We start from the raw sequence: 72,089 nt of genomic DNA, 5'->3' as shown, positions 1-72,089 counted from the left end.
AACCCAAGTGGTCTAAAAGCCTCTGCTGTCCCAGACATGTAAACTAGGCCCTCCCTGGAGTTAGCCCCACCTTGGGCCCCACCTTAGTTGCCAATCCACACCCACTAAGGTTTTACACCTAATAGGGGTTTGGGCCTGGGGCTTAGCACTTAGTAAGACTCAATGAAATACACTGAATTACTCAAAGCAAACAAAAGCCAAACTCTTCAAGGGCACTTGTTGAACTAAGTGATAAAGAGCCCATTTTGCTTACCAACACATTTGGTTCAGTTATTATGTTAGGAATGAAAATAAACTGTTTTGAAGTGATATTGGCTATTCAGGTAAATGATAGTAAAGGGTATCTTTCCTTCTCAACACAATGAATTTGTGTTCTTGCTTCCTGCTTGTCTTGACTAGAATAAATCTCAAAGAACAGAGATCTTTGATGTATATCAGTAATGCATTTTAAATATCAACCCAATTGAGACTAATTCAAAGATGCCCATAATGGACCTTCTTGATGCCCTTTTTCAGGCTATGTTTAAAATGTGTGCTCTGAATTTAAGCCCAAACTTTATATAAATTACATTTTGGTTTTGGTCAACCTACAAATGAAGTTGAATTTGTAGAGGTCACTCAGCTCTGCAGTTCATCTTCCAAAACAGGAGAAGATAGAAACTAAAGAAGGTAAGTGGTGAATTAACCTACTGGAGAATTAAGGATCCTGGGTCAGAAAATGGCATAGAATGTGAGAATCAGGGTACTGGTTAGAATTGATTAAGAAGGTTTGATTATAGAACCAACTGAAAAGAAAGGTAAAAGGAGTTCAGAATAGTTGGAGTATGGTGTTAAATCACACTATGTAAAAGATGAAGGTGCTATGGTTTGGAGATTTATAGGAGATTTGGAGATATTTAATATCTGAACCCGTTAGCTTTTTGACTTGTACATTCCTAACAGGAAGTGTTGGACTCTATAGCAAATATCATCTAGGCCCTTCCCCAGTGATCAGAAGGGCAACCCACAATTTATAAAGGGTAAAGGAGAAGAGTAGCAACTGATCCTTTAGCTCTGTTTCCATCTTTCTCCTAAGTTTTATCACCTTATAATTCCATATGGAGCCTTCGCAAATTCTCAAAAACCATGAACTTAGGAACCACATTTATCTTAATCAGAAATTTCGTGTATTTGTGATGCCTTGTTGGTTTTCCAACTTTTTTTTTTGGATTCAGGAAGGTTGGAGACAACATATATATCCTTTTGTTTGTGTGTCTACTTCAATAAGAAATCAAGTGTATTGAAAAGTTCTAAATTCTTGGGGATAATCTTTTGAAATGAACTTACCTTTATGGGATCTTTTCTTATCTGAAGTTTTTATTAAACATTATCTAAATATACCATAAGTTTCATTTTTAATTTTTGATCATTTTTCTAGATTTTAATGGAGGATGTCATACTGATTACTTCTATACTATCTTAAGACATACTTTTTAAAATAAAATAAGATTGGGGTATTTACTAAACATTTTACTGTGAAATATATTGCCAACTATACTCACTAATCTACCCACTAGAACTTTAAAACAAAAGTTCCTATGTTTTGTCATTTTCTTTTAAATAAGTCACACACTTTTTTTTCAGGTTATCTACAATAAAACCTTATTTGAACTATTTCAAATTTCTCTCTTTTTGTCCAAATTTACAAATGGGATTATTTGTCAAAAGGAGAAAATTAAAATTAAGTAACATAAAAAGAAATACAAAATAAACATTAAGTTTCAGAAAAGGTGGTTTCCCCAGAAATTTATGCAGAAGTTCTTATTATCTTTTCATTAAAAATGGTTCATGACTATCAACATAAATTTATAATATTTTTTAAAAACTAGCCTTTTTGCTTTGCTCTTTTAGTTTCCCTCATTGTCATGCACTTCCACCATGTCTTTAAACTGCTGAATTCCCACCCATTCTTCAAGGTGCAAGTGAAATGCCATCACCTCCTTCCTTGATTCCATTTTTCTATTGGATCTCACATAGGACTTCATTTTGCACCTGTCTAATGCATATATTATTGTGTGCTATAATCATTAGCATATGTGTCCTTTCCCTTTGCTAGACTGTAAGAGCCATGAGGGCAGAGAATATGCTATATTTAAAGTTTGTATTTACCCCTGCACCTAGCATAGAACTTGGCACAAAGTAGTTACTCAATAAATATTTGCTAAATTGAACTGGGTAAAATAATTTAAAAATAACTATAGATTAACACGATGGCTTTTAATAGAATTCTTTCCATTTTAATACCTTAGAAATTTATAGTGCTATTATTGGTACATTTAAATTTTTCCTTACAAAAGATTTTAAAGCAGGGATTCTATTATAGAGGATATACTTCAACTTTTCGAGAATATACACAAACCAATATGGACACTTTACTAATACTAATTACAATCCTTTGAGATTTTCTAAAAAGAATATCTGTGGCTGAAAATTCTGTTACCTTAAAGTTGATCTGGTGATGAGCCTCCACAAACTTAGCCAGGTCGATTGTGAGAAGACAAATGTAGTCGGTCTGTCAATGGGCCAATATTCTAGCCTGGTGTAAGTAGACTCTGTCAGTATCTATGTTCTACCAACCTGACCTTTGAGAATCCAGGGTCACTTCCATGCCATGAGGAGTCAGATTTTAGTGGAAGAAAATCTATACTGACAGGTGAAATATTTAGCCAATTAAAAGAATCTTACAGAATTTTCTACAAGTCCAATTAAATTTAAACTTGCCAAATTAAAATATATTTTTTTGTCCAAATACATAAAAACTTTTTAATTAAAATACTTTGCCCTGCTAATATCCATAAAACAAGTGATACTGTTTAATTTTTAGAATGTTGTCCAAAATAAAACTACTTAGCAAAGTCGAAATATTCTTTTTACACACAACACAACACTGTCTTCTTTACTCCCTCTAATTTGAGTTTAAGAATATATGACTATATTACTTTGCTACTTGGGTAAATTTATGGCCTCATCAATGTGAGTTCTTCCAATACCAGTTCACACTGCAATCCATATATGCCTTTTCGTTCTGTGGGATTCCTATGTGTATCTCATCTGATCAAGTCACCTCCCTATTCAATAAACTCCAATATTTCTATTGCCTCCAGAAGCAAATACAAAATGCTCTTTTTTGCTTTCAAAACTTAGCCTCCAGTCTTCTCACACCTTATTCCTCACCAGTACTGTTCAGTCTAGTGACACTTGCCTCCTGGCTGTTCCATGAACAAGATACTTCATCTCTCAACTCCAGCCATATCTTTTTTTCTGGCTGTCTCCCATCCCAGGAACATGCACCCTCCTTGGCTCTGATGACTGAATTCCCCAGCTTCTTAAGTCCCAGCTAAAATCTCACCTCCTACAGGAAGCCTTCTCAAAGACCTCTTAATTCCAGTGCTTTCCCTCTTTTGATTATTTTCTATTTATCATGTATATAGCTTGCTTTGTCCATATTTGTTTGCATGCATGCTGCCTCTTCCATTAGAGTGTGAGCTTAGCACAGTGCCTGGCACATGGTAGGTGATTAATAAATGTTTATTGAATGAATGAAAACCCTCCAAAGAGGACCTACCTACCACACTGGAGACCTTCCTCTAGTTTGAAAAATATTTCACTAGTTGTTGAGTACCTGAACAATCCTCAGGCTTATTACATGACTTGTGGCCCACCTCCCTTTCTGGCTATATGTATCTGGACATACACACACACACACGCACACACACACACATGTATATTTTATACCAATTCTAGCATGAAGGTTATAGGTAATACTCTAGAACCTGCTTAGAGTGACTATAGGTTTCTCTATCGCCCTTGAGCACATGCAAAATTTTTATTCTTCTGAGAAAGATCCCCGTATCTTTAGTAACACCTACATAAAAATCTTAATAAATTGCAAATGTGATCATTAGAGGTTATGAATGATCAATAAAGATCATCATCAATTTAGCTTTTAAAGGTATTATATTGATAGAACAATATAAAGAGCAATGCAATGCATTTGCAAACCACACTGGCCTGAATAAGGTATTCAACATCCAAATGCATTTACTTCCACTTAGACCTAAATAATTCATCGATTCAGATGAACATGTATCTTTGAGACCCCATTTGGGGTTTTCTTAGTAAAGATACTAAAGTAGTTGGCCATTTCCTTCTCCAGGACATTTTACAGACAAGGACACTGTGGCAAACAGGGCAAAATGATTTGCCCAGGGTCACACAGCTAGTATCTGAGGTTGGACTTGAACTTAGGTTTTTGACTCCAGGCCCAGCACTCTATCCACTGTGTCACCTAGCTGCCCCTGCCTCACATTAGGATTCAAAGTGAAATCGACTCTTCCAATCTCTGCACCTTGTTCAATTCCTTGAATGTAGTTGATGCTGATATCAAGTTCAGATTAATTTCCAGAGCCTCTTTGGGCAGTGCCTATATAAACTGACCACATTGAACAAGAGTTTGTACTCCCCATTTGATTCAAGCTTTCTGTATAGTCAACCCTTAGGGCTGGGCTCTCAATAAATGACTGTGGAAGAATGAGGTATGGCAAAGACTCAGTGGGTTCATTCACAAAACTGTATCTGTCCCAGTGGCAGGAACAAATTCACCTCTCCTTCACCTTGAAACTGTTTTAATGAACCATGGCTGATTGGATTCATTGAATCTTTTGGTCACATCTAATTCTACTATTCCATGAAGAACATCTTAGAAAAAAATACTTGAAAAGAATATGCTTCGTTGTGTATACATAAGGCTTAATTCTGACAAGGAAAGGACTAGAAAATGCCCAGTGTAACTATGAATCAGATGATTACTTGGGTCTGATTCTTATATTGAATAAAATTCTGATATCTATTAATTTAAGAATTGGCAGGGTTAATATCAGTCTTTAATCTATGTTAAATCTGTAGAAAGAATGTTTTCAATCTGTGGAATGTGTACTTTGTTGGTAGTGTTGAATTGAATAGTCTTCTGGGTCAGTCCTCAAAGGGACCTGAATGACCACTAATAGTTTTATGGCACTTTTCCACTACTATTCATCTAGCATTTCTAAAACACAAATGAAACATTTGGACTTTCTCAATTCTGATTTTTATATAAAATTTCTATTTGTCATAAATATCACCAGGAAAAGGACACTTTATTGAACTAATTCTCTTATAGATTGGAGGTCCATGTTAAATATTTTTTGGGAAACGCCTGCAATTCCTGCAGACACTATTATCTTATACAAAATACTCTTACGGAATAACTTGAAAATTTCCAAAGGTGGTGGTTGAAAATACAATATTTTGCCAAACCACATATGATTTTTCTTAATTATAAAAAGCCCAACTTATTCCATGTTTTCCTTCTGAATACTATAGAGTCCCAAATTCAAACTTTAATGATAGAAATTAAAAATGAATATATAGAAGCAATATATAGCAAGTACATTTCCCTAATTAACTATTGCAAAGAACATGACAATAAAAATAATTAATGGAAAACAACAAAAGCTTGCATCAATAAGCTACTCTGTTTCTCTTAGGACCAATATTTTATTCTAATTAATCCTTACAGAATCCCCATGAGGTAGATGAGGGGCAAAGACCCTCTTTTTATAGATGAGGAAACCAAGGCACAGGCAGGTTAAGTGGATTGCCAAAGGCCACACAATGAGTTAGCAATGGAATCATGAAAAGGGCCCACATCTCCTTTTTCCAAGGACATTGCTTTATCTAAAGTATTGTTGCTACGTAGCAAATAAGGAAGATGACTACAGCATTGATATGAACAAAAATTAGATAACATGTTAGGTTCTGGTATTAGAAGTGAAGTATAAATTACGCATGGAATAATTGTCTACATAGGAAAAAGACTTCCACTTTCAAAAATGTGGTCTTTCCCCTATCTTTCACCATTAAAAATTTTTATTTGCATTTTACAATATCTGTTATTCAACTTCAAACAAATGCAAATGTAGCCGTGGTACAAAGTAGCATTTGTGCCACCAGTACCATGAAAAACCCTCATGTGTGAATGAGTGGTTAATTAGGCTGTATTAGATTAATCCCATGTCTCCATTGGTTGTAACAAATGAAAAGATAGTGTGCATTGTCATGGGGATAGACATTTAAAGCTGAATGTAAGTTTCATATTTTTTCCATGTGGTTGGTCAGCCAGGACTTCCTTTTAATTTAATGAAAATTTGGTTTGTAAATCAGAAAACCTTTCTAATTGAAGAACATGTAAAGAAGGAATCTGCAAATTTTCTTAGAAATTGAAATTTTGTTTATTGTTTGATGCTAGGAAATCACACACACACAAACATATACACAAAAACCCATCAGGTGCAGCTCTAAACAATGGATTTTATAGAAAATGGATAAAAGCTTACCTCTTAGGCCTAAATAGAAATTTAGGTAGAGGCATGTATAGAGATACCAGATATTTCTAATATGATAATATTACCTAGGTGGCAGGAGAATATTTGTTATAAAAAGGTCTTAAATGTCATTTCCTAATGACATTTTGAGGTAATTTTAGCCAAAAGTCATATTTCCCTTTTAAAATAATTGCATATAGATTATAGTTACTGTATAAGAAAAGGCTTGCCTTCCATTTAAACAATTTTGAGAAGTTAAATGTAAATTTCAAGTAGTGGAACCTAATTTTAAAATCAGAAAAATATTCTAGACCACATGTAAGTTTTGCTTTGTCACTATACTGTATTCCATTCGGTAGAACAAAGACTGGGTGCATAATGAGCCAATGTAAATGAAGTCAAATCAGCAAAAGCATGGTGGGGGAGGGGAAGGTGTAAAATATGTCAGTTGGTATAATGACCAGGGAGTAGAGAATTTAAATGTTTAATGCCTACACATTCAGACTCATTTTTCTGTCATCTCTTTGAATGGGTAGACTGAGGTGCTTGGAAGCCCAAAATGAAAGCATCTCCCCCTTGCACCCAAAGGATTATTAATGTTATTTACCAGCATGGGTATCATCTGTACATATATTCATATACCGCTGTTTGTATGTATTTTTAAGCAAAGAGCCATGGTAATAATTAGAGACTAATCAGGAAATGCCGAGCTTTTTTTTTTTTAAACTCTCCTGCACTGAATGCCAGCTTCCCATCGCCCAGCCATGATGGAAGCTCAGAATACAATAGGAACACAGCAACAATATGAATTGCAAATACATGTATATCTTTCTGCACAACCTTTCTTATTGACTCTTAATAAAATGAACGTCTTCTAAAAAAATCCTCAGCTGTAAATTGCTTTACTATTGATGACGGAGCTTTGGAAAAATACTGCACATGCCTTACAATCAACTAGACAGAGTTGTGTTAAACAGAATTGTTTAGCTCCTGTCTGTAAATTATGTCCCCCTCTCTGACCCCCCCTCCAATAAAGGAATGGATCTTCTTTAATAATCTGCTGCTTAGCATGTGTTGCAACTATCCATGTGACCATCTGAGTATTTTACATATCCCACATTTATGAATATAACATGCCTTTATGAGAATATGTTCATGTTTAATAATTTCCTCACACACACTGTTAGTACTAAATATAATGTTTATTTTCAAGATTGCTGGTCAAAAGATCAGCATTGCAGTGTTCCCCCTATTACATTTTCTTATATGCAGTGTTCCAAAAGGTGGGTACCCCGAATGACATTTATCAAGTCATTTCACTGTCATTCCAATTTAGCTCCCTGGTAATTAGAACTAGAGGTATAAATAGCAAAGCATGTACTAAGGCTCTATGGTTTCAAGATCCTGTAAAGCTAGTGAATACTTATACTTGAAAAGAAGCATATTGGTATTATGAAGGTGGAGCTTTGGGGAGAAAATGTACTCCAAACCAATTGCAAAGTAAGCTAAAATTCTGATTTTTGTGCTAATTGAATAATTTAGTAGAATTTATGCCTTTACAGTTGGAAAATGAAGAAAAGATATATTTGTTATTGGTGATAGGACTCAAGGGCAGCTTGTTAAAAAAACTAGTGCAAGAAGAAATGAACAGAAATACTATCTCTTGTCAATATTTAAGCTTTTTTAGCCTGGCATCTAAAGGGAAAAAAAACATGCTAGTCTTTTTACCTTTGAACTCTTTTGTGAAAAACCTTAATATTGCCAGCATGAAAGTGCTGAACTTAATCAGTAAATTTGACCAAGATTTATGAACTTTTTCATTCTAAATGCATTTACATATACACAAGCACATACATGTACATAAATTCACTTTATTACATCCATTTTACACGAACTGAACCGTAAGTAGTTGGAGTACTGAAAAAGCCAATCAAAATACTCTTTCTATATCCTTAAGTCCATAAAGCTCTTTAAATGGTCTCTTTTTTTAAAAAAAACAGCTAAATTATGGAAATGCGGACTATATTGCAGAATATTTGCCAGTTATATCTTGATTCTTATTTGAAATTCCCACAAGAATATAGGCATGACAGTAATATAAACCATAGAAACAGGCAAAAAGTAGAACACAGGGACTTGTAAATAAATCCATGAATATCAAGAAGCACAGATGCTCAGATTATGCATTTTACCAGTCCAGTTCTGTGCTTGTAAACTATAAGACCAGACATTTGTAAGATGCAGTACTGCCAGCTCTACAGAGGGAGAGTAGAAGGAAGAGGGAGGGAGGGAGGGAGAGAGAGAGAGAGAGAGAGAGAGAGAGAGAGAGAGAGAGGAGGAGAGAGAAAGAGGAGAGAGAGAGAGAGAGAGAGAGAGAGAGAGAGAGAGAGAGAGAGAGAGAGAGAGAGAGAGAGAGAAAGGAGGGGGGACACAAGGCAGACATAATAACGCATAATAATGTTAACATTCCTACATGTCTAATAGCTTAAATATGCCATGCCTCACCCCATTTATACATTGAGGCTAATATAAAAAAATTAATATTTTATCAATAGTTCCTCTTTGAACCAAAAAAATTTTTTTACATGAAAGGAATCTGCGTTTCCAAGGAGGGAAAGAAAGGAAGAGAGAGAGAGAGGAGAGAGAGAGAGAGAGAGAGAGAGAGAGAGAGAGAGAGAGAGAGGAAGAAAAAAAGAAAAAGAAATACCAAGAATGGCAATATTTTCAAGACACAACAATATTTGTGAACACCCCATGTTCAGCAAGGTTCATAACATTCACCAAACACCAGTCTTACATTATTTACATCTTAGCAACGTCAACATGCCTTATTGACTAAGGAAACATAAAGCAATATTTTTAGCTTCTCTCAGTATTAGGAACGCATTGCTTAATTCTTTTAATGTTAAAAAAGGCTCTAGACATGTATTATTATAAAATTGTTTGGACTTTCAGGAATTGTGTTCTTATGTGTGTGTTTGTATGTATGTGTGTGTGCAAATTACAGTTTTCTTGTTTGACTGATACTATGCCTTTAACAAAGAATGACTGAATTGTCTTAACAAAGAAGATGAAGGCTGTATGTGTTGGTTACAATAGAATAACCACCTTCCAGATCTCTTAAATCCACAATATATGTAGTGTGGGTCCTGAGTGGCTTTTGTTTTCAATGTCTTTTGTAAGCTTTTAGGGTTTTTTCTGCATCAAATGTCAAGTTAATTTACAGGGCGCTATTACTGATATGTTTCCTTGGTTTGTGGTTTTCTGTGAAAGGCAGGCAGCTGAGACCAAGTCTTAGGATAGAGGGGGAGGGGCAGCAGGAGAACCCATAACACATACAGTGTGCCAGTGTCTGTAAATTGGCTGCCTGTATGACAGCGGGCCAAGGGAAACCTCTAGTATTCATTTGCATGCTGAAGACTATCCGGGATTAAACTGAACTGATTTTCATACAGGATTTAGACCTGACATTTATTGTTCGGTTCACAGACCTCTTGAAGAAAAGTTTGTTTTCCACTCATAGATGAAAAATCTTCTAAGATAAATAAGATGAGCTTAGCAGTAACAGTTAATAAATATCTTTTCTGTATTTTTTATGAATTTATCTTATATGATTATGAGACAGATGTTTGCCACCAAATTATTATGTTTTTGTTCCTTCTCTATGCCAAAGAGAAAATATCTATCAAATCCACTACATGGCATTTATAAAAATGTGTCCATTTAATTTGGGGGATTGAATTTTGCATAAATAAAAAGTAGACAAATATTTGATTTTTAGAAAAATTAAAACATTTGAGCAGAAAAAACACAGAAAGGTTCAATTTTATATCTGCTTCATGTGTTTTGATGAGGATAGAATAGATTTTGTTTATACTGTAAGCATCAATTACATACTTTTAAGGAAAATATGAAAATTATAAATGATTGCTACACATGAGCCAAAGGTAATAAATTTATAGCTAATAATAGTTAATTTTCATTGAATAAACAATCCATAATGCTCTTCAAGCATTTTAAATATTTGATTATTACTCATTGGTGGTGATAAAAACTCAAAATGCCATACTTTCAAAATATTTTAAAGAAACCAAGTATTCACTTTTTATGAGGAACTGAAACCTATTTTGACAGGGCGCCAATATAAAGGACAATGTTGTGTTAGAAATGCTTTACATTGTATTAAAGCCCCTTTCCTTTGTGGGTCAGTATAAAGACTTAACCTGGTTACTGAAGAGGCCTACAAGTCCAGACTCCCAAACCCTGAAATGTAGACTTCTTTGTGTTTTCATAACTATGATGAATTTTCAAAATGTATTGAAAATATACTTTATGTCTTCAGTAAATACAAGACTTAAAGTATGTGTCAGCAATTAAAAATATTATTGTTTAGGTCAATACCTTTGGGAAAACTTACTGTAAAATCTACAACATATTTCCATTTTTAGTATATCAATGTAAACTTCTGAAAATGTGGGACATAAAGTGTTCTGATATTTGCTTTTCTCTGTTAACATTAAAATATTCATAACTCTTCTGTCTTTAAAAAGGATAATCTGAAATATGGGGTTCTTGGATTTTTTTGTATTGTGCCTCTTGTAAGTGCACATATGTATGAATATGCCTGCCTTCAAATCAATTTAAGACTATGGGTTAATAGTCAATGAAAATTATGTAATATTAAGCTTCTCTTAGATAAAACACTAGTGGGATTTTTTAAAAAGCCAGCTATCACCAGCTTGTGTAAAAACCAAATTATTTACTGGGCCATTTAACAAATTCATGTGATGATCCATCTAATATTTTTGTGAAACAATTATATTACACTTACACACTCAAATGTACAAACCAACGTTTTACTGGAAACCAATAAGTAGAATTTATGGATATGAAAATATTTTTGAAACTTTGTTATGGGAACACGTTTTTGTGCTAAATGTGTGTAAGTTGCAAATGTTTGACAAATATGAATGTAAAATGTGTCTACACATGCAAAGGGAAGAGAATCAAGGCAATTATTTGAACAATTCAGGCCAACCCCCCACTTATGCATGAAATAGATAATTGAAGCAAAAGTGGTTTTTTTCCCCTTGAATTATTTGGATGATTGCTTCAATTCTTCACTTCACTTTATATGTGTATGTAGACATAGTCATTGTGTGTCTTTAAAAGTACCACATTAAAAAAAATGCAACTGCAAAAGACTGAACCATTTACTACCCCAAGTCTTTAAGCTTAATATACTCTTGAAATGGTTTTGTAATCAATTGGAACTTATAAAAAGAGTGATTCTAATCTGCTTTTCTAAATGATTATTTCTAAAGCAACATACAGCGATATTTAGATGTAACATACAATTATATATGCATCATGCAAGCTGGCTTTCTCAAACCTACTTTGGCATACTAATGCCACAGTATCATTCATTACTATTTCTATTAGCAGTATACTTCCACAGCAGGCCCTACTAATTGTACAAGGAGTATTCATGACTGTACATTATCACTATAGTCCTGAAGAACATTTAATTGTGAAGGTTTGACCCCAAGATGAAATCCTGAAAGTATATGATTGAGAAAAAGAAATTCTGAATCTAGTCAGGTGGGGTGGGGGAGGGTCATTTGCAATCAAGCTAATTTTAAAGGCTTTATTGTTAATACACTTAAAAATATGGCTGATATAATGACTTGATCTCATACAGTTATTTCATCGCTTTAGTGACTGCATATGAAGTAAGTATTAATTACTCCTCCATTTAAAATTCTGGATACAATTCACATATACTAATTTTAAACTCAAGATGTCTCTCAATCAAATTGTGGAGCTTTTTATTTCTTGAATGTAATTAGTATTGTAGAGTATTCACGACAAACATACAGAACAAGGAAAAGGATTCCTACTTGGTAATCACTGTAAATATGAAATTGTCAAGCTAGTCCTAATTAGTCACTGAAATAAAGATAATATGCAAGCCTCTAGGAGGTGCAACAGACTTAGAACCAAATTCAAATATGCCACAATCAGATTATTGTTTCAAGCAACTATGCTTAATAAAGTTGGTGGATGATGTTTGCCAAATCATTCTGTCAAGCAAGCAGTCACAGTTTAAGAGTAATTAAGCAGTTCATACTCAATCTTAAGAAGCCAAAGCATAAGAAAATCTCTATGCCTTGGTAGACTTGGAAACACATGAGACATTCATGAAAGTACAGCTTAAAAAAATTAAGTAAAGCATACTTCTTAAAGTTCAATAGGCAGTGGATTTCTTTCAAAATGTCTTTTCAAAAATAGAATTCTAGCAAAGTATTTGATTGTTTAAAATTTTTATTATTCAAATTCTTACTAGTTCACACTTCTCCCTAGAGAGAGGCCAAGAAAATATTAAAAATACTATAGAAATAAAAAGGATGAGATATTTGTCACTCTCGTTTAAATTGATGTATGCTGCTGTCCTATAAACGTCACATCGGATAACCCTGAAAAATTACCATGAATCTCCATAATTACGCATATTCATGATGGTGTTTTGCATACCGCTAACAGCAGACTGCATGTGGGGTGGAAAGAGAAGTGGGGGGAGGGGGGTAAGAGTGATTTGACAGATTAAAATTATTGCCAGTATCATGAAAATAGGCATAGCAACAGTTCCATTTTGTTAGGTTTTGAAAAACAAAAGCATATCATAAAGCCATATGATAATTATATAAATAGAACTCTTACTACACTATAAAAAGTCAAAAGAAATAAGATGATTAGAGTTATCACTGCTAGTTGTAATATTTTAGTTATAAGACTATGAGAGATAGAGCTAGGAACTGAAAAGGGAAAGTATTTCAGACTTTTTTTTGAAGGGTGGGGGGCAGGGAGGAGTTTTTCAATCCTAGAAAAGCAGATGCCTCTTGATGCATTTCCACACCATAGATGTGCTGAGTGCGAATTATGTATGTGCATTCTCATCCTCTGATAAATATGAGGCCTAGGTAATATTCAGTAAACTGTTAAAAGACTCTAAGAGATAGAAAGTTGTCTGGTGTCTATCTCAATAGCTTTTTGTGCTGAGGCAGAGAGCAGAGTTAATCAGGGACTCTAGAAGTAATTATCGACTGAGTTTGGGTAGCACAAATGCTTGGGTAAACAGCGATTGTTCTTTCCACAAGATTGCGAATAGAAACAACAATACTGGTATTGTCCTCCACTTCTCATTAAGGGGATTCAGGGATGGAGCTCAGCACTCTGAGGCGGATGGGAAACTGACAGAAAAACTGTGCTCTGAACGCATCTCTCATGATCCCACTACAACAGGCTCTGGCTTTTGGCATCAGCAGTACCAGCTGCATTGGGAGAAGCCAAGCCTGTCATACCATCTTCACATCAAATCTTCAGTATACAAGAGCCAAAGCATAGTTAGAGCTTAATGAAGAAACAAATACAAAAGAGAAGATTAGGCCTTGTTAACACTCGCATTCATTTGTTCTTATAGAAACTGCAATGGATGGGTTGTTTTATAGAATTCATTCTTTCCCTCTAAAGGAGAAAAGTTACATTGATGATGCATTTTTTATTGTAAATACTCAGGGGAAAAAAATCTTTCTGTTCCTGTATAACTCTAAACCGGTAAATTGTTTTGTCAAAAATGCCACTTGAAACAGTTACGTCCATGACAACTGTCAAAATTTGTAAATAAATACTTTTCATTTTTATATTAATAATATTGTAGTCCTCTTCACATAAAGCATTCCTTTGCATACTTAAGTAATAACATGGTACTCTTTGGAGAAATAGTGATGTGAAACTTTATCTATTGTTATTGGATTAAAAAAACCAATCTGTTCTTTGAGGCTAAACATTTATATTTCATGGCTCCAAATTACTTTTATCTTCAAATTAATTGCATTTGAGAAAAGGGAACTATATTTTTGAAGTTCACCATAAACTAACCAGAAAGTTTGACAGCAGAATGCTATAGTTATTTTTTTATTGTTGTAAGCAATCAGTCAACTGTACAAAGGTGCATTGTGTACAGCTGTAATGTAAAACCTATTTTTGTTTATGCTACATTTAGCTATCTGTCAACCACTTAATATGGAGAAGGTTCATTTTAAATGATATTATTCTAAAGGAAACAAGAGCTCTTTAATGGAATAATGTATTTACTATGCCACAGTTTGTATATAGGACCTACACCAGGAAGATTCATAATGTATCTGTAGCTTTAAAACCTTAGATGCATGTTTAATGAGGACAAGCTCCTGCTAGTAGACACTGATGCAGAAGAATATACAATACCTCTGCAGGCTCTGAGACAGCTGTTTTTTACAATTTCTTGTATATTTTAAATACAAATTCATAAGCGAGGGGCTTTATTTTATATCCTTTGCCTCCCCTATGTTGGAACAATGGGGAATATGAACTATTAGGGTTTTTTCAGTACACAACTTCTCATCAGTCAATATACCAGGAGGCCTAATTAATGCATGTCTTATTTTTTTAAAAATACATTTTTAAAGTATAATACAAAGTCTACAAAATTTACAACTATCTATTGTTACTTGAGTAAATTCAGGATTGCTTTACCTTTATAGTCATATGATGATGACAAAGCATAAAACCTACTACTCACAAATTAAGTTTTTGAGCTGTCTAAATGATGAGATGCATATTTGCATAAGGTAGGGCTCTATGTCTTAAATATCGTGGAGATATTGTCTTCTAAGTTCCCATGCACGTGATGCTTGAATTCGCAAAAACATATTAAGATCATTACTATTTGATACGTAATTTTTATTCTAATGTCTTTGAAAGAAGAAATTTGTGATTCTTTGAGAATAGTACAGTGGAACCCTTTTGTGATTCTGAGGGTGTCAGAAGATAGAATCATCTTAATATCTTAGACAACATGAGTTATGCTCATGTAGCTCTATGCTTTGCTGTACGTAATTGATATATTTGGGGGTGAGGGGGAGACATGATTGCATCCATAGTTACTTAAATCCACGTCATAGAGAATCATGAATAATGAGTCTAGTTAATATGGAGTTCTATCATATTCAAAAGTATAACAAAATTTCCCATTTTCCCAAATATTTCCCAATGGAAACCTCCATTTTAAAATGGCAAACCAATTGGGTCCTGATTGAGAGAACTGGTCTTATCTCAAATGCTTGCAACTGAAATGTTGAAACCCTATTACAACAAATGCATGCTTGTGGATGAATTATTTAAATGACATTTGGCATTTAGAAGTTCACTGTTGTGGTCACTCTGGCATCTATTCAATCACATAGCTGTTGCATACTCTAAATTGCTAGATTTTCTTTATTTGTTAATTTTATTAGCAGGCTCCTCAGCAGTTTGTAATTAAGTATGACAGGTAGATTTACATGATGTCTCCAAATGTCAGTATTGCTCTACAATAGCATTAATATCACAATTTTTGTTAGCAAGTAAAATGAGACTACATTTTTCTTTATGTACCATAATACACTCTAAGATTTTTTTTTACTAATTGCATCAGCATTAATGTGGCCACATTATATCATCCATTCTTAAAGCTATCAGATGGATTTCAGCTGACGTAATCAGTTATGTAAAAAAAAAGATGCAAAGCGTAGCTACCCCATTTTGTCACAGAGTATTTAATCTCTAAGATGCCCTAAATATGCAAGTATAAAACACAAGTGAATTACTTGGATCAATTTGAAACTATAGTGTCATACGCTAATGAAGACCATGTTTAGAGGGAAATCACATGTACTAAAAATAACATTAAAATTATTCTCAAAGTTATGCCTCTAATGCTATAAGAGTTACATGCCAGTATTTGATAAAATATGGATAGGAGACATGTAAATGAATGTAAATAATATTTTAAAGTAAAAGTCATTGCATCTTTGAAAGATTTTAAATATATGTTGCTAGTTAGGAAGTAGCATCATATTGTCTTCAGGGACTAGAGATCTAGTATCAGAGTATTCACTGGTCTTAATTTTATTTACAGTGACATTGCTTAACTTTGAAGAATTGGAACTATATAGATATGTAAGAATATTTTATACGTATAGTTATAGTTTGTATTTAAAATTCAAAAGTTATATTTGCAAAAGCAGAAATAAGTATATTTTCACCTTAGCTTTTACACAAAGTACCTACCATGAATTTTATGTACATTTCCTTTAAAAATAAGTTGATTGTGTGGAGAATACCAGGTATGATAGTAAATGTAATTTATCTTTTAAAATAAATTAATATTTGATAACTGGAACAAATAGTTTATTGAACTTGTTCATGTTGCTCCCACCAAAATAACTAAAATACAGTCATTCAGTGAAAGGAATAAAAAATGCATGGAAGCAACCAAACTTGCTATATCTATGCACTTAGAACTTCATGTAGGTTGCCTTCTTAGTGAAAAGCACCTCATTGATCATGGAGCCAACTGTGTTTGATCATAATAAATAAAGTGAGGTGGACTTAGGATGCTCAGAGGTTCAGGAAAGCACAGGTCACCTCCAGCTTTGAAGTTCCTATCCATAATTTAAAAATAAATACATAATAGACAGATAATTTAATAAACACATAAATAAATAAAACACATGAAAGTAAAATAGGGCACTAAAAAGTGAGACATGATTTGTTTTCATTTATTTTTTTTTAATGTAGAAGGATATGTTTTAGTCCATCCTATTCCATTCAATAATTTTTAGCCATGTACTATATTCCAGGTTTTACGGACTCTTTAAAAGTTGCAGAATAGGTGCCAATCTGCAATGGTATGGGATGGTTTCCTCACTGAGAATTCCCCCAGTACACCAGTGAAATCACAGGTCCATTCTAAAATAATAATGTGCCAGACATTTATGTACAAATAATGATAATAATGAAAATCTCTGCCTTTAAAATGCTTATGTTCCAGCCCATTTCTGCATAAATGAAATAATTATTGGGGTAAAGAGATTAATATTAAGCTTGGTAAATCCATTTAAATTCTCTTATCTCATAGTTAAGTAGTGATCATTCTTTAACTACTAAATTGGAGTCACCCTTTCAACTTGGGGCCCAGACCAAGGGACTTCCTGTTTCTGGGGTGTATGAAGTGTTCAGGAGGACTAGCACTTATGGTGTGAGGACTTGCTGAGCCCTTTTCAGGACTGCCCATCCACTTTTGGCATCTACCTGTCACCTACCTCTCACCTGTGCCTCCAAGAAGCTGTAGCATATGCAGTGGTCACACCTTGGTAAACTGTTTCAGCAGACTGGCTAAACCAGGTAAGCAACAGGCTTCAAACCTATCAGTGAGTTAGGAGGATGTCTACCCCAAGCATGTGAAGAATTTCCCAGGCAAAATGAATAAATGGGAACAATTTCTTCCAATAGCCATGAATGAGGTGGCTGAAGCAGGTAACGGGTTACTGAGAGCTCGGTCAGGCTTCGACAACACCAAGGTCATCTACTGCATCCTGGGCCATTACCAATCATTTTGACTTTTGTCCTGCCACTGGACTTTCATGACTCAAGAACAGAGAATGAGCCTGATGATTTTGTGCAACTCTGCCTTACTTAAATCCAATTCTTTCACAAGTCAATACATCATTGGTCCTCTTCTAATATGAGACAAACTACAATAACAGCTACATCCCTCTACCCCCAGTCTTGGCTTTATTTCATTCTTCTTATCTGCCATGAATCATGTTTAAAGAATTAGTATATGAAAGGCACTGAAATACAGTCTAGTAGCTTCATCACTGTCCTTGAATCTTAAGATGATGGGGATATTCTCTTTTGGTTCCTATCATTGTTTCTGAAGTAGACAAGTAGATTCCTTTTAGGTGGAGTTGACCAGAGGGGAGAATTTCTCTACCTAAGTTGACAATGGCTTTTCAAGGTGCTAGCTTCCTCTGTTTTCTGCATATTTATACAGGCTCAAACTACTGAATTGGTGAAATGTTTGGCTGAAAAGAAACGTGTTCTAGGAGGTCACTAGGTACTTCTGCATCATGCCAAGAAGATGCCATAGACTTTCATAGTACCTCTACCATTCATGGGAATCAAGTTAGTCATATAAAGTGCTGTTCTGCTTCCCTATGGCAAATCTTTACACCTGACCCAAGCAAGGCAAACTGAGACATGTTTCTCCAAACAATTTGGTTAGTGAGTTAATGAGTCAACAAGCATTTATTAAGCACTTACTACGTACCAGGAAATGTGCTCTGTGTTGGGAATACAAAGAAAGGCAAAACGCAATCTGCAGATGTGAGTGGCAATCTGATTTCTGAGGATGGGAATCACCCTCAAATTGTATTAATTTTGCTTCCGCAAATAGATTTTAAATACTTGAATAATTCAGACTTGGTAATAAATAGCTATAAGTTTCACTTTTCTTTTTCTCCCTGCTTATTTTTCCCTAGCACTCACTTCAAGAAAGCAAACAAAATGACCAGAAGGCATCTTTAAGATAGTAAGAGATACTTACTTGTTTTATGTCTTTGTGACCATATATACTAATGTAGGTCTTTCTAGGTATATGTCACAATGGAGCATGACTTTGACCATGGGAATGAATTCCTATTAATATTAACAGATTCCTGTTCTTGAGAAATGACCTGTTTAGAACACATTCTTTCAGGATCATGTTTTGATTCACAGGATTTACCAAGATGGTCCCACAATTTGGTCACATCATTCATGGTTTTTATGAAAACATTTTCCTAGGCAAACACATCAAATACACACACACACACACACACACACACACACACACACACACACACACACCAAATTCTCTTTTACTATTTCAAGGAGGCAGATATATTTTCAGACATGACCACATACATTTGGGTTAAATCAAATGTGCTGACTCTATGTAGGCCAACCAAAATGAATACTGCAGCTGTAGGCATTGTGGTGACCTGTTAACCTGAATTTCATTTATGGCTTCTTTTGTATTTAAACTTATATTTAGTAACCTAGATTTGTGCTGGCAATTAATTCTCATTTGAGAATTAACACCCTACTTTCTAACAGGAAGGGAGTTTATTCCTACCTCTAAATTTTTCAAGATTTGGATTTTACTGCTTTAAATATCCTTTTTTTTTTTGTGCCAGAAGTGAGTAGGTTAACATAAAGCACTGAAGAAAGAATATGATACCAGCGGCCCTCACTTGTAGAAATGGTGTTTTATGATGAATGCTGGCATTTTAAGAAAGCTACTTTATGGAATTCATAAAATATATACCATATTGATATGCCAAGTATAGTCTTAGTCTATTGATATGCCAGCTATGATATGTCATAAGTCCCAAAATGAATATAAAATTTTTAGAAATATTTCATTAGTGAATATAATTTACATAAATGATTCAAAATAAAAGTGATTGTTATTAGTATCTTATTTTTGGTACAAAATTTTGCTTTCAGTGTCAGTTCTAAAGAATAGAACCAACTTCAATTAAAAATAAATGTAGGATGGGATTTTTGTAGTCAGCAGATGATATCATAAGCTACAAGTTGTGTCAATGGTATGTGGAAGCATGTGAATTTTAATAAGGAGAATTTTGAATGTTCAGCTCCACAAAGGTACCTGTGAGCAATTGATCTTGATAAGATTGACTTGGAATTAGTTAATGAAGTAGTTTTTGATGATAGTTGCTCTCTTCCTATGCCCAATGGTGCATGTTGCAAACAGTTACATTGCACTCTTTCTTCAGTTCATCTAAGAATTAGTTTTTTATGTCACTAAGTAGTAAGTTTGATTTCTGCCCACTTTTTATTTGGGAAGCATGATTATTTAGTTGATAAAGCTATTTTATTCCTCATAAAGCTTACACTTCCTATCCATAGGATGATTTTTTTTTCAAAATTTTGCTTATTATAAACACTAGAAGTGGAAAGGAATGGAGTACTTGCATATATTTCAGTTGTACTGAGTGAACTAAAGATATATATATATATACATATATATATACATATATATATATATTTAAAGTAACATTAGCATCCCCTCATAATCTTTAAATCTAAAGCAAATATTGTTGCTCTGGGACAAACATAAATTATTGAATTAAATAAACAGATAAATGAATCTGCCATTCAATATTTTGGCTAGTAAATATTTCTTGTGCAACATCATTCTTAATAGGGTAAACTTTCCTACTCTGTGGCTTCCTCACTGTCCCTCATGACTCCCTCTCTCTGTCCCAAACCTCATGTCAAAAAATTTGCCAATTCTGAGTCTTTCCAATTAAATATATGTAGGGTTTTGCATCATTAATGAAATCTACCAAACTTGGATTTCAATTTGTAATGTATGCCTTAGTGTTCTGTCTTTATAATATAAGCTAGCACTGAAGGTGACTTTAACTTCAGTCAAGCAGCACAGTATATATTTATACGCTCACACACATACATATGCATATATGTATATGTATATATATGACATCCTCTTGTAAACATGGATCTCTTCAACTTTTATTAACTTTGAAAAATAATAAAACATGCGACAGCTTTATTCAAGCTGACATATGCATGTATGTCTCCAAACACAAGTTCTGTGTAATAAACACATAGACTTTCTACATCAACCCAAGTTTAGATTCTATGAACTGATTTATCATTGCAACTTTTCGTGATTAAAAATAAACAGTTATTTTCCCTAACATTGCCATTAATGATCAGGTGATGCAGTTCTTATAGCATGTGTTCTGATTCTCTTAGAACACTATAATATTAATAACATAACACTACACAAAAAAATACATTAGCCTTACTTCTTACTATACCTGCATGTCAATATACGGTATTTCTGCCCTCTGCTGTGCACACATGGCTGAACGTCTGCCACCAATCAACGTCTTTTCTTTCTCCTTTTTCTCTTCCTACCTCTTTCCCTCTCCCCTTCTTGTCCTCCCTCTTTCCCAATGTCTCCCCCACCCCCTTTTTCTACCCTTCTCCTTCAATTCTCCACTGCAGGGTACAGTAGACATATTCGGCACACTGAGTGTGGTTGAGCTGCTAACCTTGCTCAACTCCAGCATTAGCAAAGGGATTCTGTTTCTTGCATGCATTAATAGTGCCTTGCCACAAAAGGCTTTGTAGTTCTCTCCTGCATATTGAGCCTGGCTTAATAACATTCTATTTATGTTAAAGGCACATTTAATCTGCAAATGTGACCTTTAGGAGAATTCTTTTGTTTTTCATTAAAGAAACACTGCATTACAAATATTAATTATTCCTTGATGCCTCCTTTTAATTAACTAATCATGTGTTATTTGATGCAATAAAGAATGCATGGTATGTAATGCACAATAAAAATCGAAGAAACCTTTGCTACAGAAAAAAATATATTTTTGTATCTTCTCTGGATGAATTTGCTTATGTGAAACATCAGATCAGGAAAGATGTTTTGTTTTGCTTTGTGTTTTCTATTTTGTAAATGCCAATGCAAGTCTGATTAGAATGCTGAGCATATCGTTAGCCCCATCACTAATAAGTGAACGTTCACTGATGCATATTAGCAGGGTCTAGCAACGTGGTGAAATTGTCACTTAAGTGCTTGCAATCTGAACCCAGAAAATGACAGGCAATGCCGAAGGTCCAGCTCCAGTGCATGTCTTCACTGTAGCTGGAGTCACTGGAATGGTGAAACCAGTTTAGGTTCAAGGTCGCTGCTGACATTCAGCTGTCATGGCTTCATTGTCTGCAGGCCTTCTCTCCATTGACACATTCAAGAGTACTTTATAGCTACCACAAAGAACGAGTCAATTGATACCATTACACTTCATGCACACACAAACCACAAGCCTGTTCAGGATTGTTGATACAGTCTAACATTTATTCATTAAGGGATCTATTGAAAATGCAACTTGCCCAACCCCACTCTTCACAACATAGACTCACTTGTTTAGTCCAAACATTTAGCTATGTCTTTTTCAAGTTTTGCACAGCATTCTCTAATTGAGGTAACATTATCTGCATTTTAATGCTATGCCATTTATGTCCCATGAAAGATTACCTGAAGAACCCTGCCATTACCACACTGGTTTAAATACGGGCAGTCGTATAGAAGGAATATGCACAAAAGATGTGAGCAGGGGAAAAAGGGAGATATTTATTTGTTCTGGGAGAGCTACGGAAATCCAATTGCTCAGAAATGAAATAAGAGTTGGGAGTGAAAAGGGGGAAAACATAAGCTTGGGTCAGGGAAGAGGCAGTGATTAGCTCCATTGTTAGAAGCTCTTTGGGCTTCATTGGTCGTAAAGAAAACCCCACTAATGAATCTATTGAAGCTTGCCAGGACTTTGTATGGAAGACAACTTAAGTTATGGTGCTTATCTAAGTAGTAGTAGGAAAGCATGTGGATTCAAAAAACAGCACATATGTCTCTATAATAACAGCTTGCCCATAAAAACAAAAAAAATTGTTTAAAGATTATATGTTACATGAATGCCCCATTTAATAGGTATGTGTTTTATTTACAATTCATAGGTTTGGGGGGAAAATAACTAACATGACTAGAAATGAGGAAATAGATTATATCCTTTAATTCAAAGGCAGGTAGCTAAGATAAAAACCATTTATGGAATCTCATGTGTCTATTATTGATATTTTCAAGAAGATTCTATGAGTTGTTCAATGTTTACTTAGAAAGAATTGTACTTTAATAGTCAGATGTGCAAAACATTCTACATGGAGGAATGCACTAAAATAGCTGAGAAAACCTAATAAATTGGGGCAGATATGCTATGTCATAGAACAACTGTCTATTGGACTTCTGTCATATGTAGCACTCTTCATTTAAAACATGATAGATTTCTTTAGTTTAATATAATGCTTGATTATTTTGGTCCAATTAGTTCTCTGAAATTCATGGCATTGCCCCAAGTACAACATAATAATGTCAGATTTGTTAGGCTACAAAATACCAATCATTTCATCAATCACCTGGTTAGTATTTTATTGGCTTTAGCAAGTACAAGAACCCTGATGCCTTTGACACATTTCTGTAATACATAATCATAGCAACCTTATAAGCCCAAGAGGTGGACTTGAGCCATATGGGTCTAAATGCTTTATTTCTTATGGTAAATTTAAGCACTGAATGGGAATTCATGACAAAATGCCTCATTTCTTCTTCCACAATGCTTTTCCAAGAATGCGGTACATTGCTGGGTGAGCATGATTGTAATGCTACACTGCACCTGTTTTATGAATAAAGGCATTTGATCTTCAGTGAATTTTCTCATCTTCCATGAGCATTAAATCAATCCTCCCCAAAAGAATTAAATTTAGGGACAACAGGACTACATGCTCAGCAGATTTCTTCCATGTTCCATAGTTCTTCCATCCTGATATGTGTATCAAGGGCTGCTTTTGGTTGTGTCTTCCAAAGTTTCAAAGTCACTTCTTGAGATTCATTCCCTGGAGACTACCTACTAGTAGTCATGAAATTGAATCTTTAAACCAAGGGAATTATAACATGATGTTTGATGTTGTCTTATCTTTATTTTCATATCTTATCTTTATTAATAGTTCTAGTGACCAAATGAGGAGAGAGGAAAAAAAATAAACTGATAACAGTTACATGGACATTGCAATTCTGATTAGCTAGGTATCTTAGCAGAAATGTCCCAGTTGGTCTAAGATAAAACTTAATATTAACCTGTGTGGTCAACCAATAAAGGGATTTTAAGACAAGAATATTAAGAGTAAAAAATATACATATATATATATGCACTCACACATATATTATACATATACATACAAATGCACATAGACACATTTTATATATAATGTGTGTACATATATATATATATATGTGTGTGTGTGTGTGTGTGTGTGTGTGTGTGTGTGTGTGTGTGTGTGTATGTATGTGTGTGTATACTCCAATTTAGTCCCTGTGCTAAGCCTTCCATTTTCCTTTCCCAAACCTTCTAGCCTACTGTCCTCAAATAATAGGTGTTTATTCAATGTTTGTGGAGTTGAAATGAGTAGAAATCTATCTTCACTCTATCTTGCAAAGGATTGAGATATCTGCCAAATGAACTTTCAATTTAATGCAAATACATTTCAAGGCCAAATAGGCAAGAACCTATGTTGCATCTGTTTGTATCCCCAGCACCTAGGACAGTGCCTCACCCATGGGAGGTGCTTGTATTTGTTGAACTGAATTGAATTGATCTGTATCTTCCGGTTTGTGTTTCAAGAAAAGAATACCATTATATTCTTCATCTATATAGCTGGCCTACCCAGTCTGGGAATCCATTATGAAAATACCTTGTCGAGAGTGTTTTATTATTCTGGCTCTACCAGTTTTTCTTTCTTTTTTTTTTCTTCTAATTTTCTCCTAAACTGTCTTTTATTTCTTTTCATTAGCTGGGGAAATACTTCTTGGAAATGAAATTTTTGATAGTAAGGAATCTTGCAGCTTCATTGATGGTTTTTGATGTAGAAATGTGTGAAAAATCCCATCATCAACATCCTGGTGACATTTGACTCATTTGCACACTAGTCAGTTTCCTGATTAAGGATGAACTTCCTCTGAATGTGTGTATGAGAGCATGTGTGTCTGTGTGTGTGTGTGTGTGTGTGTGCACTCTCATGGACATGCATGCCCATCTTCTTCATGGCCCCTTTCCCCATTTCTTATTACTTTTGTATAAAGGATAACTTTTACATATTTTTATGAAATATTTCTTCAGGAATGAATTTATTTAAATTCAAGACATTGCATAAATAACCTGGTCAGTCTTTTGTCCATTATGCTTACTCATTTGATGATTAAAGACAGTACTGCATTTAAAAATTCAAAAAGGTGTGTTGTTACTTTGTCACAGAGAACTAAATTACCACTCATAATAAATATTTGCTTTTTATTTTCTTCCCAAACATACTTTAAGGAAACAATTTTTCAGGCAGGCCTGTAAATGACATCAAACCTTATTCAAACAGTGGTAAGAAGAACAGAGTTAAGATGGCACTACAGCCTTCTAAAACTTCTCCAGGAAGAGATATAAATGATTTCTAGTCTTGATGGCAATCATTTTATAGAGATTAAAATTATTTGTAAAATTTATTAACTAGTTCATTATAAAACGGGAAGCAATTGTAATTATCTAGTTACAAAGGTAACTAGAGGTGTTTTCTTGCTTTGTTTAATTTTCTTTTGTTTTCACCTCTCCCAAGGAATATAATTCAAATAAACACCTCCTATGGCAAGGTCCAGTTAGCATTATACCCTAATGGATGCATTTTTTTAAGTGTTGCAATAGCCTGCAGTAAAATAATAAACTCTTAGGAAATCTGAAATATGCTTTTGAAATATGCCTTTAGTTAATTTCTAATCTAGAAGGAGGCATATTTGATGGTTGTACCCTATAATTAGCAAGATCAGTAATCAAGACAACTGTGATTTATTTTACTGAGGGAGCTAAGAGAATAAATACATCTGGCATAGGGTAATATGGTAAGATTCAAAATATACACAAATTTGCTTTGTTGTATGGATTCTTCACAGAGGGATAAGAGAAGATGGATATATTCTGGATGGTGGCACTCAGTTCCAAAACTGAATAATATTTGTTCTCCGAGTCTGAAATTTTTGTCTAGGTTATTAAGTACAGCACATACTTACAAGTGGCAGGAATGAATGCTAAATGCTAATTGGCCTGCTACGTACATATAAACAGACTGTCCCACTCAGGTATATATGGTAGCCTCTAATGGTTTGAAGATTACTTTTTAAAAAAAAAGAAAAGAAAAGATCTGCCCCTCTGAGGGGGAGGGGGTGGGTAAGTCTCCTATAATAGAAAACCGTGTTGACAACGTTAGTGTTTTGGGCTTGTTTGTTGTAAGGTTTGTTGATGATGTTTAGCAAAAGAGACATTTCCTTTCAGATTCTGTTCCAAACCCCCCCTGGCTCTGTTCTAGGCAGTTCAGCCTAATGGAATTAAGCCTGACATGTTTCAACTCTATTTCTTTATAAAATAAACATAAAACAATGGTTTAGATTTCTAATAAAACTCTTGAACCATGTGAGACTCAAACTTTCCCTGTTCTTTACACATCTGTAAATAAAGAGGATAAAAGAGGAGTACAACAGGGTAAATCAACATGAATCTGAAATCCACGGCAGCATATTAAACGGCACAGTCTCCGTCAAAGAGAGGGTGACCCCGCGGCTTCTTGCAGTTTGAAGCTAATTGTTTTCGTCAGGATGGGAACGTCTGGAAGTCCACTGCAGTGTCCCACCAGCAAGGATTCAGTAACTGAGCCGGCCTGCAGAGAATGAACCCACTTTGTAGCAACACAGCGGGCTCAGACACCACCTATTCTGCTCTCCAAACTGTCATGCATAACAACTTTATTGTGCTAAATTGAACTTGAAAGCAACCAAAGGCTATGAGAAGGAGAGGCTATGAGAAAAGCGTGCTGTCAGTGCTGGCAAAGGCCGACCTGGAAAGTGGGCTCAGAGACAGGAGAATAAAAGACCAGGCCCCATGAACACAGCATATTGTTTCATTTTAAAGTATGATTCCCATACCAGAGAAAGTAGCAAATGGGATGTAAATTTATTTAAATAGATTCTACCGCTTAAAAGTTTGCCAGCCGCTCTTATCCAACTTTCCCAGCTCTCTGATTCGTTACTTACAGTGGGAATATAATGACATATAGTCATCATTGTAACAGCTTCTTTGCAGGGGCACAATGATGATTAATAGCTAGCAGCAAATTTTCACATGGGCTCTGAAGCACTATAGCATTAAGCAGCCAAACACTCCCAAATCCCCCTTTTCTGTTCCACTGAAAAGTCCTCTCCTTGTACCTTGCAGATAGGAACAAAGACTATCTTAATTCCAATCAGCTTTTCCTCATTCAAAGAGACCTTCTCTTTTTCATAATTGATTCATGTGCATTTTTTAGTGTTGCACTGAGGCGAAGCCACTTTTCTCCTTTTCTCTGTTCCGTTGTGTGTGTGGTTTTTTTTCTTCCTTTTTCAGAGGGGGTGTGAGGAGTGGGAAACATTTAAACAAGAAACTGTGTGTGTTTTCCTCCCAAAATATTTGCTAAATAGATTTCCCAATTAGCATGAGTTGGTTCTGTATGTTTAAAAAGTTGTTTTTAACCAACTCTCATATTTTGCCATCTTTTGAAACAGCACCCCATCAAATTATTAAAAAGTATGAGATCATTGAAATAACTCTGGCAAGAGTCAGTCAAAGACCAGAGAGCACCACAACAATACTCGGGTTCTCTGGTGGATTTCTGTACCCGCTTTCATTCCCATGAGAGACTCAGGGCTGAAACAAGAGCGGGTCACAACTTTTTCTGTACTGATTCTGTTTCTTGTATTTGATGGCCATCAAAAGAGAGGGGAAATGGAAAAAGTTGAGGCAGAAAAATAAATGCTTCTCAACCATGAAAATATTCTCTTTTTTTCACTTGTTTCCTTTCCCCCCCTCCCCCCCACCCCTGCCATTACCTTTGATATTGTAAAGAACTTGCAAAAGTTTCTCCATTGTTTTTAGAAGTATATTCCCAAATCAAGTGCTTACCCTCACGGAAAGGTAGCTTAAAAGATATCATATAAATATAGATAGGGCTCATCTTTCTGGTGTGTGTATGTGTGTGTGTGTGTGTGTGTGTGTGTGTGTGCGCGCTTTAATAGCCTAATTAATGAAGGGTAGAGCTCTGTAGCAAATACTCACAAGTTTGTTCATATTTTTGTAAATTTCCTTTTTCCTGTGGATTAATGATATGTTATGGCCCAGGTACCATTAAAGTTTCCAATCAGTATTAGATTACCTCAAACGACGCATGGTGCTTTTCCAGATGGGGCAAGAGGGAGCCGCCATGGCTTCCCATCTTAGTAGCAGAAGAATATGTCCAAACTCTTACCTGGAGGTCATCTGACACAGTACAGCCCTGTGATCTGAAGCAGCAAGGCCTTTTACTGAAATGAAAGATACATTGCAAACTGGGTTTTCAGTGTGACATTCCAGTTCAGCCATGTCATACTCCTGTCACTGAACCAGAGTGACATACTTTTTACTTCACTGACAAAATGCAAAATATTCTGCTATGTTCCCATCTTTAAGTAATACAGTTGCCTCACTGTTCTCAAATAGTTAAGTGAAGTGAAGACTATTCCAGATTGATAAGAAAAAAACACATTAGTTACTTGTAGTCAAGTACTCATCTTTTAGGTATGAAGGCACCTTATGTCTATATTGCGTTTTTCATGTAAGGATCTTATATAGATGCGTATAGTCCATTCACTGGGTTATAGAAAGGAGATCTCTCAGAAGGTGTCACAAATCCATGTCATGATGTCCCCAGGCAGCAAATTTTGCATTTGGATCCCTGAGTTAGCAGAAATATGGGTAATATCATATGGAGGGAGAAAACTCCATATTGACTATGCAGTTGAGAAATCTCACATGATTTGTTTCTACCAGAAAGTGGTTTATACCAGTGGTATAAACAGACTCTTGACATGCTGGTCTCAGAATAACAATAGTGAGGACTAAAACTTCTCACACTCTATCAAACCACAGCCCATTTTCAAGGGCTAGAAAGATGAGCATATACAAATTGTGAATCTGCCCTAATGTACCCTCTAAAGAAGATCCATTTCCTGATGCGGTTTTCATTCTGGAAATAAAGTTTGTTACTACCCTCCTCCACAGGTGTACTTTATAATACTTTTAGATAATCCTTCCATTCAGGGATAACATCAGAACTAAGCACATTGAAGATGTTTTTCTTACCTTACCTCATATCTATGATTTTGAGTAACATCATTATGAAAGTAGCCTAAACCAACTGTAATTAAGAAGCTGCCATTGGCAAGGTCACTTTGTACTTTTTGCTCAGCTGATCCAGAAAGTCACATTTTCTGCTGTGGTCTCTGAATCTCTTCTTTAACCCTACAGTCAGTGGAAGGATGGTGATTCCCACTAGCTGAAACCTCCAGGGCTCACCTTCAGGAAGTCTCTTTAAACCCTATGGGGCTAAGGAATCTCATACAAGTAACTCTATTGATGATACTGAGTGAATTGGGCCAGCCCAATTGAAGGCCAGCACAAACTCTATTCCGGTCTTGTCCCTTTTCACCATGTGAACTAATAAAGACGAATCAGTCTCTAGGCTTTGCTTGGGGAATATAGAACTCCTGCCCTTTACTCCATTTTAAATCAGTATCTTCCCTGAAGAGTCACTTGAAGTATCAAATTTCTAGGGTATGAAGACTCTCGGATATAAACCATATACACAACTGCACCTATAAGTCATTATATATGAGACCCTTTCAGCCCAGCCCTTAACCTGAATAGTTTCCCAAGAAGGTAAGTTTCTGTTTTCAACTCTGCCCTGAAGACATGGGCCCCTACTGTTCAGTTTCCTGACAGCCCCACTCTGGCACATGGTTTCCAATGTCCACATTTTCACTTAATACAAGTAACATAACTCTTGCATAGACATAAGAGTTATAATGAATTCTGTTGTTGTTTAGTCATTTCAATTTTGTCTAATTCTTAGTGATACCATTTGGGGTTTTCTTGGCAAAGATGCTGGAGTAGTTGGCCATTTCCTTCTCCAGCTCATTTTACAGATGAAGAAACTGAGGCAAACAGGGTTAAGTGACTTACCCAGGGTCATACAGCTAGTAAATATCTGAGGCCAAATTTGAATTCATGGAAATGAGTCTTCCTTACTTCAGGCCTGGCATTCTATGCACTGCACCACTTAAGTTATAATCAATACAGATAAATTTTAAAGGCAGGCAATATAAGAGAAGACCTATGTCCTTAACCCTAGCTCAACCCTTACAGAAGTTTCCAAGCTTCCTTTTTGTTCTCACTGAAATGAAGATGAGAACAGCTTCCATTTAAATCCCCCGTAAGGTTTACAAAGAACTTTTCTCACAACATTCTGTGAGGGAGGTGGTAAAGCATTATCATCTGTATTTTACAGTTGAAATGGCCTGCCCTTCAGGTTTCAAACCTACCTCTCTCCTGCCTCCAAGGACAAAGCTTTAGACACTTGATCACTTACTCTATTGGGACCTCCTTCATGCTGTCCCACCTACTTCAGGATTGTCCTGAGACTCAAATGAGAAGATGAAGATGAAGGCGATTTGCAAATTTATCTGTTTGCAGTATGCAACACTAAAATACACACTTATCCCATGAACATTTTTTAAATGTTCATAATGTATCAAACACTATGCTAGCTACTTAGGGAATGTAAAGATGAAGAAGACCAGAGTCCCTATCCCCAAGGAACATATAGACTGACAGGGAGATAGTATAGATATATAAACAAAAAATATAAAACCTAGTGAAATATGATAAAGGTATGAAAGGGCTATGATCATAGGCCCTGTGGGGTGTTGTGAGGAAATGGTGGTAATGGTTTGTGAAAGGGAGCAGTGAGCGATAAGGTGAGAATGGGAGGTGGAAACCAGACTCCTCAGAGCCTTGAAAGCTAGGCTAAGGAATTTGGACTCCATTCCTTAAGCAATGGAGAGTCCATAAAGGTTTTTAAGCAAGGGGAAGTTTGTCATCGAAGGTATATTAAGCTGGCAGTGGTGTGTAGGACAAATTGGAGAGGGAAAAAATTGGAGACAAGAATACCAATTAGTGAGTTGTTTCCTCCAGTTGCATTCAGCAGCATGGGTGAGTAGGAGCAAAGGAAACAGATGGTGAAAATAAACTGGTATTAGAGTTTGGAAAGACGTGATTGGCAATAGGATAATGGGCCAAGAAATTCAATAGAGGACTGCATGGAGAAGAGGTGTTTAAACGTGTCAGCCAAGGGGTCACCACACCAAGTCCACAGCACCCTCAGGTGTGGTCCAAACCAGCTTGAAATGTAGTGCCTATCTGATATTAATGAGTTGATATATTAAAAAAAATATGTAAACAAGTGACTTTCTAAGTTAACATGTGGCCCACAGGGATCCTTATGTATGGCTTAGGGGCCCCCATTTCTATTTGAATTTTATACCACTGGCAAAGAGTTGAACTGGTTCATCAAGAAGCCAAGATTGGGAAGGAAGGTGAGTGTAGCCAGAGCAGGGGTGAGGGCTTGGCATAGTACTGAAGAATGAAGAGTTGTCAGTCACTGTGAGGATGAAGGTTTAGAAGTAGTGAATCATAGAGAGATATTGATAGACAAAAGATTATGATTACACAACAGAAAATCAAAGTTCTCGAACATTTATGGGTGATTTATGGGTGATAGCAAGGTAAAGGCTAGGATTACCACTGAATATAGATAAGAAAGAAAAGAGGAGTAGGACATGGGAACTGAGTAGAGTAAGGAACTAGGAAAAGGTATTTGAAAGGATATCAACATGTATGTTGAAATTGCCTAGAATGAAGGGAGGATGTGGAATAGAGAGAAAGACTGTGAGTCAGGTTCTGAACTCACTGAGAAAAAGAGAATGTCCTGGGGGTGAGTAGATAATAGCTACCAAGATCTGGATTGGGTGATAAATTTGGATTGAATGAACTACAAGGGAGGAGAGTTTGCTGAGTGTTGGTGATAGAGGAAGAGCATGGATGGCAATGGGGAGCAACAAGTATTCTAATTTCACCACCACAACCAGTGAGTTTGGGTATATAATTAAAAATGTAGTCAATATTACAAAAGGTGGGAAGGAAATTGATGTCATGAGGAGATAACCAGGTCTTAGTGGGTGCCAGATTGTGGAAATATCGAGAAATGATGAAGTTTGAGATGAAAGTAAGTTTTAAAATTATGTTTCAGGGATTTCAGAGGGCACAGTAAAAGGTGTATGTATGTGGGGAGTGGTGGAGATATGGAAAGGAAAATTTGGGAGGCCAGAGTTGAATGGGGTGGGAATGAGGAAGTGGGGAGTCAGTATCACAGAAATAGGGAGAGTAAGAGGAGGTGGTATATACTAACCCCTGGGAAATGTGTCAAGGCAGAGTATTGGAGGCAAGTTATAATGGTGAAGACAGATGATTAGATGGTTCTAGGTCTATGATTTGTGCAACTGCCCACTGTGCCATATTGCTGTGGATTGGGGTGAGCCTGATAGTGTTTTGGTCCAGGACTCATAGTCCAGTAGGACTTCAGTGAGTGACCTTGAGAAGTCTCAGTTTCCTTCTCTGTAAGGTCAATGAGTCAGACCCAACAATCCTTTCTAGTTTTCAAATATAATTTTAGAGTTTTGGTGGAATTAGCTTCAAACTCTCTTTCAAAAGTATCTATGACCTTTTGATTGCTCAGTGATCAAAAATAATTCATTTAATATAGGAAGCTACCTCCCTTCAGGAGGCAGTTCTGAAACAGTGGTACCTTGGGATCTCTCCCATGTGGGCATGTCCCACCCAACAAATGAGGGTGATTTTTATGCCGGTTATCTCAGGTCTGGTTTGTGGTTTGTCCCAGGTGCAAAATTTCCCAATTATGACTTTGGTGGTCAGAGAAATTTTTGACTTTGAGATCATGGATATTGAATTACTGTGACAAACACCAAGATCTAAAGTACTGATTAATGATTTCAGAGGAATGACCATAGGTTCAGAGCTAGGAGAGCCATTAGAAGCCAGGTAGACCAACTCAACCCTCATTTTAAAGATAGGTTAAAGGACTCTTCCAAGGCTATATAGATAGTTAAGCAATGCAGCTAGGATTTTACCTTTACTGCCCAGCCTCTAAATACAGCTTATTTCCCACCGTACGATGCTGGCAGCTAGGGGCCACAGTGTATAGAGTGCTGAGCCTGGAGTCAAGAAGCCCTGATTTCAAATCCTATCTCAGACATCTGTTGTCTATATGAACCGGGGCAAGTCATTTAACCTCTGTCTGCCTCAGTTTCTTCTTCTGTAAAATAGGGATGATGATAATAATAATAATTAATAATAATAATAATACCTTAATAATTACTCCCAGGGATGTTTTGGGGATCAAATGAGATGATATATGTAAAGTGCTTTGCAAACCTTAAAGTGCTATATCAGTGCTAGCTGTTTGACCGCGATATCAGTTAGGTGATTGCCCTCCTCCCCTAATAGAAATTCTTCCAAAGCTCCCATCTTAAATCTCTGGTTTGGTAGCATTATAGGATAAGAGATTCTAAGGCTGGGAGATTTTACCAATGAAAAAACAGAGGATCAGGGAAACTAAATGACTTGCTTAAGGTCAAAAAGGTACTGTTAGAGATGGCATTTAAACCAATATCCTCTGATTCCAGAGCCAGTGAATTTTCCACTGTACCAGTGCTAATGTCCCAAGAATACAGTAAGAACACATAAGGGATTAATTGCATTTTGTTAAATGAAATTTTATCTTAAACAGAGTTAATGGCCCCTAAAGCCATTGAAAAAATGTTGAGAACTTTCATCTTTTTTGCCCAATTCTGTATTTATACCCTACATTTCAAATAAAGCTGTTTAAGAGAATCACCAGGTTAAATTAATTTTTTTCAACTTCAGCTATTGTAAATCAATCAGCAAACATTTATTAAGGTGCTATGGGTGCCAAAGTATTAGGCATAGTCATTGCCCTCAAGGAGCTTACAATGTCGTTTTTGAGATGAGGCACGAATACATGAGAAGTTAAGTAGAAGTTAAATATTAAAAAAGTTAAATCATAGAAGACAGCCATGCAAGAAGTATTGCAAGGCAGAAAATGATAGATTACCCAGTGTTATATATAGTCACTGATGTCAGAAGAGGGAGAGATCATTGCACTGCAGTGGTCTGGGAAGGCCTCATGGAGGAGGAAGGAATGAGTTGTGAATGATGAATTATGGATATGAAATTTGCTTGAATGATTTTGAATTATTTTCTTCATTATGCATCAGTGGAGAATTTACTGTACATGATTATCCTATTAATATAGACTCACAGGAAACATGGCCTAAAAACATCCATTTGCTAATCATGTCCACTTCCCTCATACAACTTCTTCACTTGCTCCAATTCAAGATGATTCTTGAGTATAAATTTTCAAGTTGTTTATTCAGTTTAATTTGAATGATCTTAGCAATACGGCAATGTAATCTAGCTAATTTCAGGAGGTGCAGGGGGTGTATTTAATGTAATCATGTGGGGCTATGATGGATTTTATAATAATAGTAGCTAATAACATTAACCTAAGCTAGATTTATAAAAATTATTTTCCATGCTTTGTATATTCAAAATAGGTACTGTATGTGACCATCTGTTTTAGCATGATGTTGTGAGGAATAAGACCCCAGTATTTTTTTCCTCACTCAGCCATTTTTCACTGGAAGAAGTATGAACCAAATATGAAAGTTTAGTGGTAGGACCCTCCAGCATAAAACTCCAATGTCGTGAGGAGGAAGGAACCTCCACTTAAGGACTGTGCTACCTTCTATTTAACTCCTTACAGAATCATGAGTTATATCTTGGAATCTTATCTAGGTAAAAAGTGAAGCCTATTCCATCATTCCATGATCCAGAAATCTGGGGGGAAAGTTGTTTAATCCCATGAGAGCATTCTACACACTGTACTACTGTAGTTGGTAAAGAGATCAATAGATAGATAGATAGATAGATAGATAGATAGATGGATGGATGGATAGATAGATAGATGCAGGGCAAATGTCAGACACAATGGAGAAAGCACTAGTTATCAAAAAAAGAAACATGGAAAAGAAGAATTGGGGCAGAGAAATCATTAGATGGGAGAAGATAGTAATAGGGTTTTACATTTAAGTTGTAAATGTGTGCGTGGTGGGGGAGGGTGTCCTATATTCCATGTGTTCAATATTCAGTCTTCAAGGGGTGAGCATATCAAATCCTCTCCTTTGAGAGACTACAAACAAGGCATTATGAGGCAGTGAAATATCAATTAACTGACTAAATGTTAACAAAGAGGAGGATAGAACTGAGAAACCAGCCCGCTTTCAATTTTGTAATAGGGACGTCTATCAGAATGATTTTCCCAGGTTATAAGGTAGGCATTCACAATTGAAAGCCAAGGTATAGTCTTCCAAAGATGACTAGGGCCCTTCTTCCCATACGATGCCTGTAGTACATTATTATTATTATTGACAATGATGATAATATATAATAATGTTTTGGAAAAAGATGACAAGAGGGAGAAAATAATAATAATTCCATCAATACTCAACCCATGATTGAGGTGGGGAAGGAAGGAACAAGCATTTATTAAGTGCCTACTATGTGCTAGGTACTATGCTGCACACTTTTCAAATATTATCCCATTTGATCCTCATAACAATCTTGTGATATAGGTGCCATTATGATCCCCATTTCACAGTCAAGTAAACTGGGGCAGACAGAGGTTCAGTCACTTGCCCAGGGTTAATAAGTGTCTCAGGCTGGTGGAGTACAGGGGACTGTAGTAATACCACTGGTTGGGCTAGCAGCTTTGCCAATATGATCATACTAATTATATGAATCTAAGAAATAAACTGGGTGGCATAAGGCTGTAGGCTGGATCTACTCGAAATTATCATAATGATCAGCTTGACATACAGGACAGCAGAGCAAGTGGAATTTTTTTCATGTCCTTATAATAACAATAATGATAATTACCATTTATATTTGCAAAATGTGTTATCTCATTTGAGCCTCGCAATAATCCAGTGAATTAGGTATTATTATTGTCCCCATTTTACAGATAAGGAAACAGGCTAAAGAAGATTAAATCATTTGCCTAGGGCCACACAGCTAGTAATTGAAGCAGGATTTGAACTCAGGTCTTTCTGACCCTAAGTTCAACATCTATCCATTGTGTTACCTAATGGTGATTTGTGGAATCATAAGAAGGCAAGATACATAAGACAAAAATCAGAAATGCCAATACTAATACCTTCTGGAAATATTTCAGTGCAGATGGTACTTCTCACTAAAATATACACATCATGAAATGGAATGAAGATATGAATGCTTTTCGAATCATACATCATATTGCAGAATTGAAAACAGATTTTAACAGTTATAGGGAAGGATGGCATGCTGATTTTTCTCAATGACATCTTCAGCTTCAAGTAATACAATAATATATTCCAGGTCAGTGCAGGGCAATCACAAGAAATATCTTCATACCTAAACTCAGATTCGAAGAAATAAGAACAAAAGTTGAGGAGTTACTTAAATCTAAAGAGGGGAAAGATGAGGAAACTGAAGGCAATAAAAATCTATACAAACTGCAGTAGTGTTACCTAATGATGAAATGGTTGACAAAAGTAATGCTGGTAGTACAAATGATTTTGTAAAGGGGAGAAGCAATTCAAAGAAAAGGATTTCAAAAAATCCCTTTTTGAATATGATGAAACAAATGCAACTCATAGGTTAACTATAACAAAACAAAGTAATTCAAGACAGCTTCTTCTCCTATAAGCATCATGGATGCATATATGTATACATTGTCCCACAATATTTGATAGTATAAAAATATTTCATGTAAAATAGTATGTGATGCAGCTATTGCTACAAGTAGGGACCATAGGAGGAAAGACAGGATCTAGGAATCCCCCTAAGGATAGTTATCAAGCACCACCATGACAGAAGCACCTTGGAAAAAAGCCTATTAAGGAGCTTCAGAAAGACACTAAGATTTTATCAACAAGTAGCCAGTACAGGAGAAAACTTGAATAACATCTCACTTGATTAAAGGGAACAAAAGCAAATATATGGAATGAAATCAAGAAAATCAAATGGAGTCAAAGTAGAATGGAATCAAGAAAATGAAAAAAAAAACAGATTTAGTCAAGAACTAAAAGCAAAAGCCAAAAGGTTAAGGTGATTAAAAGGAGTCAAAGCAAAGAACAAAATAAACAACTCAAAACAAAACATCAACTTTGAAAGACTTAAGAAGTCTGCTATATGCAGACACGAGACTACTACAACGAAGCATGCTGCCCACCAACTGACACAGGTGGCACAAAGTACAGAGACATATTTTTGGACATGGCCAAAACGAATGGATATGTACGAGTATTTTTCTTTGACTGTGATTATTTGCCACAAGTGTTTTCAAAAAGAATTTTCTCTTAATTTTTAATTAGGGAGAAGGGGGAGAGTTAGAAATTATAATGACAAAATAAAAGGAAGTCATTGTAATTTTTTTTAATTCACAGAAGAGAGGAGTTAAATGGAAGTACATAAAGTTTTGAAAGTTATGTGTGTTATTCATTGTATACCTTTTTAGGCAAGAAGAATGAAATTGAGACTCATGGTTTCACGTAGAATCCTCTTTCATGTTTTGCTTTGTGTATGGAAATGGTCTATTTTAGTATTTAAGTTTGGAATAATTTTTAAACATAAAAATTATTCAACAGAGGTTCTGAGAAGTAAATAATCAGAGACAGAATTCCTGAAAAAAGATGTAAAAAATTTTCTGGTCATGTATATGGCTGAAAGATATCCAATAAAACTGTAACAAAAGTTGGACCAAATGCAAAACACAAAGCCTGCAAACCATTAATATGATACAGAATAGTTACATTCATGAAGGTGACGGAAATACCACCTTCCCTGTAAAACTGGAAAACAATGAATCCAGAGAAGATCCATGATTATTGGTGAATGGTAAATGGACTGCTAGCACAATATTTCACCAGCTTCATCAATTCAAATCAATAACCATTTCTTAAGTGCCTACCATATGCAGGGCACTGTGCGCATCATCACTGCTGCAAGCCTGACCCCATTTTCCGTAACATAAGGCATAGTATATTTATTACCAAAAGGTGAAAATACTAGCAAAACTCTACAAATATAGGCCAATTCCATGTTTGTGTAGTTTGTTTACAAAGCACTTTCAGAATGTATTGCTCAAAAAATATCTATACACTATTACAAAAAATAATGTATTGGTTAGGGAGCAAAAAAAAAGGTGTGCTAAAAAGTCTAAGAGGTATGAATTTTAATTTGGTTAGTATTGAACAAGCCATCTAAAAGCACACTTAAAAATAACTTGCTTGGTCTTCTCCAACAATTGAAACATGGAGCATAACACTATCAAGGAAAAAGCTGAAGCTGAGTAGGTGTAGCGCCAATGCGATACCTACAGCAGCTATGGCTGCTATGCATATGCTGGTGTAGTTCTGAAATGCAAAATATAACAGATTCTCTTCATTGAAGGAGAAACCAAAACATTTATTCAAACACCAGAAATCCAAATCCATCATAGTAACAAAAAAATCTATACACATTATCAATGCAGAGGGCACCAACAACCCCAAGCCTTCCCTCCATCAGGCCTTCCCACAAACCAAGCTCCCTTAGGCAAAAATGCCCCTCTCTCACCCACACTAGCTGCTTTGTTCTCTGATTGCCTCCTCTCTCTCCAAGCTGCAACTCCCACCATTTCTCTCCCAGCTCTGACTGCTCTGTCTCACTTCCTCTCAGTTCTGCTTCACCCTTCCTGCTCCACCCATTCCTGTTGAAATTGGATGTAGAGCTGGCCCTTCCCCAAGAGGCCCCATTCAAGGGGTCAGGTCTTTAGCTGGCTTCTGGAGTGTGGTCGATGCCAGGTCCAGGGGTGACACAGCACAATCTTGGAAAGGGGTGTGACATCCAGCTCAAGCAGTCAGGCATCTACAGATTGAAGGCACCAAACCTACAGGAAGCAAATCTAGGAAACAAGTTGAAAAGTGAAAAAGAAATAAGGAGACAATAACCAGAAGCAGGGTAAATATAGGGTCAGCCATGAACCATGAACTAAAACTGTATTAATTCCTATCTTCCTTACTGCTCTGTATTTCTTTAATCTGAGCTGGGGCTTGGCCAATTTCCTACTCTCTCTGAAGGTGTGACAAACTTAGATACAATGATTCAGGAAGATCTGTAGGGTCAGTTCTTCCCTATTCAGTCTAATACCAAGTTCCTTTTCTTGGTACATCTTATATAGTTCATTGGTTGGAATACCATCTATCCTTCCTAAATCTATCCCTGCTCTCAGTACAGCAGTAAATAATTCCTTTCTTGTTAATCTATTCTGACTTTGAATCTTCTAGCTGTTTACTCTTCTCTCTTGAGGAAATTTATCTTTTTCCCGTTCCCCTAAACCACTTAACTGTGAAATCTTCTCCAGTAACTCTGAAAGAGGGTGCCCTATTTCCCCAATTAGTAGAGTCAGAATTAGGTGCTTATAAGCAGGAGGAGCCATCTTTACTATTATATTTCTATAAGAAACTGCTAAGGAGGTACCATGATACACACCTTAGCTGTTTTCATTACCTCTTCCTTTAAATTTCTCATACAGTCCCTAAGTGAACACCAGGATCTGTCTCCACTAGGCCACAAAAGTATCAGTAGGATACTTTTTTTTTCCTTGATAATTTCTTTAGTAGGATACTTTCTGCTGCAGCCTTTGCAGCTAAAGCTAACAGATTACTTGCATTGCTACCTCCTTGCATATGGTTACCCCTAGAAGCTTGCTGTACAAAAGGATTCAGACTAATACCGATGAATTTCAAACAATCTATGTTATCTATCCCTATTCCTCCAGCCCCTTCATCACTGATTCTCACCATCCAAGATACTAACAATTATCCAATTTTCTGGGTCAATTGACTCAAAATGTCTGTGACCTCCTGCTGATTAAAATCCTCAATTATCTCCCCAAACATTGTTTTTCCCCCTCCCTGGTTCTCCTACTTTCTTCTTAGTATTGGGCAACCGTCTGCATTCCTTGAAGCTTCCACATCAAACTTCATTTCATTCTCCTCCCATGAATCCTCCTGACAGGTGTTTGAGCCCCCATCAAGCCCAGCCTGTGCAAGCGCTGCATGCACCTTCCCCTTGCAACTTTTTTGCTTCTTTTGTGAACTAAATTAACAGCTACCTTCTCTTCTACCACATGAGACTTTCTAGCTTGCTCTTCTAAAGGAAAGCTCGAATACTATAGCACAGAAAGCTTCTTATGCAAACCAGCTAACTCTTTTTCCATCTAAAATTTTTCCTCCAGTAATTTGTTTCTGCTTTTACACATAATACAATAACTTGTTAGCAAGGCCCAACCTCTCCTACACAACCCTGCCAGTTCTTTCCCTGGTTCTACTAGTATTCCTTGCAAACATCTTTCTAAATATCTGGGTCCTCCCTTCTGTAGCCTTATATCAGTAAGTTAAGATTTATGACCTAGAGGATGACCATGAACATGCCTGAATGGTTTGGAATCACAAAGTATGAAAAACTCTTTGTAGAAGGCAGAGTAAGTATAATATTTATTTAGACTTCAGAGGATCAAATCCGAGAACCAATACCCCCAATTCAATATAGTAGCAATTATATTCCAAAACCAGTAACCCACCTCAATGTAGCAACAAGGAAATTATAACACAGTATTATAGCAAGGAACCAAGTCATCTTGTAACCTTTCCCCCTACTAGGGCCTTCCTGTAAATAATCACTCATGAATCCTAACTCTCTGCCCAGCACTTTCTTCTGCAGCTCTGCAATGCTGGTTCTCTCAATGTCTGTTCTTCAGCACCCTCTCGATGTCTGCTGCTTCAATGTCTTCCTCTCAGTTCTGTTACTGTCAGTTCTGCTGCTCTTAACTCTGCTGCTCTCAGTTCTGCTGTTCTCAGTTCTCTTCTCCTCTTCAATTCTGCTTCCCTTCATTTCTGCTCTCTCCTTTTATACAGTCCTAGCCAGTATCTGTTTGGCTAGAACTCAGGTCTCTGATTGGCTGAATTCATGATTGACTAGAACTCAGTGCACATCCATTTGCTCTGATCTTAGCAACTCTCCTTAGGGTCCTGAGGGCTTCCTGCCCACATCGGCTTACGACCTAGTAAGTAGGGGCTTTAGGCCCACTTACAAATGAAGATATAATCAAGCTTTCCCACCTAGACACACCTGAATCGGTCTACTGAATGGGTCTACTAAATGGGTGGGGAAGATCTTCAATCACCTTAACACTACAAGCCTTGGTTCCCAGTTTTCACAGAGCCTTGTGCTTTCAGCCCATTCTTTTGGGAGGGAAGAATAAGGTAAATCCTCCCATCCTGGAATATCAATTTCCTTCTCTAAGGTCTTCCTGTCTCCAAGTAGAGGTCTGATATTTTGCAATCCCATCCTTATCAATAAATGTAGTGTCAAAGCAATAACCACAGCAACTACAACTGCCATGAATATGCCAGCAAAATTGCAAAATACTCTCTTCATTGAAGACAAAACCAAAACATTTATTTAAACACCAGAAAGCCATATCCCAACACCAGAAAGCTAAATCCATCATAGCAACAAAGAAATCTATACAAATTATCAATGCAGAGGGCACCAACATCTCCAAGCCTTCCTTCTGTTAGGACCTTCCCACAAACAAGGGCAAAATCACTCCCTCTCTCACTCACACTAGCTGTTGCTCTGTGTGTCTCTCTCTCCCAGCTCTGACTGCTCGGTCTCACTTCTTCTCAGCTCTGCTCCACCCCTTTCTGCTCCACCCATTCAGCAAGTTCCTCCCTGCACAGGCTCATGTAACTCAAACTTCTACATGTCTCAAACAGGTCACATGGGCCTATTAATAGATGGGAAAGATCTTCAAATTGTATTAACAATACAGTAGGTTAAGAGACTGACCGACATCCTAAAGCCAAAGCTTAAAAGTGAGAACACAATTGAAACAATTAATACCTAAGCAATAATAATCTTTGCTTTTTAAAAATTACCTAATTTTTTTGTTATTCTAAACTTGGCACATTCCAAAAGATGTGATTTCAATGTACAAAGAAGAAAAAAGGAAGATTGTACACAAAACTAAGGATTTCCATTATTTTTAAAGCATGTAATAAATTCAGTACATTCATTAAAAAACTGTCCTGCTGGCCTGTAGTTCCCTTTGAAGCTCTTTCTGTTCTGTTAAAGTGCATCATTGACACATCCTGTATATCTAGGTACAAAATTTTTTTTCATCATTATCTCCAGACTGCCTGTCTCCAACTTTCTTCTCTTTGGTCAAAGAGTATTCACAGTTTAGTGACTTTGGGAGCTTAACTTTAAACTACTTTTCAAAATGGCTAGATTAATTCATAGCTTCATTAACAATGCATTACTGTGCCTGTCTTCCCACATCTCCTCTGGCAATTGTCGTTATCCTTTTTTGCCATGTTTGCAAACCTGATGATGATGGCCAGTGTGAAATAGAACTTCAGAGTTGTTTTAATATGCATTTTTCTTCTTAGTATTTATTTGGAACATTTTGTCTTATGGTTGTTGATGGCTTGCTTTTCTTCTTTTGAGAAGCAGCTGTTCATATCTATTTATCTATGGTGGAATGGCTTTTCTTCTTATCTATTTGAATCTATTTGCTGCATAACTTTTTATTAGACCTTTATCTGGGAACTTGCCAAAAAGATTTTTCCTAGTCAAATATTTAATTTCAATTCTAATTTCATCAATTTTGTTTTGTGCAAATGCTTTTTGATTTTATATAATAAAAATTGTTGATTTTATCTCTGATGATTTTATTTCTTGTTTAGTCAAAAACTTTTCCCCATTTATCATTGTGAAAAGTATCTCCTACCCTGCTCTTCATATGTGTTTATGATGTGACCCTTTATAGTTAGGTCATGTATCCATTTGAAGTTTATTGAGTTATATGGTATGAGATGTTATTCTAAATTTAATCTCCACCAGACTGTTTCCTGTTTTCCATGTAGTTTGACCAATAGTGAGGTCTTGCTTTAGTAGTAGAGAGTCTTTGGATTTATTGAACACTATGCTATTGTATTCTTTTGTTTCTGTGTTCCTAAACTGTCCCACTCATCAACTTTTCTATTTTTAAAGTAGGACCAAAAAGTTTTTATGATTACTATTTTGTAGTATAGTTTGAGTTCTAGCAGTACGAATTTATCTTCCTTCCAACTTTTTGTCATAATTTCCCTTGAGATCCCTGATTATTTTGTTCTTTCAGATTAATTTTGTTATTTTTTTCTAGCTCTAGATAGTCATCTTTTGGTAGCTTGATTTGTATGGTAGTGATTAAATAAATTAGTGTGGGTGGTATTGCCATTTTTGTTATATTGGCATAGCACATTTATGACCAATTAAAATCTCTCCAATTATTTAGGTCCCTGTTTCTTTAAAGAGTGTTTTGTAACTACAGTTATATAATTCCAGTGTGTGTATATTGGAAAGTGAACTCCCAAATAGATATTTTTAAAATTTAGAATTGTGTTAATTTATCAAGAAACAAAATGTATTTGTCCTTCCTCTATCTCCTCCTGACATTGATCAATTTTTAAAAGAAATCCCTTAATACATATTTATGTAGTCTATACAACAAATTCCCACATTAACTATGTCATGTCTCTACTTTTTGAGTTCATCACCTCTCTGTAAGGAGGTGAGTGGCATGTTTTGTCTTCATTGGTTTATCATTGATCAGAGTTCTCAGGTCTTTTAAAGCTGTTTTTCTCTCTAATGTCATTAATTGCTCTCCTAGTTCTCACTTTTCTTTGCATTAGTTCATAAAGGTCTTTCCAATTTCATCTAAAACTGCCCCTTTCATAATTTCTTATCACATAATCAACATAATTATTTCTTATGATACATAGATATACTACAATTTATTTAGCATAATTTGGGGGGATAATTTGGGTTATCACCAAAAGAGCTGCTATAAATATTTTTGTATATGTAGATCTTTCCCCTCTTTCTTTGATTTCTCTGGGAAATAGTCCTAGTAGTAGTATAGCTGGGTCAAAGGGTATGTACAGTTTGGTAACTTTCTGAGGATGATTCCAAATTGCTTTCCAGAGTGACTGGATCAATTTACAGCTCCACCAGTAGTGCAAAATATACCTGTTTTCTCATAGCATCTCAAACACTTGTCATTTCCTTCATTTGTCATCTTTGCCAGACAAATAGGTAAGAGATGGAAACTCAAAGTTGCTTTAATGTGCATTTCTCTAATTATTCGTGATTTAGAACTTTTTGCATATGATTGTTGATAGTATGGATATCTCCCTTGGAAAACAGTTCATATCCTCTGATTATCTGTTGGTGAATGGTTCTTATTTCTAAATATTTTATATATTTTCTAGTCATTGCAAATGGATTTTCTCTTCCATCTCTTTCTAATGGATTTTTTGGTAACATAAAGACTGATGATTTGTATGAAATTATTTTATATCCTGCTACTTTAATTTCAATTAATTTTGGTTTAATCCCTAGGATTCTCTATGTGTGCCATCATATTACCTGCAAGAAACAATAATTTTCTATCTTCTTAGTCTATGCTTATTCCCTCATTTTCTTTTACTTGCCTTTTGCTATCACTAGCACTTCCAGAACTGTGTCAAAGAGTATGGCAATAATATACATCAGACCCACACAACTTGGCTGATGATAGGTTAGACTAGAGACAGACTGATGATGATTGGTTGCTCCAGGTCACACGACAGGTTAGATTCTAGATAGACTAACCATGGTTGCTTGCCCTGGGTCACATAACAAACAGGATAGTATGCAGTGGCAACCCTCCAATTTTCTGGCTGCCTGAAATCCTTTGGCCGCCCCAAGTGGCCAGCAGGCCTTTTGTTGTACAGGTCTGATGTGCATCTTTGCTTTACTCTTGATATAAATAGTTAATTTCTGTTGTGGATAACAGTATCTCTTGAATTTAGATGGTTACTATTTATAATATCAAGGGAAGGTCCATTTATTCATGTGCTTTAAATTTTTTTAAAAACTTAAATCAGTGTTGTGTTTTGTTAAAAGCTTTTTTATGACATCGAATGATATAATTACGTCATTCTAAAATTATTTTCATTATCAATATGGTCCATTATCTTGATATTTCCCTAATGTTGAAACAACCCTGTATTTCTGTAATAAACTCAGCATTGTCATTATGTATAATCTTTTTGCTGTGTTTCTGTAGGCTCTTTTCTATTATTTTATTTAATTTTTTTACATTGACATTCATTAGGGATATTGTTCTAGAGCTTTAAGTTTGCTTTGTTTGTCTGTGGTTTTAGGTATCAAGACATATTTGTATCATAGAATAAATTCAATAAGATTTCTTTGCTTTTCTATTTTTACAAAATTTTACATTGGAACTAATTTTTCCTTGAATGTTTGACATAATTCATTTTAAATCTATATAGTCATATATCAATACATACACACTTTTTTGATGGGGGGGGGAAGTCCATTTTTAGATAACATTTAGCAACTATGGCTTATTCAACTACTAATATTTGGTTTTTTTATTCTCCTTTTCTTTTTTTTTTATAAATTTCTTTATTTATTTTTAGTTTACCACACATGTTTCTACATAGTTTTGAGTTCCAGTTTTTCTCCCCTCCCTCTCCCCTCCCTCCCCAAGACGGCATGGAGTCTCATATACCTGTCATGTATGACTTTGCATTGAATTAATTTATGCACTAGTCAAGTCGTGGAGAAGAATTTTGATCAATGGAAGGAATCATGAGAAAGAAGAAACAGAACCAAAAAAAAAAAACCCCAAAAACAAAAACAAAAGAGAAGCAGAAAAGGCGAGCATGTAGTGTGCCTCAGTCTGTATTCAAACTTCGCAGTTCTTTGTCTGGATGAAGATAGCATTCTCCATCGTGAGTCCCCTGGAGTTGTCCTTGCCCCTTAGGTTGCTGAGAAAAGCGCAGTATATCAGGGTTGGTCCTCACGGAATCCACATATCTGTGGCTGTGCACAACGTTCTCCTGGCTCTGCTCCGCTCACTCAGCATTATGTCGTGTAGGTTTTTCCAGGTTGTTATGAAGTCTGCATCATCCCCATTTCTTATGGCACAATAGTATTCCATCACCTTCATATACCACAGCTTGTTCAGCCATTCCCCAATTGATGGGCATCCCTTTGCTTTCCAATTCTTGGCTACCACAAAGAGAGCTGCTATAAATATTCTTGTACATATGGGTCCTTTTCCCACTTGCGTGATTTCTTTGGGATACAACCCTAGAAGTGGTATTGCTGGGTCAAAGGGTATGAACATTTCTATAGCCCTTTGGGCATAGTTCCACACCGCCCTCCAAAATGGCTGGATCAGCTCACAACTCCACCAGCAATGCAACAATGTTCCAATTTCCCCACATCCTTTCAAGCATTTATCATTCTCCTGATTTGTTATTTTAGCTAATCTGACAGGAGAGATGTGGTATCTAAGAGTTGTTTTGATTTACATTTCTCTAATCAGCAGCGATCCAGAGCATTTTTCCATATGCCTGTAGATAGCTTTAATTTCTTCCTCTGAAAACTGCCTGTTCATATCCTTTGACCATTTCTCAATTGGGGAATGGCTTGTATTCCTATATATTTGGCTCAGCTCCCTGTATATTTTAGAGGTGAGGCCTTTATCAGAGATACTAGTTGCAAAGATTTTCTCCCAATTTTCTGCTTCCCTCCTAATTCTTGTTGCATTGGCTTTTTTTGTACAAAAACATTTCAATTTGACATAATCAAAATTATCCATTTTGCATTTTGTAATGCTCTCTATCTCTTGTTGGGTCATGAATTCTTTACTTTTCCACAAATCTGATAAGTAAACTATTCCTTGCTTTCCCAAATTACTTAGAGTATCAACTTTTACTCCTAAATCATGAACCCATTTTGACTTTATTTTGGTATATGGTGTGAGATATTGGTCTATGCCCAGTTTTTGCCCTACCATTTTCCAATTTTCCCAACAGTTTTTGTGAAATAGTGAGTTATTAGCCCAGAAACTGGCCTCTTTGGGTTTATCAAAGAGTAGATTGCTAAACTTGTTGATTTCACCTACTTGTGTACCTATCCTATTCCACTGATCCACACCCCTGTTTCTTAACCAGTACCAGGCAGTTTTGATGACTGCTGCTGTGTAGTACAGTTTAATATCTGGTGTGGCTAAACCACCATCTCTAGCATGTCTTTTCATTAATATCCTAGATACTCTAGACCTCTTGTTTTTCCAAATGAATATTGTTATTAATTTGTCCAGCTCAGTAAAAAAATTTTTTGGTAGTTCAATTGGTATGGCACTGAATAGATAGATTAATTTAGGTAGAATTATCATTTTTATTATATTAGCTCGGCCTAACCATGAGCAACTGGTATTTCTCCATTTATTTAGATCTGATTTTATTCGCGTGAAAAGTGTTTCATAGTTATGTTCATATAGGCCCTGGGTTTGTCTTGGCAAATAGACTCCCAAATATTTTATAGTGCCTTCAGTAACTTTGAATGGAATTTCTCTTTCTATCTCTTGCTGTTGGGCTTTGTCAGTAATGTATAGGAATGCTGAGGATTTATGTGGGTTTATTTTATATCCTGCAACTTTGCTAAAGTTGTTTATTATTTCAAGTAGTTTTTTACTTGATTCTCTAGGATTCTCTAGATAAATCATCATATCATCTGCAAAAGGTGATAATTTAGTTTCTTCTTTTCCTATTCTAATTCCTTCAATTTCTTTTTCTTCTCTTATTGCTACAGCTAATGCTTCCAGTACCAAATTGAATAATAGGGGTGATAATGGACATCCTTGTTTCACCCCTGATATTCTCCTTTTCTTACACTGTCAATAAAGATATTTTATATTTTGTGGATGTTTATACATTTTATTTATCAATGTTGTTGATATAAATTAAGCAGATATTTCTAATTATTTCCTTTACTCATATTTTTTAGTAAATTGTCCCTTTTGTTTTTGTATTGGCAATTTGGAGTCTCTTTTCTCTTTTAAAAAACAAATTAGCTAACAGCTTCTCTATTATGTTAGTTTTTTCAACAACACAGTTCTTAATTTTATTAATACAATCATTGTTTTGATTTCATTTTGTTAAACTCTTCAGTTCTCAGAATTTCTATTTTGTATTCAATTAGGACTTTTATTAATTGATTTTCCAGCTTTTTTCTAGTTGCATGCCTCATTAATTGATCTATTCTTTCTCTAGTAATGAAAATATTGAGAGATATAAATTTTACCCTGAGCCCTGCTCTGATTATATCATAAGAATGTTGGTTAGTTGTATCTCTGTTTTGTTATTCTCTTTGATAAAAGGATCCATTGTTTATGTTGTTTGTTCTTTGACCTACCAATTGTTTAGGATTAAATTATTTCATTTCCATTTCAGTTTGAATCATTTCCTTAAAGGCTTTTTATAGAGCACAGTTTTTACCGTGATATGGTCAATAAAGGATATGCTTGAAATTTCTCATTTGTCAGTATGGTTTATGAGGTTTTTTTATATGCTAGCACACAGTCAGGTTTTGTAAAGATGCCAAACAGCTGAAAATATGCATATTTCTTTATGTTCCCATTCATTAATCACAGAGAATCTAATTTTTCTAAAGCTCTATTCAGGTATTTAACTTTTCTTCTTTTTGTCTTTTTGATAGTTTTGTCTATGTCTGAAAGAGACACATTGAGGTCTCCAACTATTCTAGTTTTACTCTCTACTTTTCCCTGTAATTTGATTAACTTTTTCTTTAAGGACTTAGGTGTTGTCCATTTCAGTGCATATATATTAAGTATTTTCTATAATTCTCTTAGGCATAATGTGGGTTCCCTTTTTATCTTTCAACCATGTCTATTTTTACTGCTACCAATCATGATTGCTATCCTTACTTTTTTTTTAGTTCACCTGAATCATAATACCTCTTCTTTAGCCTCTCATTTTAACTTTATCTAAATCTTTATAGTTCAAGTGTATTTTGAAAACAACGTATTGTTATATTCTGCTTTCTGTTCTGAATGACTATGTTTGGTCCTGACCCCAATTTCCTAGGTTCTTGGTTTTCACATTCCCTAGTGTTTCTATTGTTCAGAGTACTGATAGGTTACAGTGTTCTTGGACAAAGCTCTATGCTCTTTCTTCCCTTACCCCTATCCCCTGTACCCCCAGGGTGTCCCTAGCAAGGACACTGTAGTAGTCTTCCGAACCCACTGGGGCACCACTGGAAATCTTCACATGGCCACCTTCAATCTTCAATACCACTCTTAACATATGCTTTTGGCATTGTAAAATGGACTAAAACAGATCTATAAGGTGTTCAAATAAAAACATGCCATGTAAATGAAACAGGGGATTCATTACCCTAAGGCAGATATAAAAATATCAATCCTTACTCTACAAAAGGAAAAAGAGGATTGATAGAGGTCCTCAGAGCACATAATAAAGATGTTAGAAATATTTAGAGAAATATTTTCTGAACAAGTAGGTAGCTGACAATAAGTATAAGCCACAGATTTACTGAATATAACCAAAAATGGTTTATTTCCAGATGGAACCTATGAAGTAGTTAAGATAAATTTTAGAAAAATATTTTAGTAGATGTTGCCATACAACATGCTCAAGCTGTGTGATACAAAAAAAGAAAAAAACTTTCAAAATCAACAAATCAGTGTACAAAACAATGAACAAATCAAAATCATATGGCTACAGGATGAGGTGTCATCTTATTTGTTTATTTGCTGGAATTTAGAATACATTCCACTTTGTATGTGCTACCCTGGCTGATTTCAACTTCCTGGAACAAGATACACTTCCCCAATAAGCTTATCACTTCGAAACTCACCACCACGATGCTAATTCCAGTTTTGATTGACTCCACCTCCCTACTCCTCTACCCTCTATTTGGAGGGCTGGATGGTAGAGTACCAAACTCCTCCCAATGCCTTCATTTATAGAGGGCAGAAATTGGACTCTCAAATCACTCTATTATGCATCTGCTGTGCTCCTTGGTTTCAACTCCCTGGAACGCCTCCTGGTGTTCCCTAATCCCTACCACTTTCTTGCCCTCTTTTCGTGTTGTATTCCTCTTTAGGTGTGAGCTTGTGGAGGGCAGGAACAGTTTTTCTTTTTATTTTTAGGATTCCTAGAGCTTACCATGGTGCTAGGCATGTCTTAGGCACTTAATAAATATTTATTGGATTGTATTATTAGATTGTGTTGGTATTTTACTGAGAAAACTTTCAGTGAGCCTACAAAAGATGAACTTATATCCTAATACTGTCACTCCCCTACAAAAAGCAGTGATTGTATCCACTGTGCAATAGTTTACAGAACATTAAGTATAAAATAATAGCAGGATAGCGACTTGTCCCAGGAACATTTCTACCTGAACTTTATTGAACATCTGAGCAGAAAGATTTTTCTACAATAATAACATGAATACTAGGTGACATTTATATAGCAATTTAAGGTTTACAAAGCATATTCTGTAACTGATCTCCTTTGATAGTCACTAAAGGTTATGATGACATTAATAGTAGGGATAGTGGTGGTGGTGGTATTTTTCTTTTCCAACTTTAGCTATGTTATGTGGAGCAGAAAAACAAGTTTACTCTTTGAATGAGGGGATTGGTTGGTTGTTATCCTTCATTTTTGAAGAGGACCAAAATGACATTGCTATGCTAGAGTCAAGTTTCAGTGTGTCCAACTGTGGCTGATAAGACCAATATGAGATCGGAATGCTCTACCACAGGTTGGGCACAAATAGTCTGTATGAATATTTGGAGTGGATTCTCTAAGTTTGCATATCCTGTGTTTCCTTTGAGCTGTCTCAATTCTGATTTGCTCATAGAGCACAGCACCTTCTCTGATGTGGGCATGCCATGCTGAGTGGTCCTGTGCCAGCATAAACCACGTCACACAATCAATTCCAAAGTTCTTACGAGAGACCTTGAGAGTGTCCTTGTATTGCTTCTTCAGATCACCATGTGAATGCTTGCCCTGTGTGAGTTCTTCATAAAATAGTGTTTTTGGCAAGCATACATTTTGCATTCAAACAACATGGCTAGACCATGCATTCAAACAACATGGCCAGACCATCGGAGTTGTGCTCTCTGAAGCAGAGTTTGAATTCTTGGTGGTTTAGTTTAATTAAGGATCTCAGTGTTTGATACCTTATCCTGTCAGGTGATCTTCAGAATCTTCCTAAGACAACTCAAATGGAAATGATTCAGTTTCCTGGAATGGTGCTGGTAGACTGTTCAGGTTTCACAGGTATACAACAATGAGGTCAGCACAATGGCTCTGTAGACCTTCAGTTTGGTAGTCAGTCTTCTCTCCCATGCTTTCCTTCAGAGCCTCCCAAACACTGAGCTAGCTCTGGCAATGATGTAGGAATGTAGGAGTGTAGGAATAAGGAGATACAGAGAGAATGGATGATCAGATAACAAGATTGTTGTGCACTGCCCCACCATGGAATTTAAAAAGTCTATGGTAGTTAAGAAACTCTCTAGAACTAAATATTTTAACAGAAGAAAAGGTTCAGCTATTGGAGTACCTGTTAAAGCTTCTGAAAAATTCTTATCTAGCCCTAATCACTGAATGGGCATTACCTCAGTCAAATTGAGACCTAGGAAAGACCTTAGCTTAAAAAGGGCAAGGTCTCCCACTGCATCTGGAGACCATCTCCAGGCTTCCTGATTTATATCTTGCAACTGGACTCAGATGGCTCCTGAGGAGAAAGTGAGGCTGGTGACTTTGCAAAGCATTCCCTCACTTAAATCCAATTTGCTTACAAGTCATGGCATCACGTTCCTGGTGCCATGGTCCTCTTTGAGAAAGAAGGACAAACAACAACCTGTGAGTAGTAGGAGCTGCCCCACTGGGCTAGTGCTAATTGGGCAATGCAGATCCATCCTTCCTTCCTTCCTTGCCTCCTTCCTTCCTTCTTTCTTCCTTCCTTCCTCCCCGTTCCTTCTTTCCTTCCTTCCTTCCTTCCTTCCTTCCTTCCTTCCTTCCTTCCTTCCTTCCTTCCTTCCTTCCTTCCTTCCTTCTTTCTTTCTTTCTTTCTTTCTTTCTTTCTTTCTTTCTTTCTTTCTTTCTTTCTTTTTTCCTTTCTTCTCTCCTCTCCTCTCCCTTCCTTTCTTTTTTTTCCTTTCCCTTTCTTTCCTCCCTCAGGGTGCTCTGCCCAAAGGAATATAAGTTTTGATCCCTGAGACCTATAAAGATATATTGGGGTTTAGAGGCTAGATTTCTTTCTTAAGGACCATGCCTTAAATCCAAATTTTTCTGGCTCTCATTGATTGGCCAACCATAGGTCCCAGCCCAAAGGCTCTGACTGCTCAGAGTGTCAGTAGCAATTATTTCTGTTTTGCCAAGAAACCCTGAAGGTCTTCCCCTCTGAGCCTGATTTTCTTTTTTTGCTAGGTGAAAGAGGCCATTTTCTGCCTTACGTTTCTTACCTAGCCTTAATCACCAAATGGGCGTCATCTCAATCAGACTGAGACCTGGGAAAGACTTTAGCATAAAAAGGCCAAGGTCTCCCACAGCATCTGAGACCACCTCCAGTCATCCTGATTTATATCTTGCCGCTGGACCCAGATGGCTCTGGAGAAGAAAGTGAGGCTGGTGACTTTGCACAGCCCTCCCTCACTTAAATCCAATTCACTTGCAAGTCCATCATCTTCCTCACATCATGGTCCTCTTTGAGAAAGAAGAACAAACAACAGAATTAAATATTTTAAGAGAAGAAAAGGATCAGCTGTTGGAGTAACTGTTAAAGCTTCTGAAAAATGCAAACTGAGGACAAGGATTTTTATGAGAGTTTTAGTTCTATACCAGAGTTAGACTAGGCAGCAAATAATAATAACATGTTAAAGTTACTGAGAGAGGAAAAGCTAAATTGCACTGAGTCTTGTGCTTCTTTAAATCTTGCTATAATTAAACAATTTAGCCTACTTAAATATATTTAAGGTAACACTAGTTAATATTTATGCTTATATACTTTAATAAAGAACATTTTTAAAAATATAAAGAATGTAATTGAATAAAAAGGTGCTAACCGTGCCTTTAGGAAAATAGCTTTATGCAATAGATAGCTAAAACCATTCACCGGATAGCAACATATGCTAATTCAACGCCCGCCTTGCGTGTAGAAGGCATTTAAATCACTGATGAATTGAACTGAATTTGTGAAATTGTATGAAGTGATTTTAGGGAACACTGACAATGAGGGGAATCAGGAAAGGACCCTTGAAGGAGGTAAGACTTGACCCGAGGGATTTAACATGAAAAATTATCCTGAGTTAAATATGGTTTAGAATTTAAGATAGACCAAAACAAATGAAAGAAGCATAACATACTGGCGATGATATTGGATTTAGAGTCAGAAAGGTCTGGGTTGGAGTCCTGGCTATTCCACATAACAGTTATGGGATGCTGGGCAAGTGACTTTGCTTTTCTAAACTGGTTTCCTCATCCATAAAATGAGGGAGATGGATTAGATGGTTTCTAGGCTACCCTCCAGCTCAAACAGTTACCTTCACTTTTATATTTGTGCTGCTTAATCATGTGATATTGCTGTTACTGTATGCACTGTTCTCTTGATTCTGCTCATTTTACTTTGCATCAGTTCACCTAAGTCTTTCCAGGTTTTTTATGTTTGGTGAATCTTAAAACAGCACAAATATAAAAGTGTTTAGGGAGAACAAGTGGTGGGATTCAACCGGTTCGAACTGGTTTGGCAGAACTGGTACCTACTTTTAGGTTGAGTTGGGGTGGGGCGGGGCCTGCACCTGCCCCATTGGGTGGCAGCAGCACCTCAGCTCCATTCCGTGGAGAACCAGTTGTTAATTTATTTCAATCCTACCACTGGAGAGAACCTGTATAAGTGTTCTATGTCAGTCCAGCATGATAATTTTGAGAAGCATAGAAAGCAATTCTGATCACACTAACAGATACATGGACATGTGTGCATTTGAAAACAACTCACATATCATCTAAATTTGGCTTAAGAATTTTAAAACCAGGGCAGCTAGGTTGTGCAGTGAGTAGAGCACTGGCCCTGGAATCAGGAGGACCTGAGTTCAAATGTGACCTCAGATACTTGACACGTTTACTAGCTGTGTGACCTTGGGCAAGTCACTTAACCCCAACTGCCCTGCCTTCCACCCTCCAAAAAAAGAAAGAATTTCAAAACCACTTGCATATGCTACGTTGTCTTTTCTGCTCTCTCAAGTTCCTTCTAAGTGACTCCCTTTCAACTACTAGTCGTGTTTTCAAACCGTAAGGCCTCAAGAAAACATTGTTACACAACTGATACTTTTTAATCTGTATAATTGACAATGATAAAGTTTGATCTTGAGCAATATACATAATGAAATGATATATATATGCATATAGATACTTTAATATATATTATTTATATAGTTACATATTCTCAAATATACATATACTTTAATATACAATATGTAAATATATAGGCATATGTGTCATTGTCTCATTTATATTGCCCAAGATTGTAACCCCAACATATGTGACATTTCTATCTATTGTTGCCATGTTGTACATACTATCCAAAATCTATTAATCTCTATATCTGTCATTGTCTATCTATACATATATTTATACATATTGTATGTATATTTATATGTATATGTGTTTCTGTATAAGATTTAATCTTCTAGTTGACAAGACCCCTAGGTGTATACTACTATTATGCAATTTCCAAGTTAAGCTTCTGTTATTGCTTTAGTATTAAAGTTTTAGAACTAAAAGAAATCTTAGATTTTTAATTTATGTTTAACATTCATTTAAAAAAAAATTTGAGTTCCAAATTCACTCCCTCCCTCTCCTTCCCCACCCACTGAGAAGGCAAACAATATGATATCAATTTTACATGCAAAGTTATACAAAACATATTTTCATATTAGCCGTGTTGCAAAAAAAAGCAATAAAGATAAAGAAAGTGAAAAAATGGTATGTTTTGATCTGCACTCAGATTTCATCGGTTCTCTCTCTGCAGGTAGATAGCCTTTTTTACCATGGGTCCTTCGGAACTGTCTTGGATCATGGTAAAAGACACCTTAGAGACCATGAAGTTTAGTCCCCTAATTTAAAGATGAGGATGATGTAGTTTGCAAAGAAGTAGCTTGCCTAAAGTCACAGAGCTAGTAAGTCATAGAGCCTAGACTTGAACTCAGCTTCTCTTCAGAGGCAGCTGGTCACACAGTGGATAGTATGATGGGCCTGAAGTCAGGAAGAACTGAGTTTGAAGCTGGTCTCAGATGATAGCTGTGTGACCCCCGGCAAGTCACTTAACTTTCTTTTACTTCAGTTTTTCCAATTATAAGATAGGTATTATAATAATAACAACAATAATAAACTATTTCTCAGTGTTATTATAAGGATCAAATGAGATGATTGAGTCATTCCCCATTTGATAAATGGTCAAAGAATACGAATAGTCAGTTTTCTGATGAAGAAATCAAAACAATTTATAGTCATATGAAAAAATGCCATGAATCATTTTGATTAGAGAAATGCAAGTTAAAACAACCTTGTGATATCATTTTACATTTCCCAGATTGGCTAAAGTGAAAGAAGGGGAAAGTGACAAATGTTGGAGGGGATATAGAAAAATTGGGACAGATTCATTGTTGGTGGAATTGTGAACTAATCCAACCATTTTGGAAAGCAATCTTGAATTATGCCCAAAGAGTTCTCAAATTATCTACACATTTTGACCCAGCAATACCAGTACAAGCTCTATTTACAAAGATAATTAGGGAAAAGAGAAAAGAATCTATATGTTCTAAAATATTTATAGTAGTTCTCTTTGTGGTGGCAAAGACCTGGAAATTTCAGGGATGCCCATCAATTGGGGAATGGCTGAAGAAGTTGTAGTATATGATTGTGATGCAATACTACTGTGCTATAAAAAATGAGCTCAATGATTTTAGAAAAATATAGAAGGATTTGAATGAAATAACGAAGAGCAAAATGAGCAGAACCGAGAGAACATTGTATACAGTAGCAGCAATATTATTTTAAAAACAACTTTCAGTGAACAAGTTATTTTGACTATTATAAATATCCAAATTAATTTTAAAGGATATATGGAGAAAGATGCTATCTGCATCCAGAGAAAGAACCAATAAATAGAAATATGTATAGAATTATTTTACATGCCTATTTGTGTCTAATGGTAGCCATCTCTACAGCAGAGGGGGGAGAGAAGAAAAAAAATTTACAGGATAATTTTTCTATAGTTGAAAGGAATAGTAAGTAGTGCATAGTAGATTTGTAATTTCATATGCAATCACATTTTTATTGTACTATGTTATGGAAATATTTGTTTTATTCTGTAAGTTAAAAATAAAATTTTTGAGAGATAATATTTGTAAAAATTACTTATCACAGGGCACTATGGCACATAGTAGGTTGTATAAATGCTTATTATCTCCCTCACCCCCCATTGCAGAGCCAATATTTTTCCACTGTAGCACTTGCCTTCCAATATATGCATCTTCCTCATATTTTTGAACTGCTTTTTAAAAAAATATTTAATTCTTGCAGGCATTTATATCACCCAAGTTTGTTATACTTACTCATTTCACTTACAATACATGGTATTTACCTCTTTTTCAAAATAATTAAGCCTATATCATATTAGAAATAGCTTAAGCTATCTGCTTCTTAAATAAATTATAAATTGTGGCCTAACTAATTGTCAGTTAACATTCCCTCATATTTTTTAAGTTGTTTAGCTTTAGTTTTATCTTTTATCTTTTCTGGCAAACCTCTGTGTGTTGAGGAATTCCTAAGGAATTAAGGGAGCAAATCACTTAATAATGTATTTAAAATGTAACCTGAATTTTTCACGGCTAATTTTTTATGTAATAAGAGTTAAAGTTGATGAAGATCCTGAATTTATGGATAATTTTTTTGTAGATTATTAAAGCAAAAAGTAAATTTCACAATGTATTTTCCAAATGGGGGGAATTATTGGAAAAAAAATACTAGATTCTATATTACTGCTATGAAAAGTTCAAGCCTTTTTTCCCTCAAAATGTAGAATATTCTTTGTTGGCTTGTCTTTAGGTTGTTTTAACTTTTTTTGGAACATAGCTGACTTTTAATAAACCTAGGAATATTAATTAAATAGTTAACCATTTTATTCAGAACAGGTTTCTCTGAAGATTAAAACAGATTGGTCAAATCATTTCTGGTTTGTTCTGGAATATGGTAGGTACGACAGAATCTAGTCTCTATTACTTACTAGCAAGGTGATCATGGAGGAGGTATAAGCTCTCTGGGATTTCAGTTTGTATCTCTGAGGTGCCACCCTGCTTTGACTGTGCAACTGTGATAAAGAATAAAATGGACACTGGAAAGGTAGGAATGAGAAGAATAGGGATGAGAGAACGGGAAGGTAGGAGAGAGAACCTGACCCTGAGGCATGGGGATAAAGGAAGTGGGAGGTGGAAATCTATACATTGTAAGAAGACTGGAGGCAATAGAGATTGGAGTTGATTGGATGGGGGAATCATATGGTCAGGCTTACACATAATAAAGATCAATTTGATAGCTTAGTTGAGGATGAACTAACATGGGAAGAGACCTGACACAGAGAAACTAACCAATGGCTATCCATACAAGGGGTGGTAAGGGCCTGTACCAGGGCAGTTGTGGCATAGGAAAGAAAAGGGTATATGCAAGAGATGTTACAAAGGTAAAATTGGACTGGGCAATGGATATGTGGTTGAGACAGTATAAAATCAGGGATGACAAGTAGGTTGTAAGCCTGGCTAACTGGGAGGATAGTGGTAGCCCAGAAAATAACAGAGAAATTAAAAGAGGGGAAGAATGGGGAGCAGAGATAATGAATTCGGTTTTGGACATGTTGAATTTAAGATGTCTACAGGACATCTCATCTGAAATGTCCAATAGACAAAGATGTCAGATTGGAGATCAGGAAGGGGTTAGGGTTACACAAATCTGAGAATCATCTACATAGTGATGATAGTTAATGGATAGATAATCTGTGAAAGTTGATGAGCTCACTAAGTTAAATAGTATAGAGGGAGAAGGGAAGAGGGCTTAGGACAGAATCTTAGGGGACACCCACAGTTAGTAGGCACAACTCAGATAAAGATCTGGCAAAGGAGCAGTCAAATCAGTAGGTGGAGAGTATCAAGGAGAAAAGGGTGATCGACAGTGTCAAAGGCTGCAGAGAGGTCAAGAAGGATACAGATTGAGAAAAGGTAATTAGATTTAGCAATTAAGAGATCATTGGTAACTGGAGAGAACAGCTTCAGTTGAATGATGAGGCCAAAAGTCAAACTGCAGAGGGTTAAAAAGAGAGTGAGAGGAAAGGAAGCAAAGGCATCAATTGTAGATGGCTTTCTCATGTGGAACATCATTTGCCTCTGACTCCCAGATGGCCATCTATGATTTTGAAACCTTAGTGATGGAAGAAAAAGGTGATGCACCTTGAAAATTGGTAAAGATTTAAAAAATGGGAAGAATCAATGTTGGAAACTAGGCACTCAAGTACACTATTAGTGGAGCTGTGAATCCTTACAATATTTTGGAATTATGCAGATAAAGTAACTAAAATGTCCATACACTTTGGGTCACAAATACCTTTACTGGTTCTATACCCCAAGGAGAATATTGATAAGAAAATCTCTATGTACACCAGAGCAGCACTTTCATGACAGCAAAGTATTAGAAACAAAGTTGATACTCATCAGTTAGGGAGTGGCTAAATGTAAACAAATTATGGTATATAAAAGTAGTGGAATATTGTTGTACTGTAAGAAATGAAGAATACTGAGAACCATGGAAATATCTCTATGAACTGATGCAGAGTGAAATAAGCCTAGCCAAGAAAATGAAATGAACAATGACTACAATGCAAGCAGAAAGAACTACTACAGAGAGACAAATCAAAAATGAATATTGCAAAATTCCCAAAGCACTCATGGCTCAAAAGGAGAGCTATATAACAAGATACCCACCACCCCACCCCTCTGTAGAGGTGAGAGGTCTACAAATGTGGTATATTGCACATATTTTCAGGCAGTTACGTGAAGAAGTGGATAGAATGCCAGACCTGGAGTCAGGAAGACTCATCTTCCTGAGTTCAAATACAACCCCAAACTCTTATTAGTTGTATGACCCTCCACAAATCACTTAATATTGTCTTCCTCAGTTTCCTTATCTGTAAAAGAAGCTGGAGAAGGAAATAGAAAACCACTTCAATATCTTTGCCAAGAAAACTTCAAATGTGTCCTGGTATGGGTCTAGGGAGCCAGAGCAAACCAAAGACCTTCTCTAAAGGCCTTGCTAAGTTATCTCAGAATTCAGTATACAGTTAGACATAACTAAACAACACACATTTTCAGACTTTTGCAATATATTGATCAATTTTGCTGATTTTTAAATTATCTTCTTTTTGTCTTTATTTTTTGTTTTATGGGAGAGGTTCTCTGGGAGGGGAAGAAGGAAGGATTCTGAGGGAAATTTTGGTGATGTTACAAAAAGATATCAGTACATTTTTTAAAAAAGAATATGATGAATGATTCAGACATTGGGGGTTGTGCTGAACTCATGATTTGCTGTGTTTTAGAACATCATCCCATGATGGTATGGAATGAGGCACCATCTTCTTCATGAAGCTTTTCCTAATCCCCCCAACTACTAATGCCCTCCTTTCCAAACTATCTTCTATTTAAGTACTTCATATATATATTAATTTCATATTACATTGTATGTATTTATATGCATTTCTTCTTTCCCCCTTTAGAATATGTGTATTGTGAGTATGGAGTTTTAAAATTCTTTGTATTTGTATCCTCAGCTTCTAGAACAGTGCCTGGCACATATTTTTAATAAATTTGTGTTGTTTGTTGTGAATCTTACGCATGGTACAGGTACTTGGCTCCCAATTTCTAAGACCCTGAAAACAGAATATTTCCACAGTACCTTAGGTGTACTGAGGATTAGGATCTGATTTGTCTTATAGTCTCCTTTGGAGCAGGAAAGCTTCTGGAATTCTGGGGTAACAGCATAAACTTTAGAGAAAGTCTTTGGTTTGCTCTGACTCCCTAGATCCATACCAGAACACCATGATGGAGATAGGTATGAACTGTTCATTACCTAGTTCCAAGGGTCACAGTACACTGATGAGGGGACCTGCACCTGTCACCCTCACTATACCAAGAGAAGCAAGTTCAGAAGCACACAGCCATAGATCAGACAGCAGAAGAATAGGGTATCAGTTCCAGCCTCCAATTCACTCTGAAACCTGAAAGAAAATACCAGATCAAAAATCCAAGTCCAATGGGGAGTCTGAAGTTTTGTCATTCTGACCCAGCAGAGCTTCCAAGCTGGCTCACAGTGGCTAATTCCAGTAGCAATCTACTGTTGTTCATACCTACCCTCAGGTAAGGAACATGCAGAGCTCACACCAGGGAATGAGGGGAGTCGCTGTCAAACTTTGCTATGGACCAGTACCAGACCACTTTGGGAATGCTGAAAGCTTGCAGTCCTGAGGCTGAGCTGCTCTTGGAGATCCTGAAACAATGAGACACTCAGTACTCCAAGAAAGCAGCAACAGGACCAGCCTAGATCTTCTCTCTTGAAGTGTAACAAGCCCAGCACTAACACCAAGTTGGAAATCAGGAAGTAGGCTGGGAAAATGAGCAAAAAAAAGAATTCCAATATAAAGAGCTGTGATGGTGACAGGGACACTTCAAGACACACAAACCCAGAAAAAGATAATGACTCCAAAACACCGACAAGCTAAGCTTCAAAGAAAAACACACGTTGGGCATCAATTTAATTAGAATTCCTGGAAGAGATGATAGAAGAGTGAAAAAAGGAGTTAAATATATTTTGCTCAATGAAATGAGAATGCTAGAGGAAAACATTGGAAAAGAAGTGAAAGCTATGGATGAAAGAAGGAATGAACATATGGCATAGGAAGTTCAAAAGCTTGTTTATGTAGCAAAAAATCTGAAACTTTAAATGGACCAAATAGAAGCCAATGACCCCAAGAGATAATAACAGATGTTAAAACAAATTCAAAAGACTAACAACACTGAAGAAAATGTAACCTATCTCATAGCAAAAACAATTTGCCTGGAAAACAGATCAAGGAGAAAAAAATAAGAATCATCAGACTACTTGAATGCCATGACAAAAACAAGAACTTGGACATTATATTTAAATAAATCTTGAAAGAAAGTTGCCCAGATCTCTTAGAACCAGAGGGCAAAGTGGAAATAGGCAGAATTTACCGGTCACCCTCTAAAAGAAGTTGCAACATTATAGCCACATCCTAGAAATTCCAGGTCAAAGGAAAAAAATATTGCAAATAGCTAGAAAGAAAGAAATAATTCAAGTACTGAGAAGTCACAGTCAGGATCACACATGATTTAGCAGTCACCACTATAGAGGAACAGAGAAAGAGTAGAATACCATTTTCCAGAAGGTAAAAGACATAGTATGATTATATACAAGAATGACTTACTCTGAAAAAACTGAATATACTCCTAGAGGGGAAAAAACTCTTTGCTGAAGAAATAGAGGATTTTCAAGCACTAATGATGAAAAGACCAGACTGTGTATAAACTTTGAGGAGTTAAGAGAAACATAAAAAGTCTAACTTGAATGAACAACTATAAGGTTCTAAACAAGAGTAAACTGCTTACATTTTAATATGGGGAGGCAATATATGTGTCTCCAATGAACGAAAGCATTATCAGGGGTCATAGAGAGAGTTTAATTAGACAGAAAGCCTAGGAGTGGTTCTGTTATGTCTTGATGATCTTAAAAGAAGAATGGAAAGAGAAGCAAAGAGGAATGCACTTGGGTGAGGGGAAAGGGAAAGGAGGGTTAGGGAAAATTATTTCACATAATCAAAGTGCACAAATAGATATCCACACAAGCAAGGAGGAGGTGGGGGTGGGTGGGGGAATATGGAGGTGGGCAACTTCTAATACTTCAACCTCACTCTCATCTGAACTGGTCAATGGAAGTAAGAATTTACATACACATATTTTGATATAAAAATACATTTTACTCAACAGGGAAATGGGAGGGAAAAGGGAGAAGGGAAGAAGAGGAATTAGAGGGAGAGCAAATTAAAGGAAGAATTAGTCCTAAACAAGAAAAAAAACTCTAAAGATGTACAAAATTATAACTCTTTTTGAGGTAGCAAGAATGGAAAACTGAGGGAATGCCCATAAATTTGAGAGTGGCTAATCAAGTTATGGTATGTAAATGTGATGGAATTGTTCATCCTTTGTACTGGAAAAGGACCAATGACATCATGACATTAAGGTCAAGGTACAGTGTATTCAACTGTGGTTGATACATACAATATGAGCTTGGAAGGCTCTACCAAAGGTTGGACCCAAATAGTCCATTCAAACATTTGGGATGAAGATGTCTCTGGATTTGTACATCTCCCATTTCCTCTGTGCTATGTGATTCTGTTTTGCTCATATAGCGCAATGCCTTCTTGGATGCAGGCACACCATGCTGGGTGATCCTGTGCTAGCCACTCCCATGTCTCACAATCAATACTAAAGTTCTTCTGAGAAACCTTGAGAATGTCCTTGTACCTTTTCTTCTTACCTCCATGTGAGAATTTGCCTTGTGCAAATTCTCTATAAAATAGTCTTTCAGGTAAATGTACATTTGGCATTTGGGCCATGTGGCCAGCTCACTAGAGTTGCTTGCTACAATAGAGTTTGAATGGTTGGCAGTTCAACTTGAGAGAAGATCTCAGTATCTGGTACCTTATCTTGCCAGGTAATTTTCAGAATCTTCCTGAGACAATTCAGATACAAGCAGTGCAATTTTCTGGTGTTTTGCTGTCCAGGTTTCACAGGCATAAAACAATGAGGCCAGCACAACAGCTCTGTAGATCTTTACTTTGGCATGTAGCCTAACACCTCTTTTCTCCCACACTTTCTTTCAGAGCCTCCCAAACACTGAACTAGCTTTGGCAATGCATGCTTCAACCTCATCATATATGTGGACATCCTTGGAAAGTATACTGCCAAGATAAGTGAGATTATCCACAACATTCACAATTTCTTCATTTTCTGTAACCAATGGTTCCACATATGCATAGTACACTGATGGCTGGTGAAGAACCTGTTTTCTTGTTGTTCATTGTCAGGACAAAATTAGTACAAGCAGGAGAGAATCAATCCATATTCTGTTGCATCTCAGCCTAAGAGGCTGCATTGAGTGCATAATCATCTGCAAACAAAAAGTTGCACACCAATTCTCCTGCCACTTTAGTCTTGGTTTGTAAGTAACCTTTTCAAGTTAAATAATGTACCATTATTGTGGTAGCTGACCTTGGTGTAGTTTTTGTCCTCATTGAAGGCATCTGACAACATCGTGGAAAATATAATGCTGAAAATACGGGAACAAGCGTACAACCCTGCTTCACTTCGTTGGTGACTGGAAAGCATAAGAGCATCATCCTTTATCTAGAATCTGTGCAAGTATGCCATCATGAAACTGAAATAAAATATTGAAACCTTAGGCAACCAAATTTTGCCAAGATCTTCCACGAGCCCTCATACTGATAGTATCAAAGGCCTTGGTCAGGTCAATGAATGTTGTGTATAGACCTCTGCTCTGCTCCTGGCATTTCTCCTGGAACTGTCAGGCAGCAAACAGCATGTCAATAATTTTTCAGTCCTTTCTAAAGCTACAGTGGCTCTTGGGTAGATTACATCTTCCAGGTAATGGATTGGCCAATGAGGAGCACTCTGGCAAAAACTTTGCTAGCAATGACTAAGAGAGAGAGACTCCCCCCCTTGTGATTGTCACAAGATAACCTTTATAGAGATGGACAATAGAGGCATCCTTGATCTCCTGGGGATAATTTCCTATTGCAACATAACCTGAAAGATTTCAGTCACCTTCTATATAAGTAGTGGACCACCTGCCTTGTAGATCTCTACTGGGATGGAATCAGTGCCAGATGCTTTGCCACATGAGAGGAACCTAATGGTATTCAATACCTCTTCTTTAATTGGAAGTTTTGTTAAAGAGGGATTGACTTCAACCTAAGGTATATGGTCAATTGTTTGAACATTGGTTGATGATGGTCTCTTGAGAACACTATGGAAGTATTCAATCCGTATCTCCAAGATCATGTTCTTATCATTAATCAGTGTGGTTCCATCAGTACTTAGTAGTTGAGATTGACCAGACGTCTTTGGCTCATAAATCGTCTTCAGGGCATCATAGAAGCACTTTGGGTTGTTGCTATTAGCATAAAACTGAGTCTCATCTGCCTTCTTAATGAGCCAAGAATCTTATATCTCTCTAAGTTTTGCTTGCACTTTACTTTTGATGGAACTGAATGCTGCCTTCTTGGAGACATACACACTGGTATACCTGCTGCTAAACTCTGTGGAGTGCTTGTTTTTCATTTAGCATCTTCTGAATTTCCCACATCATTTTCTTCAAACCAGTTCTGATGTTTGTGAGTGTTCTGGCCCCAATGTGTAAATATAGTGCTATACTTCAAAGTCCCTGAAAGCTGCCCACTCCTTTTCTGCTCCACTGTTGCTAACTGTGCGTTAACTTGGCTTTCCCTCCATGTTAGCAATAAACTGTTTATACATAGAGTTGCCACTTTTGTTGAATGCAAATGTTTAGCTTGGAGAGGATAAGTTTATGATTGGTCCAGCACTCTGCACCACACATCACCTTTGTCACTCTCATATCTTGTCTGTCTCTTTTATTTATAATGACATAGTCTATTACATGCCAGTGATTCTTGTAAGGGTGCATCCACAATGTTTTATTGCTTTTAGGTAAGCAGAAGACAGTGTTGGTGTGGAGAAGGTCATGAGATGCACAAGTCTTTAGTAGCAAGTGACTGTTGCTGTTTCTGACTTATTCCTCCCAAGGACTCCCTGACATTTCTGTTAGTCTGTGTCTACTCTGGCATTAAAGCTATCCGGAATTACAAGGTTGTCCTCTTTCAGCACATTGATGATGACAGTTTCTAAGTCTTCATAAATTATTTCTTTGACCTCATCAAGGGTTCATCATGGTGGGAGTATACTCACTGATAATGGTGGTGTGGTACTTTTCTGCAAGTGGAAACCACATCATCATGAGCCTGTCTTTTACTCCTTTTGGTAAGTCATGGACTTAGGCGTTATTTGGACAGTGCAGAGTTGAGGTGAAATGTAACAATGACTATTCAAGAAGTCTTTTAAACTGCATCATGTTTCGATATTTTAACTATAAACCTTCCAAGAGAATATAAAAATATTTATAAATCATTGTACAATATTTTAGTTCGTTCTGTTAATGTACATTTGTGAAATCTTTTTATATTAAATGTTTCTTTTGTGTGTAGCAAATAAATACCTTCCTTATGCATGGGAAAAAAAATCTGGGGATCCCAAGTATAGGTGATCCCCATAGAGGCCTAGGAAATTTTTGTGGGCCCCTTATTTGAAGAACACCCCAAATCTGCCCCACTCCCACTGCTATGGTAAACCAAACGGTATTGTAAATTAACCAATCAGGACAATAATAAAAGCAGACTAAAAGAAGTAGCAAAGAAGTGAGCTCCTTGTGGATTTTAGGCACAAGTATTCTCACCCTGAAAAGTTATAGGACTTTTTGCTTTCACAAAAGGCAAATAATCTAGTTCTGTTTAAATGCAAAAAGAACAATATGAACACTTCTACTAGACAGTAGTAGTCCAGGGATGCCAGATTTTTCACATTAAACTTAACATTAGTATTTATAAAGGACTCTAACACAAAACATATCAGTATATCAAACCTTTTCCAGAATTCAAACACACAGCAAATATCAGTACTTAAACAGTCAAGCAATCAACAAATGAAAGGTTTGCAAAATTACAATGGCAAATGACTTGTGAGGGAACACTCCTGGGGCTGGGGGTAAGGGAAGGGGATTGTACATTTACAATCTAAATTTTTTTTGCAAAATTTCTCTAGGATCTCATTCTAGGGGGTGTCTCAAAAATCGAAAGTCCTGGACAGAGAATATCTCTATTGGATTTCCACAAAAATGAAGGGCCTAATTTTATTCTAGACAAGATCCCATATATAACACATGCTGTCCTGGCCTCAACTATCTGAAGGCCAGGTAGGTAAGATTTCACTCTTCCCCCGCAGGGGTTCTCCAGTACTTTTCAGGGGAATTTTGGAGGTTTAGGCTTTCTTTTGTGGATGGCATTAGCCCCCACTGATGGCATTCATTCAATTACAGGGCACGTCTCATTTAGCTACTAACAGAATATGTGTGTGTTGTGTGTTGTGTGTATATATACACATATATACTCACATATGTATATATAATACACACACAGAGAGAAATAGTTACTTCAGAAGTTATAACCACAAATATATAAACTTACTTTTCCACTACATAGGATGCATAATCCTCCTCTTCCATTGAACTACTTCAGTCTCTGGGGAGGGGAGGGAGATCAGGCTCATAGCTTAGCTCAAATCTTATAAAGAACAGTCCCAATCCTATGTCCAAAACCTTGCTGGGCCTTGACACACCCTGGCTTCTCAGGGCTTCCATGCTGGGCTGGCTGGTTATACCATTCTTTCAATCCTGGCTCTAAGATAACCATGGCTCAAACTCCTGGTCCTTTGGATAATCACCTTGGTATCTGAAACTGAAGATAAATAATACAGAATAGAAACAAATACCCTTAGGTCCATTTCTCAAAAAGAGGGAACAGAGGAAGAAAATCCTCCTCCTCTCACTTGTTCAATTCATGGTATCCATGCTGCCCCTACTCAATAAACTCCAGTGGCTTCCAGTTCCTTCCAGGACCAAATACAAAATGCTCTGCTCAGTATTCAAAGCTCTTCATAAACTAGCTCCCTCCTACCCTTGCAGTCTTCTTACACTTTACACCCCAAAAGGTGCTCTTTAATTCAGTAACACTAGCTTCCTGTCTGTTCCACAAAGAAGACACTCCATGTCTCAACTCCAGGCATTTTTTCTGGCTGTCTCCCATCCCTGGAACCTGTTCCCTCTTCCACTTGAACTACTGACCTCCCTGGCTTCCTTTGAGTCTCAATTAAAACCCTGCTTTCTCTAAAAAGCCTTCCTTAACCTCTCTTAATCCTAGCATTTTTCCTCTTTTAATTATTTCCTATTTATCCCATATATAGCTTGCTTTGTATATACTTGTTTGCATGTGGTCTCCTCATTAGAATGGAAGCTCCCTGAAGGCAGGGACTTTTTTTGCCTCTTTTTGTGTCCCTAACTCTTAGTACAATACTTGGAAATAGTAGGTGTTTAATAAATATTTATTGAATGAATTAATAGATGCAGAAGATGAGAAGCCAAAGAAAACACAGCAGAAAGAGAGTAAACAGCTTAGTCTCCCCAGCTTTAAATACCCGGGCAATGATTAAAGGAGGCTACGCCAACCCACATGTTAGGGAATAGAGTTTGCCCTGTTAGGGAAATTGGGCATGCTCATAAGGCTCCTCAAGGGTATCTCCATGTTAGGAAAAGTGGGAGTGGCCAGATATGCCTGAATCACATAGTCAATTGCATAAATGTGTATATATTTAAATATTATGATTATTACATAAGTACCATACTCAGTTACAGACTTTCATTTCTCATAGTTTTGAAATACTATATACATGGCCATATAATCATGAAGCTTTCCCTTTTCTCAATATTTCCTTTAGTTGACTATTTTGTGAGTATATATTGGGAAATGAATTCAGTTCTCTGTGACTCTTGAAAATCATTTGAGTTTTCTTAACCAATATTTTGGTTACTTGTAGATGTTTATAATTAATGGAATATTGTAGCAACAGAAAATTTATGTTTCAGGTCCAGATATTATAGTCTCTAAGACTTAAATAGCAGAAAGTTAAAGCCAGAAGGGAATTTAGAGGGGTGTGTGTGTATGTGTGTGTGTGTGTGTGTGTGTGTGTGTGATCTCCTTTGATCAACGAACAAGCATTTATTCAACATCTATTATATACTAGACACTGTTCCAAGTGTCAGGAAAATGATGACAAAAATGAGACAGTCCCTGTCCTCAGGAAGTGATAGTCTGGCTTGGGGAAACAGCTTGTTCATATATAAACATAAACTAAATAGATTCAAAATGACTTGGTGGTGGGGTGTGTGTCTGTATGTGTCTGTGTGTGTGTGTGTATGTGTCTGTGTGTGTGTGTCTGTATGTGTCTGTGTGTGTGTGTATGTGTATGTGTGTGTGTGTGTATGTGTGTGTATGTGTGTGTGGGGGTGGGTGGGTGGGTGCGTGCACATGCACACATGGTATTTTTATTCTCATTTCATTGGTAAGGAAATAGTGGCTCAGAATGATTATGTTCCTTGCCCCAAATCGCTCCAATATCTTTGCCAAGAAAACCTCAAATGGGGTCGTGAAGAATCCGACACAACTGAAAGGACTGAACAACAAAGCTCTAACTCACTCAGTGACCCTTCCAAATCTTTCTCGTTGGACAAAGAGTGAAGTCCTGCTAAAAGCAGCTCTGAAAGGCTCGGTTTAAGTCTTACAGCCTACATAAGGCCATGTCTAGGGAGGTGGAGCTAGTGCTGATAATAATAATGATGATGATGATGATAAAGAATAATTATGAGGATAACTAACATTTACATAGCTCCTACTATGTGCCAAATATTGCCCTTTACAATTATTATCTCGTTTTTATCCTCATAACAGCCCTGGGAGGTAGATTATGTTATTAATCCTGTTTTACATTTGGGAAAACTGATACGAATAGAAGTTAAGTGACTTGCTCAAGATCATAGAGCTCAGAAGTGTCTGAAGATTTTTAACACTGGTCTTTCTGACCCCAGGTCCGGTGATCTATCTACTATGCCACCTAGTACCTTGGAAATATTAAAGTGATTTATTCAAGGTCATACAGTCAATCAGCAGTAGCATCCAGATTTGGACCTAGGCCCTCTGACGCCACATTCAACATTCTTTCCAGCTGTAGCGGAATCAATTTTACATTGGTTAATCTGCATATATCTTGCTTTTCCTCAGTTGAATATAAGCTTCTTGAGGTAAAGTTTCCTTCATTTCTAAAATCTTTATTTCCATTGTGCCTAATACAGTGCCAGCATTGTTGTAAATATTCAGCTGTTTAGTATCTCAGATCCTTTCACCAAAATGGAGACAATAGGCTGTATGGGTCAAGAAGGCTAAACAACCACAATCACTGCCCCTCACCAACTCCTTTTCCACCTACTTGGAGTCAGGGCATGACCTTGAGCCAAAGAACCCTGAAGGTAGAAGCTCCTCAATTTCCCAGAACACTCCCACAGCCATCCTCCAGGGGAATAACACTGACAGAGACACTATTCAGCCACTGTCTCTGCAGATATTGTAGTCCCCTACATCTTCAACAGTCATAGCTACTGAAGACTAAGAAAAGGAAGAGCTTGTCACCAAAGTCATTGGCAAGTATCAAGTATTTCAGCATTAGAAATAGATACAGTTTTGTCCATGGAAATGATGGTGTGAATCTCTGCTAAAAGGGAGGCTGAAGTTGGTGGATATCATGAGCTTGAGAGTTCTGAATTGCAAAGAGCTAAGCCAATCTGGTGTCTGCACTCAGTTCATCATTAATAGTGAGCCTCTAGTGGTGGGGTACCTCCAGGCAAAATAAAGCTAGCAAAATTTCATTGAAAAGGAAAGAGTAAAGATAAAGGTGACATTGAAAGCTTCTGCAATGATCATGAAAGGTAGCATGGCATAATAGAAAGATTAGAAATTGAAGGCATTCTTTTAAATATCAACTTTGCCATTTTTTGCTTTTATTACATTTTTTACATTTATTTTATTACATTTATTATTTTCCATTATTGGAACCATGGGCAAATCATTTAGCTTCTCTTTACCTCAGTCTCCTCATTTGTGAAATGAGAGTTTTGGACTAAATGACCCTCCAGGTCCTATAAAGGTAGTAGATTATGGTGGTCTGTCAAATTAAGTGATAGCATAGTAAAGTATAAAGTATAAACAACTTGTCTGTGGAGTAACATCATAAGAGTTTGGCCACTGGATAAAAGTGACCAAATGAAGATTAGACATTGTCCTTATAGTCTTTAAAATACATGGTAGCCAGTCTGGAAGTCACTTAGTACCTCTCCTCCCACCCCTTCTCCCATCAATAATAATCTCTTGTAGGAAAGGCATGTGGCAACTCCCAGTTGGAGCAAAGGCCAATTATATAGTCAAATCAATTGGTTAGAGTACTTGAGAGTTCTTTCATCCAGAAAGAATAAGGACTTGGCCATAGTTCCAACCTGAGTTTGAAACTAGAGGAGGTTGATATTATGGCCAAGTCCTTGTACTTTCTGGAAGTGTATTAGAAATACCTTAGGCCAGGATTTCAGCTAAGCCTGAAGATGGAGATGGTAGAGACTATATCCAAGCATCAGAATCATGCATCTAGCACTGGAGCAGTCTGGGGGTGGGGAGTGGGATTGGGGCTGGTGGAATGTCCAGCAGAGTAGCAGCACAGGGATAGGATCAGAAAACGTGGAGGGCAGGGAGCTTTTATTGCTAGAATTGTAGGGAGCATTACATACCTTTGTGCCTCTCCCCTTATTAACTCTACGGTCATCCAATCTTCCTACAGAAGCTATATGTTGTTGTGGGAGTTTGTGCACCTCAGGTTTATGGGGAAGTTGCTTTGTGGTACTTTACTTACCTTTTACTTACCCTTACAGCATTATACTTATAGTTCTATGATTTAAATACTTTTGTATTGACCTAGTTGGTGTCCTTGGGCTGACTATCAAAAGGTAAGCACATCAGTGGGGGCTCATGAACTATAATTTTAAGAGTGAATACTCAATGAATCCTTTGAACTTAGTTATCCCTTGGGGAACTCAACATATGAATGACAATTAGATGGGGAACTCAAAGGGGAATTATATTGTTTTTTAGCTCTAAATCTTATGCTTATATGATTCTTTCTGGGAATTTAGAAGTATATATTAACTTTGTAAGTCTCTAAGAGAGTATCTCCATGGTCTGAAAGAAAGAAAGCACCTTCCTAAAATACTACTTAAAAGGAAATTTGGGCCCTGTTTAAGAATCAGCATGTATGAAATACTTGGGGCTCCATGGAACACAGACATTCAATAAACTGAAGGTGTTATTCAGATTTATCCCAAACTATGACAATACAAAAACTCAGTCTGCAAAATTTCTATCAGCATGAAAAATTTTCCTTACTTCTTTATATCTTTTCCCCCTAATGTTGAGAGTTTTGATAACTGTAGCAAGATCTATAGATTATACATTACTCAAAAGATTCACTTGGAAAAACTCAGCATATCATTTCTTTGGTGGCGGGGGTGAGAGGGAGGAAGGCAGAGTATGCATTTAATAATTGATTTTTTCTTGAAATGTGGAAGAAGGTTTCTTTTTGGCTTAGTAAACGAGTTCAAAAGGGAAGCTCTTCAGAATGATAATCAATAGTTCCTTTTCCTAAAGATTTCTCCACCATAGAAAAAATATTTGGGTTTAAAAATCTTGTGTTGTTTCCCTGGTGGAATTCCTTTTTGGAAAAATACCTTCCCTGTTTAAAAATATATGTATATGAATACACAAACACATAAATCATTAAAAGTACACTTAGGGATTTAGGTATTGATGCAGTGTAAAGGTATTGTTATTGTTTGTATTTTGTTAAAATTTACATTCTATCAATTCTTTCTTCTTAGATATAGATAATTAGCATGGATTTTATTTGAACATTTATTTAAAATTGGTATGATAATTTGCTTATTATTATTTGTTGGAAATATTAGAATAATATTAATAAAGAAAAGGAGAATCCTTTTAAAGATCAGCAAATACTTACACACATGAGGAAATGGAATTCAAAAGAATAGTCAGTCTCAGTGTCAGAGGAAGCCATTTCTGGAAATACTGGGACACATATTTAGCCTGCAGGCTTGGCTGGAATGAC

This window comes from Trichosurus vulpecula, chromosome 1 (genome assembly GCF_011100635.1).
Source record: "Trichosurus vulpecula isolate mTriVul1 chromosome 1, mTriVul1.pri, whole genome shotgun sequence".
Taxonomy (NCBI): Eukaryota; Metazoa; Chordata; class Mammalia; order Diprotodontia; family Phalangeridae; genus Trichosurus; species Trichosurus vulpecula.
The sequence above is the reverse complement of the archived record's forward strand: the minus strand, read 5'-3'. Positions refer to the sequence as shown.